This window comes from Pelecanus crispus, chromosome 1, assembly GCF_030463565.1.
Source record: "Pelecanus crispus isolate bPelCri1 chromosome 1, bPelCri1.pri, whole genome shotgun sequence".
Classification (NCBI taxonomy): domain Eukaryota; kingdom Metazoa; phylum Chordata; class Aves; order Pelecaniformes; family Pelecanidae; genus Pelecanus; species Pelecanus crispus.
The window spans coordinates 108,930,181-109,002,269 of record NC_134643.1 but is presented as its reverse complement, the minus strand read 5'-3'; positions in this window follow the sequence as shown (position 1 = coordinate 109,002,269).

The following is a 72,089-nucleotide window of genomic DNA, read 5'->3' as shown; positions in this document are numbered from 1 at the left end:
TAGATATCTTATTTTTATTGGAATTTTATCCTCAGTCTCCTCTCTGCTTCTCTTTTCACAGTTTTTCTTAAGCAGGATGTGAAACTAATACTTTAAAATTTCAGCTGCACTTTTGAACCCATGATATTTGAAAGCAATTTTTTCTCATCACAACCTGAAACTGATATGTTGTTACACAGGAAATGTTGCACATCTCAAAACTCTCCACTTATAGAAGATGCAGTACATATCCTTTCAAAGATGTGGGATGCATGTGAAAAAAGGTATCAGGATTACTTGGCTCTTTGGAAATTATCACTGTAGCTCTTTTCTCTACCTCCTTTTTTCTTTACACAAATGCCAAAATTGTCTCTTAAAAATGTTTAAAATTCATATTCCTTCATGTAGATCCTGGAGTTTATTTTGATATGTGGGCTTGTCTGTGAAAGCTATATTATGTATTTTGGTATTTATGCTACATAAAAATATTAAAGTAAAGTTAATCCAAGCTCAGGTGCATAATTAAATCTAAGACATTAATTATTATAGCACTTGAATGATCCCCAAGACCAAATCCTGCCTGCCCCATGAAAGCCAATGATACTGGCCTCCTCCAAATCTTAGATTATCAAAAGATCTTAGCACCCAAGTGGCCTCACAGATTTAGGTACAATCTGAGGATGGAGAATTTCTCACTATTTTTTTACAAAGGCATATGATTTTGGGGCCAAAAAAGAGGAACAGAAGATGGACCACAGTCCTGTAGAGCAGTGAGGACAATGTCTTGAATTTGTGGGCATTAAAGGAAACTACAAAACAGTCCCCCAAGCAAGAAGAAGCAGCCTTGGCTCCTCCTTATACAGAAGGGGATATCAGGAGAGAGATGTTGTTTCTTGTCACTTCTGAGCAGGACCAGGGGCAAGATAGGCTACATCAGGGAACTTTCCGGTGAAAATGCAAGTATCCTTAGCCTTTTAGATGCCGGGGAGGTTAAACAAGAGTTTGTGAGTTGCATTCTTGGATTCAAGTGTCTAAATCTCACAGAAAACCTATCTGGGGTATCTAACTGCCTCTGCTGAATCAATTTTGTTTCTCAGTTTTTTTCCGGTTACCTATATATATATTTCTTATATATGTATGCATGTTAAGCCTCCAATTGCTGCTATATTATGTATCAGTTTAAATTTTGACACAGGTGAGATCGAATTCCTCTCTACTTTCTCTTCACTCCTAGAGTTCAGTAAACTCTAGATAGGAAGCATCTGGCATGCAGGAAAAGTTCTAGTGTTGATTCTGTCTCCAGTAATCACCCATCCATCTAATGCATCATACTTGACCAGATCATATGTAAATCTGATTAGCTCACATAAGAATGTAAAAGAGTTTCTTGCTCCCTTTGGTAAGCACATCAGTCCAACAATCTAGATGTCAACAGAAACAAGCTTTACACTTTACAGAGGAGAATCGATAATCCTAAGGATATGCTGATTATAAGTGTATACAACCACCAGAAAGGTTGTAGGCAGCTGAAGAGAGAAATCCTTCATCTCTTAAGCTGGTCAGACCCAAAGATTTGTTTGGTTAGCTGATCATGCTTTCTTTGAGAAGACCTATGTACTTAATGCAACAGCTCAATATGGAACATTAATTTTAATTAACAAATTGCTTGTGAACCTATAGCTCTATTATATTGTTACAGTAGCTGAGGTTAGGAAATTGTCTGAAGGAAATAAATTTGAAGCAGTTCAGGCACAGGTAAATAGCCTGTTATTATCTATGAACCATTGTCATTATGGTCACTTCTGAAAAATCATGTGTTGCCCATGGTTCATTAAATCTGTTTTACTCCCTGAATAAATGAGCTACTTTGAGATGTCAGTTGTGAACACTGAAACAACCCCAGGCAGAAGGATTTATTCCACTAAGAAAGATGGCAATCAGCAACATGAAAGACCACCCAGAAAACATCTTATACAACATTAATTGTCTTATTAATTCATAACGTTAAATGTTTTTAGCAGCTAACTAGTCACATGATTTCATCAAGATGTTTATTCATAAACAAAGGGAAGGCATTAGCTTTTCTTTAGCAACTTTGCTCCAATACCTTTATTCATTCAGAAAAAAATGTAACACTCTCAAAATGGAAATTTTCTATTTCAGCAGGTCTGTCTACCAGATTGTCAGAAAATGTCTTCAAAATGGCCAGCATGAGGCTTCCACCAAGACTTATCAACAACTGAGCACCAAAAAAACCCACATTATGGAATCAGAAAAAGGCAAGAAAGGAACAGGAGAGGTGGCAGTGTGCTCCCTTCTGGCACGGGTTTGCACTGCCCTTGCCACAAGCAGATTTTAGAGCAAGCCAGGCTGCTGAATGTGATTGGAGTTCCTGAGCAGGTACTTACACAATGGCATATTGGATTATATCGTGCTATATCATTACAGGAATGCTGTGAAGAGGGGCAGCAGAGAGGAAGGGTGGTCCTGGTGACTGTACTCTAGTTTGAAGGGGAACACCCTAGAAGGAAGGAAGGAAGGGAAACCACACCTTCCATAGAAGCATCCAAGCAAGCCAGACTGCCAATCCCTCTGGAGTGCAGGGCAGAAAAACTGGTGGGAGAAGAGGAAAGTGGGGAAAAGCCTGAAAGAGTGGGCATGGAGGACTTCTGAAGGGAGCAAGCGGCTACCTGCAGGGGAGGGCAGACCTATACCAAGCCTCAGAAATGACAGAAAGTGACCTTCTTAAGGACTCCAAAGAGAAGTCAGGGGAGAGGACACTTTCTCTCAACCACAGGAACACTGAAAGTTGCTAAATTTGAAAGAAAACCTGGAGAAAGGGATGCATCCTTCTCCTTCTCAAGAGGGATATTGGTTTTCCAGCTTTTCATGTGTTTATTTCTCACTTCATAGGTTCTGAATTTTCCCTGCTTAGATGGTTATCTTGCTTTACTGTGTGTGAGATTGTTTTGGGGTTTTTTTTCCCCCTAATAAATCTTAATTTAAAAGACTGCAAAAACATTAACTTAGGGTTGACAGGAAGGATTTTCTTTCTATTGCATGGCCCTTCTGTTGCAGGGCTTGTGAGCAGGTAACTCTACACCACCAGTTGTAGCTGTCAGTACCGACAAACCCTACAAAAATAGACGATACCTAAGGAATAATGTTGAAACACTGTAGGAGAGCTGCACAAGGACAAAGAGAGGTAGCTCTTCCCCCTTGCCTCTCTCATTGCAGCACCAAAATCTGGGAGCGTATATCTTGAGTATTTGTGATCGATCCCTTGGAGCTAAGTGACACTACCTAGCCTCTTGGACCTTTCAAAGGCAAAATCTAGCTGGCCTTTGACGTGAACATGCAGTAGAGAAGTGATGATGAGGAAATAAGGAATTGGTTGCTGAAATCAATGAATGACTGCCCTGAAAACTGCCTGTGACTTACCTGAGGGTGTACAGTCAAAAGATTCATGTTGGTGTGTATCCGTATTAAGGCCTACATGATGGCTCTTTTGTACGCTCCCCAGCAACTGTCCACTACCCAACACTGCCTGTGTGGCAGCCTGTGCTCCAAACTGGCCACAGTCAGGATATTGAACATGTTTTTTTTCCAGTGCAGTAGGGTATATGTGGGATATGTACAGCATATTAGATTTGTTTCCAGCCACCTGCCAGAATTTGATGGCAGGAAATTTGTACAGCTCTTGTTGTAGCCAAGTGACAGATAATAAGAGAAAGGTGCCATTGTTGGAACTATCATTATCAGATTTTCTAATACAGCCCTGTTGTAATGAGATCATACACATTGCTCAAGCTGCAATCAGAACTTCCACTGAAGGAATGAGCTTGGATAATAATAAAAGTAGAAAGCATTTTAAGTAAATAGAATTTGCCAGATACTGCATAATGTTGTTTGTTATTGCTATCTTTTATGAGCCTTGAGAAATATATTGTATGAGAATGATTTCCTTCAATATAAGCTGTTATCATGGAGGTCTCCTATGTCAATTCTTATTTAAAATATATTTCCTTACAGTCTCGATATTATGAAAGTAGAATTTAATGCGACCTCTTTGCTTCCATTCCATGTTCTTATAAAGCCTCACCATAGCTCTCCAAAGAACAGTTACTTGCTGCTTTGTACAAATGTAGCCTAAAACACTCCAAATAATAAGATCCATTTTGGCAGTAAAAATTCATTTTATGTACAGCTTTCGCAGCCCCTGAAAAGCCAAGGTCTTTCAGTGAACGTTGCACAAAGCATTTTTTTCTAAGCTCAAGTGAGAGTGAAGAAGCATGTAGATGATCTCCCCCTCCGCTCTCCTAATGGAAAACCTCCATGAGCCCAAACAAGTGCCGCTTCTTTTGAAGAGCTTGTGGGAGCATAAACAGGGAGCCTAACAGCCCTAACAGTCAGTGCAACACCACCACCCTGGCAAATGTAGAAGGGAGGGCAGACTATTTCCGTGAGCTATAGTACGTTCTTTCCCTCTTGCCTAAAGCTTGCCATTGGCAAAAAGATAAAGCCAAAACGAACTCCTACAGTGAAATGCACATTCCTGATTAACATTTCCCTATTAAGACAATTTTCCTGTTTTGCACAGTTTGCTTTTTATTTTTACATGTATTTATTATTGCTGGCAGCATATAACAAATATCATTTCATTGTTGCATCCACATCAATTTCTGACCACTGGATCTTATTATACTATGTTCTCCTAGTGTCAAAGGGCTGTATGTTTTCAAAATTTCTTCCTTAGGTAGACAAGAATCTTCTTTATGGGCAAAACAGAAACATACTTCATACATGAATTCAAAATTTATCATTAATATAACTGAAATTCTAACAGTCTAATCCAAGAATCATTATTAGTCCAGATATAATTATTATGGAAATAGAAAGAATACATCTATGCAATGTTTCAATATGTTCCAATATGAAAATGTTTCAATAATAATAGTAGTAATACAGTAATATAGTAATACACTTATTTTCTACCCATTTTCCTGATATTATATTCACCCTTCTGGTGTTCCTCTTAGTCCTAAGGTCAAGGATTTCATTCTGGTGTTTGTGGTGTTAACAGCGAGTTGTCAGCAGCTGGGGTCCTTTGCTGGGAGGAATATAGTATTCATGTTGATGTTTTCCTCTTTCTCTCTCTCGAGGTCACTTTTATATATCTGCTAACATGCTTTTATACCTAGCTTTTACTTCATTGATCTGCACCTCCATGTTATAGCCCATATTTTTATGGTGGGTTTACATATGTTACATACTATTTCTTTGTTCACTTCATTATCCTAAAAGTCAGTTTTGTCCAGCTCTAGGTCTGCATTTCTTTAACTAATCATTGGTGAGTTGTTCATAGCTGTGGGGTCTCCAGTGCCAAGCCTGTGCCCCATATTTATTGTCCCAAGCCTGTATCCCTCCACACCACACTCTGTGCCTCTCTTATCCCGCCCAGCCTGTATTTGTCTGTACTGGTAAAACCATGGTGGTACCACACAAAGATAAACAAAAATAAAGCAAATCAGCCATACAGTCCTAAAAAGTTAGAGAAATTGCTGTCACAACTAAACCAACTAAAACAAGGCTGCAGGCAGGTCAAGGAAAGTTCAGACACAGCAAGTCCTGACACTTGGCAAACTCAGTGCAAAGTTTATGGCGTGTTACTAGCCATGGCATTACTGTATTACAGATCAGCATAATCACAGTAGGTTCTTGTATAATATCTTTTCACCTTTCTCAGAGACATGATATAGACTTATCTTCTTTAGGCCTTTACTGTAAAACATGAAATTCAACCCCCCAAGTAATTCTGTAGTTTTTCTAAGTACCTCACCTTCTTTTTGTTCATCAGTAAAATGTTTCTATGTCAGTGGCAACAAAATAGTTATATAATGTAATGTGTATAGGTTAGTGAAATTCATCATAAAGGACAAGGTGTTAAATTTTCCGGCTGTTACCTGTCCAGACAGTGCTTCATGCTCATTTAGCCTCCAGCATTTTTAATTCTATCTTCTAACATGGCTCAAAACAAACCTAGAAGGTGTAACATATAAAGAAAAAGAAAGAGTTGGTAGGTGCAGAACCTTGTATAAGCAAAGGCAACCACTGTTGGAACTATTCTGTATGCTTTATTTTAAAAAGCATCACATATCCAGACCCTATCACTGGATTATCCAGCACATGTCCACCACCATTGGCTTTAATGAAATATCATAGCCTTATTTCCTAAGGAATGACATTTGAGATCATAGTGTCTATATGAATATTTTATGTTGATCATTTTCCACTTCCTTTCAAAAAGTTTTTTGCACCATTTGCCACATTTTGTCTAATTCAACACAGGGGTAAGTCATCTCAGAAAATCCTGATTTCTTACTGAGGGAATCAGGAGTTTCAATCATTATCAGATACAAGAAAATCCCATAGACAACCCAGACACAAGTCTGCATCTCACTGGTCTTCACTGGGCTGCTGCTTATTGAACAGCTTGCTGACCAGTTAATGGCTTGCCGGGCAGAGTTTTCAGTGATAGCCATTGCAACAACTCTTGCCCAGCTGAAAAAAAATGTTGCTAGGTAAATGAGAATAAATAGGGATAAGATAAGGGGGTCTTAAGACCCTTATAAGTTTCTGTCTTCAACCTTCTTGCCACAGCATTGCCTGTACAGGACCACAGTTTTTCCCTGACTCTCTATGCATCAACCCAGGAGGTGCAGAAGTGTTGCACTGTATAACAGCTGAGGATAGAACAGCTGGAATGGGCTCTTTTGCATCAGCAGCCCCATGATACAAGTCTGCTCCTGTCACTGTGTTACACAGAAAATGTAACAGGGATAAGGGAAAGGAAGAGGCAATGTAGTGCTCCTCAACCACCTACAGCAATGCTATGTCCACTCTGGTGTCCATAGAGGGAGCTTTCTGCTGATTTTCTGTTTGTTGTTACCATCAGCACATAGCACAAGCATGGAGATAGTTGTAAACAACAGAACCATGAATAGGAATGGAAATGGAGTTTTATATCACTGAACAATCCGGTCAGAACACAAAGGACTAGTGCTGAAAATGTTAGCATTAAATGAACCCAGTACAGTAGGGTTCTACAGTAGAAATATCTTTAGGGCTTTGCTGTTGTTACCAAAAGTATGACATTTTTGCAAAGTCCTGTACAGACAAGTCTTGTGAGAGACAGCAGTCGTCTCTTTGCAACATAAAAAAAAAAAAAAAAAAAAAAATCTGTCTTAAATTCCTATCTAGGAAAGACAGCATACAGCCACAAAGTAGCTGGTGGATTCTTTGGTTCTAAGCATCCCTTCTGTTTTCTTGGCATTTTTGCTTCCACCTAATTTCTACTAATTTTGTAAATTATAAGATTTCATAGAAAAATATTTATTTTCTCTGTGGCAAATGCACAAACATCATGCTATCAAAAACTGTACTGCTGAACTGATTGGAGTGAGAAATAACAGTTCTTATTCTGCTGCTACTGGTTTATTTCAGTAAGATCTAGATATCCCAACCAGAGAGAGAGAGGACAATACTACAAGGTGCTGTCTACATATACAGTGAGCAGCAGCTTCTGTTCTGATAAATTTATGATTATCCACTCCATTTATCTCAATGAAATGTGAACTTATAAGTTTGCATGGTCCATTAGGGCCTCAAGTGAGCAAGGCATTTAAGCATGTGCTGAAATCCATCCATATCCAGAAAACCAATTAAGCACATGCTTAATTTTAATGATGGATCCTGTACTGAGGCCTATAAAGCTAAACTGCCATTAAACTTGGACAGTGTCCCCTTTCTTTTTCTTTCAAAAAAAAAAAAATAGGAAGTTATATGCAAGAGCTCATGTTAGTGCAAAACAAGGCTTTTCAATTTCCATGTGCAAATATCAGGAATTGAAATAGTGAGGATTAGTTATAATAACTTTAACCTATCCAGTAAACTAACATGCAGGGAGGCAGAAGGGTTAGTTCACAAAGGCTAACTTTTGCCTAGTGAGACAGTGCAATTTGGAGTGGCAAAACAAGGCTTCTGCTTTTTCACTGACTACAGAGGCAGCCTAGGGAGATTAATACAACTAGTGTCGAGCTAGCAATCATTCAATACTTGTGTAACCAGACCTAGATTTCAACAGTGTCCCATAGTAGACAGTATAAAAGTACAAAGTAAATTAGCTAATGTTACATTTCTTATCCTGATTTCTGTGCATTTTCATCTGTAGCTCTAATCATTCCTTTGTCAGTGCCATAGATGCCTTTATTTTGTTTTCTAAGCATTTGTATCATAGGACCAACCAAAGCTATGAACTTCTTTCACAATGAGATATGTATGATGACTATTGATATCAAAATTAAAGGTTTCTGAAGAAACAGTGCTGCAACCTTATTATTAGTTCACTAATTGCTCATCCAATTTGGACTGGGTATGACATTTCATAGTTATATTCCATTTCACCCTCTTTATCGCACTATGCAGGGCAGCTAAGTACTTTGAAAGCTTTAAGGAGGTCTTTCTATTTATGAGGGCAAAGGCGATGTGTAGGCATTCCTTAATAATGTAGGTCTGAATCAGTGTAAAAAAGTTAGAAATGAAGCAGCAGCAGCATATTAAAAAGGAGGTTTAGAGAGAGCTGATTTTAGCAAAGCTATCTCTGGTATTTGAAAATACTGGAAAGTACCTGACAACACTGCAGAATTTAAACAAGGAGACAAATTCTGCAGCTTAACCCTGCAGGTAATGGGAATAGCGCGTAGTCTGACCCATCCCTGAAGAACTAATTTTGTCCTATATTAACTGCTTAATCTAGGGAGTTCAGTTTAACACCATTAGAAAAAACAGAGTACACGTTTAGCAAGTTGAACAGACATAAGAATACCTCAAAGCTCATGCTCATCTTGTACTACTTAATATGGCTGTTAGAGCAACATTGGCCCGGGGCACATGACAAGTGGTAGAACAACAAGATAAAGAGGCCAGCAATGTATTTACAGATACTAAAATTATACTTCTGGAAAGAATTATGTGTTTCTTTCATAAATGTACATATTGGCAAAAAGGTAATGATTTCTTTTAAAGTAATGAATTGATGGGCTGGTTTTTTTTCAGGAGACAACTGTAATAAAAAGGACATTTTTTTAGTAGCATTTGTGCCTGAAATTCAGCAGCATACAGGTGTACAATTATTAGAGATGATAGGAAGACACATCCTTACCTCTTCCCTCCCCCTGCCTCTCTGTTAACTTTCCATTCTGTACCCAGTTTCCCAACCACCAAATAAATTGATCCGGACCTATGTGTATACTTGATTCTCCTTACAAATGTTGTATGACCCTAGCAGCAGAAGCTTGTCCTGGCAGCCAGCATGATCCCACGTGCATACTGTGCTGTACAATTCTCCCCCCTCCCCCACCCCAGGAAGTGGGAAAGCTCTCACAATTCCCTTTTTTGCAGCGTGCAAGGTTTTGCAGGGTTTGCAATGTGGCAATTATTCTCAGGGAAATGGGAGAGCTCTCACATTTTCCTTTGAGAGAAATAGTTAAATATCTGCTGGGTCACAGAGGGACAGCAAGTGAGCTGCAGAAATGAACCGAAGATGCACTGGGCCAGAAAAGAAGGAAAAGGTACCTCACTTCCAAGGATGTTCATCCAATGCCAGCTTATTCCAAAGTATATACAACACTGAAACAGTCCTGGGAGCAACTCTCATTTTCTTGTCTGTTGGGTGACTGCCCAGACAACAAGGCTGTTGTGTGAAAACTGGGCCCTCCTCCTCCTTTGGCTATGTTTTAAAAGAAAACAGCTGTTGCCTCTGTATCCTCTACATGTCCTCCAAAAACCCTACAGATTAGCCCTCATTTAGAGGAAGCTTTTGTTTCTAGGTCCCAGCTGGCATGAGCTTTGCTATGAGCCATTGAGGAATGCAGGGGTTCACATACCTCCAGGGACACGAGAAAGTTACACGTGGTGTTTGGGCAACCTCAAAATAAGGATGCTAATCAGTGGTGTTGCAGGGTTGCAGCGGTGGTTTTGGATGTGGGTTTGGATCCTGTCCCTGAGCCTGCAGGTAGGCAGAAGCTGTGCAACAGAGCTCTCAGCATTTCTCACTGCAGGAAACTTCAGCCTTTGCCACAGAATCTCAGCTTTCTACTTTCTTTCTTTTATACATATCTGAAAGTGTCCTAAAAACATATGCCTTCAACCTCCTTTGAGTCATTGAAGAGCCTAAAACAACACTCCAGAGAACCTGGGGACAGAATTTATGCTGTGCCAACATGAAATTTGACATTTTGCTAAGGTACCACATAAGTCAGTGTTTTACTGCAGATTTAATTATTTTGCTGCTATCAGAAGTCTACATTTATTTTAATTTTTTAGGACCTGTTCCTTAGTGAAACTGGGTATAGCTGTATCTTGCTCTGCATTCTTCCTTGCAAAAGAGGAATTCATTGATTGCAGTGGGGATAAGAGAACTAAAGCTATACCACTTAGTCTAGAAAAAAAGGTGAAGGCATAGAAAGAAGAAATGGCTTTCTACTAGCCATATTTGCCTGTCGGAGAGAGAGATGATAGCATAAAGTAGGGTGATGAAATTCTTTGTATAGGGATACAAAACCTGCCAAGCAGAGGAGAAAATACTCCTTAGCATCTGCTATGACTGCAGGAAAGTGAGAACAAAGGAAAATCGTGTGTAACCTTTCCCACTACCCTGTGTGCCCATACCCATACAACACTTGGATTCTACTACAGGTCTTTCTTCACTGCATGCAGACTTTGTTCCTTTGATCTTGGTGGACTTCTGTTCTTTGGATGTATTTTTCCTTGGGTGATAAAACGTCCACACATTTCTGAGAGTAAGATTTCATGCATGCTACTTGAGAGCAGGTGCTAAATAATATTTATAACCTGAAAAGGGAAGTTTGATCCTGATAAAGGCATGAATTGGAAAAATGACCTTAAAGATATGCCAGGAACATATAGGGCGTAGATCTGCAGCCAGTTGAAAAGTGTGTAGGTAACATGGACGTCTGTTAAAATACACTGGTGTTCACCACCTGTGGATCTGGTCCAAGGTCAGGATGGAAGAATCAGAACAATAATTAGACATTGTGTTTTGCAATTAGAAACCACAGACGAAGTAATGAACAGCTTTTCAGAACATCTCTTACTACATTGTTGGGTGGGGATTTTTTTTAATTGGTTCTTAAAATTAATTCTGTTTAAGTGACTAACTAGACAGTCACTATTCAGCTTGGGAAGTGCAGACAGGCTGGGGTAACCAAAACAAACAGGACTGAATTGATTTTCATATAAATAGGAGAGTTCATTCTAGAGAGAAAAGGTTAATTTGCTTTTCAGTGAGTTTATGAAGGGAGTGCTCATGGCTAGGGTGATAATTTATAGCTAAATCATATGTTTAAAGGCAAAAGTGATTACAGAAAAGCTAGGGACAGCACTTGCAGTATTATGCAACAGAACTGTCAACAATATTCTCTACGCTTTCTTCTTCCCCCGAGCACAAGGATTTGAGAAACAAGCCAGCATGATAGCACTGTCAGTTGTGGACTTATTTATTCTTTACACAGCAGATACCTTAACAAATGCAGAACCAGAGACAGTGTTGTCCCACCCAGCTTTAACACTGCTTGTTCTGATAGTCTGAGAGTACTCTTCAAGTACAAGGGCTTGTGTTGTGATTGGCTTCCCCACAAGTGTGCTGTCTGCAGGTACTGAATTTTCACCTGGTTAGCATACTAATCCTTGAGATTCGTGACTTTTCAGAGATGCAAGTAAAGAAATTTATGCCTGAGATGATGTATTGGGTTTGCGTGGCAAGGTTTTGGTAGAAGGGGGGCTACAGGGGTGGCTTCTGTGAGAAGCTGCTAGAAGCTTCCCCCATGTCTGATAGAGCCAATGCCAGCCGGCTCCAAGATGGACCCACTGCTGGCCATGGCTGAGCCAATCAGAGACAGTGGTAGCACCTCTGGGATAACATATTTAAGAAGGAGGGGGAAAAAAAAAGGGGGACACAAACTGCAGCTGGAGTGAGGAGTGAGAATATGTGAGAGGAACAACTCTGTAGACACCAAGGTCAGTGAAGAAGGGCGGGGAGGAGGTGCTCCAGGCACGGGAGCAGAGATTCCCCTGCAGCCTGTGGTGAAGACCATGGTGAGGCAGGCTATCCACCTGCAGCCAAAGGAGATCCACGGTGGAGCAGATTCCCACCTGTAGCCCATGGAGGACCCCACGCTGAGGCAGGTGGATGTGCCCAAAGGAGGCTGTGACCCCGTGGGAAGCCCACACTGGAGCAGGTTTGCAGGCAGGATTTGTGACCCCATGGTGGACCCCCATGGAGCAGTCTGCTTCTGAAGGACTGCACCCTGTGGAAGGGACACACAATGGAGCAGTTTGTGAAGAACTGCAGCCCGTGGGAAGGACTCACGTTGGAGAAGTTCATGGAGGACTGTCTCCCATGGGAGGGACCCCACGCTAGAGCAGGGGAAGAGTGTGAGGAGGAAGGATCAGCAGAGACATGTGATGAACTGACCACAACCCCCATTCCCCATTCCCCCCTGCACTGCTTGGGAGGATGAGGTAGAGAAAATCAGGAATGAAGTTGAGCCCAGGAAGAAGGGAGGGGTAGGGGGGAAGGTGTTTTAAGCTTTGGTTTTATTTCTCATTACCCTACACATCTTCTCACTCCTCTCCTACTCAGTTTTGATTGGTAATAAATTAAACTGATTTTCCCCAGGTCGAGTCTCTTGCCCATGATGGTAATTGCTGAGTGATCTCCCTGTCCTTATCTCGGCCCATGAGGTTTTTTGTTATATTTTCTCTCCCCTGTCCAGCTGAGAAGGGGGGTTATAGAGTGGCTTTGGTGGGCACTTGGCATCCAGCCAGGGTCAACCCACCACAGATGATGACTAAACATAGATAAAATCATTATGAATATGGGTTGTTTTTTTTTTTTTTTTTGTCTTTTATTTTAACCAAGAAGAAACTGTGATATTTGTGCAACAGAGTATGAGATGAGCTAATGTTTCTTCGATACATTTAGGTTTAGTAGTTGAAATTTTGGCTAGCCACCTGCAAGGTTAAGTTGCAATAACAGCGGTAACTGTGCTACTAACTTAAGAAATGCTGAGATAAATTTGACTTGATGCAAGTGTGAATGGTGTAGTGACTTAGGAGGAGATGTTAGTATAATAAGGAAATGTTTGTAATGGCATTGTACTGATGTGGGTGAGGAGCAGTGACAGCAGCTTGCCCGTCCTACCTTTAATGCTATATTAAAGGCTTAAACAAATATGCGAACCTACACAAGCTCAACAAACAAAGACCTAGCAAGGTTTGCCCTTTGGATTTTTTTTAAATAAAAAATGCTAGCTCATCACCTTTAGAATTGTGATTTTTGCTACCCCTGCCATAGTTTGGATGGTGGTGGGGTGAGAAGCCCAAATCAGACTGACATCTGAAAGGCCACACTTAAAAATTCTACCCCTTTTTGTGTGAGTGTCTGAACTTGCAGATTCCTAAGGGAAGATCCCCAGGAAAATAAGAGATTCACTCAAAAGGTATCATTTAGCAGTACCTGAAATAATTAACCAATCAATAATATTAACACTGGCTTTCTTGTTCCACCAAATTCTCTTAAAAAAATCAAAACTCCAGTTTATCTTTTAAAGTTAGATGGAAACTTTCTTCATGGTGAAAAGTGTTATGGTCACAAAGTCAGCAGTGGTGTACATCGATTGATATTAATGATATTATTTCAAGGTCAAATGAAGCCTATTTAAATTTAAAGTAACTGTTCGGGTTCTATGTGGTTTTTATTGTCTCATATTGCATTAGCTGTCACTTTAATCAGAAACATATTCAATATTTAGTTTTTCAATGTACTGCTGTTTTCCCTTTGTCCATAGTTGCCCAAAGGATTTAGATAAATAACTGCAATTCTGTGAATGAAAGTTACTCATGCACTTCAAGGCCTCAGTCCTACAAACATGAGCTGTCCCATTAAATTGAACAAGCATTTTTACATGCAGGAAGTTTCTCAGGCAGAGAGGCACTGGAAAGGTCAAGCCCTAATACATCACATTCATTCAGAGGAAAGCATATACCTACATTGCATGGCTTATCCAGAAGGAAAATGGTGTGCTAATGCAACTACGTCATCAGTGAGTTTTATTTTGGTTGGTTGTCATCAGAGGGGTTTTTTTGCAAGACAGAAGTGGATTGGTAGAATAGGAATGTGCAACACTGAACATCTCAGTCTTAACCGAGGTGATGACATATAGGAAGAGCAATAGGCAATACAACAAAGACACGTCGGATTTGTCCAGCTCCAGTAGGATATGATTGGCATTTAATCAGAAGGGAAACCATGGAAAATCGATAGCACATGTTTGAACATGAGGTTTCACTCACAGCTCATAGCTGAATGAAATTGCTGGCAACTTGCATGATTGATGCATCATGTTGTCCAAAAAATGAGAGACCCTGGCATCTCTTTTGTTCCTGCCAAATTATCACTATTTTAACTGTGAAGGAGATGGTAAAACTCTATGCCTGTTATAACAGAAGAATTTGAAACAGCTTGTAGCTAAAAAGAAAACCATCAACCTCTTTTTAGCATTGTAGCAGGACTGAAAGATATTTGAGGAAGAAGAGACAGTTGAGCCAGCATGCAACACTGCGGAAGCAGGTTTTCAGAAGATATTTTTACATTGGTTATTAGCTTAGTTTTAGTGCAGCAATGCCCATGAACTTCAGTCATGGACCAGGAAAACACATAACAACAACAAAAAGCCGCTTCCAAGTAGTTTGAAATTGCACCAGATAACCCTCTTTCTGTGCAGAACAACAGATCTGCACAAAAGGGGCATCTGTTTTCAATACTGAGAGCAAATTCTTAAGGAAAGGAATTGGTGGCATGCCTGCAGGGGCTTTTTATAAAACTTGATACTAAAAATTAATTGCCTTTTGAGTAGTCAGAGCTATCCCCCAAAAGAACCTTCACTTTTCTTTATGCCAATAGCCAAGTTTTGCAGTTTGAGGCTGAACCTTGCAAAATATCACAGCTTTCCTCCAGGATAATGCCTGAACTTCACAAAGCTGGAGAAGACAACTAAACCATTCTCAGTCCAAATCAGCATTTGACACATCTGAGGAGGAAAGCATGCCTTTCAAAGGAAACAATCTGAGGCTGGCTTATACAGGGATGCTTCAGACTAGAATTATTTTAGGCTCATCTAGTACAGAAAGGTCCCTGATGCTCCAGAAGCAATGGGGCAAAAAAGAGTACTCCTGCACCTTATAAACACCCTTGACTGACATGTACAAAAGTACATACAGGTATTTTCACAGGCTGTAAAATAAGACTTCAAATTGACCAAGAAATAGATAAAACCTGTAATCTTCAGGATGGTATCTGCAGTAAAGATTATGTATTGCAGATCAGAAGCTATGTTAAAAAAAGTATCTTCTTTGCTATGGCAAAAGAAGGGTTGCACCTTCCACATTTCCAAGCTCACATGTGGGCATGATAAAATCTAAACAACATGCCATTAAATATGCCTTTACAACATCCCTTCTGTCTCAGCTAGATATATTTGTGAATCCTCCCTTTGCGCTGGAGATTAAATAAACTCCCTGGACAGCTGAGAAGAATTAAAGTATGACCTGATAGTTTCTCTGTTTGACAATAACATTGTCTGTCAGTTTGTGCTGTATCCAAGATACTGTTCTCTGATCCATGCTCAGAAAACAGATATTGATGGTTTTAGCTGATTAACATCTGTATACCATTTGGCATTTCAGTCGCAAAACATATTTTACAAAATGTTGCAGCAGGTGGTTTCTAGACTGTGCACAGTGATTCTCAATGCAAATATTTCCCTGCATCACCTAGCTAATGCCTTGAAACTTTATTCTGTCTTATACAAACAGTAACATTGCTGAGTTTTTCCAGCAGAGTCCAATCTTTTGACTGAGACATGGCTTGCACCGTGTATGAAGGTATGGGAAGGTTGTCTGACCATTCCCATCCTCTATTATAGGACAGGATATCAGCTGCTAGCTGGCCAAAATGCAGGTACTCCTACACCCCAAATGCATCCAGTAATTTTGGGTAACGTATCTGGACAGGTGACAACACAGGAAAGGAGCTTGCTGTTATGTGCTATAAAGTATATGAGCGCTCCTTAAACATCACCACAGTCACACAACTGGAATACCCAAATTTTAGTCAAGCAGCAGATGCACGTCAAGTTATGTACTGGGTTTGTGTGGCAAGGCTTTGGTAGCAGGGGGGTTACAGGAGTGGCTTCTGCGAGAAGCTGCTAGAAGCTTCCCCCATGTCCAATGAGCCAATGCCAGCTGGCTCCAAGATGGACCTGCTGCTGGCCAAGGCCAAGCCCTTCGGTGACAGCGGTAGCGCTTCTGTGATAACGTATTTAAGAAGAGGAAGAAAACTGCTTCACATCAGCAGCTAGAAGAGAGGAGTACCCCAGGATACTCAGCCCCCTGAACTGGAAGACAGGGACAGGGACCAGAACGGAGCCCTCATAGTCCAGGAGGAAGCAGTTAATGACCTGCTATGCCACCTGGACGCTCACAAGTCTATGGGACCAGATGGGATCCACCCGAGAGTATTGAGGGAGCTGGCAGAGGAGCTTTCCAAGCCACTTTCCATCATCTATCATCAATCCTGGTTAACAGGGGTGGTCCCTGATGACTGGAGGCTTGCCAATGTGACGCCCATCTACAAGAAGGGCCGTAAGGAGGACCCGGGGAACTACAGGCCTGTCAGCCTGACCTCGGTGCCGGGAAAGATTATGGAGTGGTTCATATTGAGTGAACTCAACAGGCACGTGCAGTTAAACCAGGAGATCAGGTCCAGCCAGCATGGGTTCATGAAAGGCAGGTCCTGCTTGACCAACCTGATCTCCTTTTATGACCTGGTGACCCGCCTGGTGGATGAAGGAAAGGGTGTGGATGTCATTTACCTGGACTTTAGCAAAGCCTTTGACACAGTCTCCCACAGTATTCTTAGGAAGCTGGCAGCTCATGGTTTGGACGGGTGTACTCTTCACTGGGTAAAAAACTGGCTGGGTGGCCGAGCCCAGAGAGTAGTGGTGAATGGAGTTAAGTCCAGTTGGTGGCCGGTCACAAGCGGTGTTCCCCAGGGCTCCGTTTTGGGGCCAGTCTTGTTTAATATCTTTATCGATGATCTGGATGAGGGGATTGAGTGCACCCTCAGTAAGTTTGCAGAGGACACCAAATTGGGTGGGAGTGTCGATCTGCTGGAGGGTAGGATGGCCCTGCAGAGGGACCTGCACAGGCTGGACCGATGGGCTGAGGCCAACTGTATGATGTTTAACAAGGCCAAGTGCCAGGTCCTGCACTTCGGTCACAATAACCCCATGCAACACCACAGGCTTGGGGAAGAGTGGCTGGAAAGCTGCCTGGCCGAAAAGGACCTGGGGGTGCTGGTTGACAGCCGGTTAAACATGAGCCAAGCAGTGTGCCCAGGTGGCCAAGAAGGCCAACAGCATCCTGGCTTGCATCAGGAATGGCGTGGCCAGCAGGAGCAGGGAGGTGATTGTCCCCCTGTACTCGGCGCTGGTGAGGCCATACCTGGAATACTGTGTCCAGTTTTGGGCCCCTCAGTACAAGAAAGACATTGAGGTGCGGAAGCGTGTCCGGAGAAGGGCATTTAAGCTGGTGAAGGGTCTGGAGCACAGGCCTTATGAGGAGCGGCTGAGGGAACTGGGGTTGTTTAGCCTGGAGAAGAGGAGGCTGAGGGGAGACCTTATCGCTCTCTACAACTACCTGAAAGGAGGTTGGTTGTAGTGAGGTGGGTGCTGGTCTCTCCTCCCATGTGGTTAGCAATAGGATGAGAGGAAATGGGCTCAAGCTGCGCCAGGGGAGGTTTAGAGTGGACATTAGGAAAAATTTCTTCACGGAAAGAATAGTCAAGCATTGGACCAGGCTGCCCAGAGAGATGGTGGAGTCCCCATCCCTGGAAGTGTCCAAAAAATGGGTATGTGTGGCACTTTCGGACGTGGTTTAGTCTAGTCTACCCTTAATTTGTTTAGTGTGGACTTGGTAATGTTAGGTTAATGGTTGGACTGGATGATCTTAAAGGTCTTTTCCAACCTAAACAATTCTATAATTCTACGATTCTATGCATATGTGAGAAGAACAACCTTGCAAACATCAAGGTCAGTGAAGAATGAGGGGGAAGAGGTGCTCCAGGCACTGGAGCACAGATTCCCCTGCAGCCTGTGGTGAAGACCATGGTGAGGTAGGCTGTCCCCCTGCAGCCCATGGATTTTAAACGTGGAGCGGATATCCACTTGCAGCCCATGGAGGACCCCACGCTGGGGCAGGTGGATGTGCCCAAAGGAGGCTGTGACCCCGTGGGAAGCCCACAGTGGAGCAGGCTCCTGGCAGGACCTGTGGACCCATGGAGAGAGAGGATCCCACACTGGAGCAGGTTTGCAGGCAGGATTTGTGACCCCATGGTGGACCCCCATGGAGCAGTCTGCTTCTGAAGGACTGCACCCTGTGGAAGGGACACACAATGGAGCAGTTTGTGAAGAACTGCAGCCCGTGGGAAGGACTCACGTTGGAGAAGTTCATGGAGGACTGTCTCCCATGGGAGGGACCCCACGCTAGAGCAGGGGAAGAGTGTGAGGAGGAAGGATCAGCAGAGACATGTGATGAACTGACCACAACCCCCATTCCCCATTCCCCCCTGCACTGCTTGGGAAGATGAGGTAGAGAAAATCAGGAGTGAAGTTGAGCCCAGGAAGAAGGGAGGGGTGGGGGGAAGGTGTTTTAAGCTTTGGTTTTATTTCTCATTACCCTACTCTGAGTAATTTACCCCAGTCAAGTCTGTTTTGCCCATGATGGCAATTTCTGAGCGATCTCTCCCTGTCCTTATCTTGACCCACAATACTTTCATTGCATTTTCTCTCCCCTGTCCAGCTGAGGAGGGGGAGTGACAGAGCAGCTTTGGTGGTCACCTGGCATCCAGCCAGGGTGAACCCACCACAGAAGGGAGAGGCTGTGAGGGTCCCTAAGGAAAAGAGCAGAGAAAAGCAAGACACAGGGTTACTCATGTGGGCTCCAGCCTGGTCCCTGCCCTGAGGTGTCTTTAAGAAAATGTTTGCTCACCCATTGTTTATTTAATAAAACAGTGCCTCAGACCTTTCATTCATTTAATCTTTCCATCAAAATTCACTGGAATTCCTTTAGACAGAGAGCATTTTGGCAGTAAGTGGAAAGAGCAGGTAACTGTGATGCATCTCACAGGAACCACCACTCATGTTCAAGGCTTGTGTGGAGAGATGGTGGATGCAAAGCTGGGGAAGCCAAGCAGCTCCCGAGAAAAGATCACAGGTTACTTGACTTTAACATCCATTACCTTTCTTATTGTAAACAGATGACCCAATCCCAAAAATGAGGAAGTGCAGCAGTTTTCAGAATTAGGAATAGGATCTCTGTGCAAAAAGTAAATTTCACTCTTCCCAAGAAAAGCTGTGGAAAAGAAAACTAGTGAGACTGTCCTCAGAGACTTTCCCTCGTCAAACAGTTCATGGAAAATGGACAGAAGTTTTGGGAAACAGCACTCAGTCAACAGCAACCTTTCAAGTCCCTCCAGCCCCCTGGATATAACAGAGCCAAAGCTGCAAGTCACCCACTGATACATGTCTCCAGACTGGCTCTGTGGGAGCTGAGCACCATCAGGCCAAGGATGGATGGCACCGTCATGAGCTGCCCAGGTCCCGCACTGACCACAGTGCAGCTGGGGAGAGATTTGGGCACCGCTGAGCCCCTGCACCCTGCCACCTCTTGGCTCCAGGCCTCCAGAGTGACCCAGGGCAAAGGGCGAGAGAGGAGACAGCTGTGACATTTTGGCTCCTGATTGTTTTCAGTTTATGACCAAGATGTCCTGTTCCATCTTTGGGTCACAGAGCATGAGCCCACCATGCCATGCAGATGGAAGCTGTGTGGAAAGCAGTGAAAAGAGGATAAATTAGCCAGAAAGTGTGTGGTGGCATAACAAGGATGATGAAGTACAATCATGGTTGCATAAAAATAGTATATGTTTTAGTAGGTGTAACAATGAATTAAGTCTCCTAAGAAAATACATAAAGTCTCCTTTTTCTTTTTTTTTTTTTTTTTTCATTTTCATTAACTTCTGCTGGCTTGGGAGCCATTCGTGTGCACACTTCCAAATTCCATAAAGTGATTTATGGACCACTGGAAATTATTTTAGATATTCAGGCCCATGTTGCAACAAACTTCAAGCTGATGACTGAACTATATGTTTGGAATTCAATTTAAATTGGCCATTTTAGCACAAAGCTACACACATCCTTTTTATTGCAAATTGATAGAGGAGACATTCGCTGTTGTAAAACAAATTGTATTTTGTTTATCTAGCATTTAAATGTCCAGTGCTAAAGCAATACAAAAAAAAAAAAAAAAAAAAAGAGCTGAAGTAAGAATAAGACAAATTCCAACTCAGTTTGACACTTTCCTCCAGCATGGTGATTTTCAACATTTTTTTCCCCATTTTCAGACACCTCTTAGCCTTTCATTGCAAACTGTTCCCATTTGCATTCATCTTTTATAGATATGGCTGATTAAAACTGGAGACAGTATTGCAGATGAGGTCTCAGCAGTACCTTGTAAAATGGCATGAACTCTCCCTCATCTCTGCTGAAAATACCCTGTCAGAGGCATTTTGGATTGCCATTGCCTTTTCACAGCACTGGTGGCTCTCAGTTGTCCCATGGCCAATACACGAAGATCTTTCTCAGCGTCAGTCATCCCTAGCTAATGAGCTCCCAGTATAAAGCAAAAAAGTAATAATAGTCCCCAAGCCCATTTACACTCTATACTACACAATTTAATTCCACTTCTATTACTTTTCCCCCTGAGGTCATCCAGTTCTCCCCCCATGACAGCCTGATGCTCCTTACACTGGTGCCTCCTCATAGTGCCATCAGCAAATTTCATTTGTGCCCTTTGTGTTACATTGCATCATTTTCACGCCAACACCGCTAAAATAAATATTAAGTAAAAACAGTCATGTTCTCTACTGCGTTGCTCTGAAAACACCCATGAAACTAAAGTGAGCCCAGTCTTTTAATAAGGGCACAGATGTACAGCTAGAAAAGTGCTTAGCCAAGTACAGACATCCCTAAGGGCCCCCCCATGCCATTACAGCTCCATCCCCATCAAGGACTTCATGATAAAGCTCCTTTGGAGGCACACTCCAAGAAGTTTACATACCATGCAGCCCACTGTATGGATGTGCCAGGCAGGAGCCAAAGCATTCAGAACAGCCATAAGACATGGCTGCGTGCCGCTGGGGAAGCACGGGTCTCCCTGCTGCACCAGGGCTGCTGAGTCCCCCCCGCCAGCCTGGGGGCCATGACATACCCTCACATGAAGTAGCCACCAGGGCAACATCACCACTGCATCATCACCCAGGGCAGCATTGGTCCCACCAGGCTGCCAAGAGCAGGGCCAGCCCACAGCAGCCACAGGGCATATAGGAGCAACAAGAGAAATAAACAGAGGCAGGGCATAGGCCCTCCAGGTGGTGAATACAACAGACATCTCAAAATTTCATTTTGAAAATCTTCAACTCATCTTGCCACTGGCTTGAAATGCCCGTGTGCAGGTGTCACATCTTTGTCCTCCAGCTCTCTCCCTGGTCATGTAATACACAGACTTTTATTTGAAGGAAGCCCAAGTAGGTGAAACTCTATGGCCTTGACTTTTATTCTCAGCACCCCATGCAGGTTCTCTGAAAAGAACTGTTATAAAGATTTTTCAAAGAAATTGGGGTCACCTGCTGCAGTGAACTGAACATAATTGGGAAGTGCTGCAGATATCCTCTGTTTGGAAATGCATTGCATGTGGATGATGGCTAGTTCAGTTTTGTATGAGTTTCTGGCTTCACATGCTATTTTTAAGAGCTGTAAATGGAGCAGGTCCTGCCCCCCCCCGCCCCCCGCCTCCTTCCACCCTCTCCTCCTACTCACTGATTTCTCAAATTAAATTGGGTACAAATACTGTAACAAATAATTTTCTCTCTACACTATAAGAAGATAGGCATAGACAGAAGTTCAGACACATACAGCATGTAGCATCTTTATGAGATAAGATCAGCAGTGTGGCTTTCTGTCATAGGGTTTCCTTTAAAAATTGTAATCATCAGCTTAGCATGTTTATCATCCTCTAAGAGAGATACTTTTACCACTGCCTATGAAGAGACATGGCTGTGATAAAAGATTGCCTTTATATTTATCAGAACCTTTTAATTGCCCACAGCATGCAGCACTTGAAGATCTAAACTGTGGCCCTTGTAAGTATTTGCATTAAGAAAGGTGTCACTATCATTTGAAAAGGTGTTCTCAGAGCTGCATGTTAAAATGGATGCATCTCCTTCAGCCCAAATTTGAAAGGGGAACAGAGAGGTTGCTGTCTTCCCCAGCTTCCTTTACCCTCACAGGACAGAGGAGCTAGGAAGCAAGTATCCCTTCCCTGCTGTCTGTTGCTGTATTCTGCTTTTTACACTACTGAGGTGAGTAGAGCAGTGCTGGCTACTTCATTTGATTTGCTTGAATCAGGAGACCTATAACAGCAAAAGCAGACTCCCCTCCTGTCTCCCCCAGCCTTTCATGACTGCTGGACCCAGAACTGTTCACAGAAGCTGACAGTTACAACTTGATTCAGCCCAAGCTCAAGGAAGCTTTTTTAACTTGCTCCAGATATTGACAGTTTTATAGAGTCAGATGCCAGCTGGAAATGGGATGCTCCAAACCCCACAAGTAAACGTTCTTCTTGTGCTATTTCGTACAGCAAAAAGCACAGTACAAGAGATCCTTCTCTGAAGTGCAGAGAGTAGCTCAGGGCATCTTTAGAGCAACTTGTTCAACACACAGGTTGAGATGATTGGGTATTATTGCTGTAAATCAGACCTTCCAAACAGCTGCCTTTTTTTATAGCTCTTCCCTGAATTCTTGCTACTTTATCTTCCTTCTATCACAGGTATCAGGACCATTTCCCCACTTGGCCCAAGCAGTCAAGCAAAAGATGCAGGGTCTTACTGTCCTTTTCATCCAGGAGGAGAACTTGTTGAGGACACCAGATAACTTTTAGATAATTGTGCCTCTCCTCAAGAACAGGCAAAGTCTCCCTTTTTACCACTTCACGAGGAATTGAAAAACACATTTTATTGCTGTCAGAATCAAATCTCCTTTCTGAAAGGACCTCCCAGGGCCTTTCTTTGGGCTAGACTTACTTTACATACTTGGGTTGTGCTGGAACAATCATCACTGTCTGCCTACAGTGTGTGTTTGTGTGTCACCTACACACTCCATCTCAATACAGTACTGAAATGAAAGTCCATTGTTCTGACCAGTGGGGTTCCAATTGCATGCACAGACGTGGCACTTTGGGACATGGTTTAGTCTAGTCTACCCTTAATAGGTTTAGTGTGGACTTGGCAATGTTAGGTTAATGGTTGGACTGGATGATCTTAAAGGTCTTTTCCAACCTAAACGATTCTATGATCTTTGGATCGAACAGGGAGAAAGACTATTCTCTGGGATTTGGAGATCACTGTTAATTTAGCCCTCTGCTTTCAGGAGCTCTAGAACTTCTTGCAGCCAACCTGAAGGACTACGATTTTTCTCAACAGTTTGACCCAATCTGCAAGAACACCCTTAGTGTATTTGCCCAAAGTCACATGGCAAGGGAATAGTAATCCCTGGGTCTGTAACATGACTCTTTTCCATACTGCAGCCAGCTTGCAAGACATGCTTTTAGCTATTTTTCTGTCTACTCTGCTTCTTCTAAAGTGTAGACTGATTCTAGGTAACAAGAAGATAATTCTGGATCTGTCCCATTCATTTGCTATTTTCCTGAGAAATAAATGGACAGTTCAACACAAAGGTTCTTGCTGAAATCCCATGCAATCATTGCAAAGGTGTTCTTAGGAAAAAGCCATTCCTTTGCTTCTTCTCACACATACTGTATACGTACTCACCACCTATTTGCCCTTCAGTGGTTGGCATCCGTTACTGTACCAGCCCAGCAAAATACAGGTGGAACTACAGCAGATGGTGGCATATCCCTGCAAGCTTAATCTAACAGAAATAACATTAAGGGCACCTTCTCCAGGAAAAGCAGATTTTCGCTCAAGGAGTAGAATATGAAAATGTCCAGATACCAAATATTATGAATCCAGCAATAACATAGCTCCCCTGATAATGACAATGGTTTGAATATTTTTTATTTGAATAGATCTGCCTGCATTACCAATATCTACAGTGTTGCTTGGTAACTATTTTCTGATACCAGGAGACTGAAAAACAATTTTTCAAAACTAAATTCCAATTCTGATATTAAGTTCTGCATTTTAGTGGTTTCAGTCTGTCCTCTGTATTGCTGTCCAGCTACAGCAATATTCTTGGTAATATTCTTACATGGCATACACATTTTTTTTTACTTTCTTTCCTTGACTACATTAGAGAAGATGCCAAGTGAGTTTACAAGTAAATAATTTACAATCCTTCCTTAAAAATATGTTGATGTTGTAAGAAGAGTCAGTGAAATTGTAAAGTGAGAATGCAGGTGATCTCAGACACTAGCTGCAAAATTCAGGCTGAGTTTAATGATGTAAGTATAAAGCAATTCTAAATTATCAGTGGACAGAAATAAAATTACCACATAAAGTAGAAAAACAAATTATATTAAAGTGTTGCGTGGAACAGAGGTGACTATGTTTGAATATTAGTCACACTTCCATGTATATATTTTGCTGGTGGTGCGGTGCCAGCATTCACTTATTTTCCAGAAGCTGCGTTGTGTGGTCATGAAGATAAAGGAATATAATAATAATAATAATAATAGTAATAACAATAATAACAAATGTAACACTGTTGATACGATCATAATTCAGTAATGAATAAAATACCACAGTGCTCTAATAAATTACTTGTTAAAATTTAACTCAGACAATAAAAAGGATAATTAAATAGAGGAAGGAACAAAACCCCACTGCTGTAGTTTTAAAAGTGTATCTGCTTATTTCCTCACATGTTGCAAATTTCTGTTACAAAGCCATTTCTTTCCAATTTTATTGGGATTAACAAGGTCACTTCTGCCTTCTATGCTAACATTGACAGCGCTACAGAAGGTGGCAGGATGCTTGAAAATGCCATGGTTTTGTTGATTTCTGGGTACTTTTATGACTAAAGAAATGTAGCAGTTGTGTGAGACAGCCCCTAAAGCCTCTTTTTGCTCTCTGACAATGCCAGATTGTGCAGGAAGCTGCCTAGGGAGCTGTGTTCAAAAATTAAATTCCCACCTCCCCAAAAATATGCACAGTGACTTTCTGAAACATGACTGCTTTTCACAAGTATCCACTGTTTGTTCATTTGCTTTCTAAATGTTCTCTTTTAACTGAAGGCACAAAACTGGTGGTTCAGGACTGTAAGGGTAGAAGAAGATCAGAAGAAAGTGTATAGCATTTATTTAACACCTATCTGTAATAGCACAGTTCTAGCTGATAACTGGGTAAGTATTTACATCACTTCTATTCCATAACCCTTACAAAAGAAGACAGAACCATAAAATCACTTTAGAACACCCTTTCCCTGGCTATGAAGGAACAGCAAAGTCTGCACGGTAGATGATAGAGAAGTTCTGATTCCCATAAAAGTCCACAGCCACTGAATGTACTTCCTAAAAAAGTCCTTCTGAAATTATGGCCAATTAGACAATTTGGTGGAGCCTGGGAGTTTCAACAGTGGCAAGGTTGTAAAATGGAGAAATGGACAACATCTGCAACAAAAGCAGCTGTCTAAAACTTCGCATAGTTTGCCAGGTGAAAACTGCTTTCTCATATTTTAAAAAAAGAAATGGAAGGTTTGTTTCGTAGCACTGGCCTTAGTATGTTCCCTGGGGCCCAACTGTCCCGTATGTGCTGCTTTCCTAGGGAGGCTGTGGAGCCTCCAGCACTGGAAGTCTTTAAAAAGCAGGTTAGACAGAGCTGTCTGAAGTAGGCAGGTGTAGCTAAGCTTGCTGTTGGTCAAGGGAATGGCCCAGAGGTCTGTCACCTTAGGAGGTCTCACTCCCATCATTAGATTTCTAGTATTATTAATAGCGTTCAGTAATAATTGTACTAACAGACTTGTCCTTTTTCTGCAAACACTGGAAGTACTTAAGTCAAGACCAGATATCTTTCAGAAGGAATGCTGTGCTTCAGGTATGCTGGGCTCCAAGAAGAAACAAGTGGGTAGATTTTTGTTCTGTGCTACAGAAAATGTCGAGCCCGGTGGTTGCAATGATCCTCAACAATTCTAAATTCAAGGAATATGTCACAGCATTTGTGTCTTCATTGTTTAACTACAGAGGTACTTAATATTGCCCAAAACCAGACTTAATGGGGGGGCAAATTCTTGACTCCAGCCCCCTCTCACCCAGAAATAGAGCATCTGTGATTCTTCAAATTGCTGTGGTGGTGGTTTATTCAATCACATGGGAAGTTACTGAGACAATAAGGGCAGGATGTGGTCTTCATGGCACTACTATCCCCAAATACTCAAAAATTACAAACTCCATGCCAAGAAACAATGGTTGAGAAATTGCTGGTTCTCTTTATTTGTTTTTGTGGGGATTTGAACTTCAAAGGGTCACATCAACTTTTTTGTCAAAACCATGAAGTTCTGAGATCGTATGACTCAGTCTGGTGGAGCTTTTCAGATAGAAGTATACTAGAGTGGGCAATGCTGCCGGAAAATTAAAAAATAGATTCTCTTCTTGCTGAAGGGAAAAAGGGCATGTTGTTGAGTGGTTTGGCATTTCATAGGTGTTATGCTGAGAACTCAAAATTCCTCCCAAGCTCTGGGAATTTAACATCTCAAGGCATCAAGCCCATGCAGAACCAGAAATTACTGTTGCTGTTACTTTGGTGATCTTTTACAATTAGTCATTTTCCTCATGTGTTTTCATGCTTTTCATCACTAATATTGTGCTATTTATTTCTCTCCTTTTATTACTGTCAAGGCTAAAATAATATGTGGGGGAGAAATGCACTCAGAAAAGACAGATTCTAGTTTTATTCCCATGCCCACACTGCGAAATACAGCATACAATAAATCTGCAAGTGAATCTGGATTCGTGACTTATGTGGGCCATTAATATTTAATATATGCAGTACCTACTCGTTTGCAGGTTTGTCCATATCCTATTCTAATGTCCTGTAAACAGACTCCAGATAATTTCTGACATCTCTGGAGCAGGAAACTGCTATGTATACAAAACTCAAACTGTGCTGAAGATGAGAAATGATGGCAGAAATAAGTGTTAGAGCCCTTTGATCCCGCCTTCCTCTCTGCAGCAGTAAATATATTCAGAAAGGCAGCACTGTAGATTTATAAATGTTAGCACTCTGAGTGAAGTCAAACTAATTTACTCTATAAACTTCTCTGACATTATGAAAACTTTACAAAGAGATCATTGCATGTGAAGTATTAAAATACTATAATTTTAACTTAAAAACCCCACTCACCAGACATTTAAGTGCCTTTCTGTATATCTTCTGTGTTTAGAAGTGTTTTAAGAATAAGTGGGAACACCATAAAGATGGCAAAATAAATTATGTCTCTTGAAGTTTAGGAATAACACCAACATAAAATAAAATGGCATGAATCCATTTTTCATAGATCAGACTCGAGAGGTAGACCCAAGCAGCTAGGAAAAAGTGTAGAAGGAGCTTGTTCTGAATAAATCAATAGCAACAAGGGAGCTAATGATGCCACTGGAAATGTCTAAAGTGATTGCAGAGGGGTTGAGCATAGATATCTTGTGGGGCTGGCTTTGCCTCTCAGATGATAAGCTAATGTGCCATTTGTCCTGGGAGAAAACTAATTTGTTGGTGTCAATTCAGGACTCAACTAGTTGCAAAGCTGAGACTGGCTGAATGGGGTGCATGGACATCTTACTGTCAGCACTGGGCTGGACCATTTTCAAGATAAATGGCTTGAAGCTCTACGTCACAGCACTTCACCACACTGTTCCAGTCTGGAAGGCACACACTCGGCACCACTGCCTGCAGAGGCAGATCAGCCTGTACAGTACTACAAACTGCAGTTGCATTTTCAGACCTTTTTCTCTGCTTATGCTCCATGCTGAGAGCTGGAACAAAGGAAAAATCCCCGAAGGAGACAAAGCCTGGAGGCTGGACAAGTTCTTCATCACATCTGAGCTGATGAACACGTCTGTCAAGGAAGAGGATAAATGATGGGTGGAGGAGAATTTTTCCTCCTAATGTGAAGTGCTCTCTTAGCAGCAATTGTAGGTACCACTTTCATAGTATCTATAACAGGCTAGGAAAACCTCAGCACATTAATTAGTTCAGAACAGTGCTCTGTACCTCTTTGGCTGCAACAGACCCATAAGACCTTTGCTACTATGGTGATTTTCCATAGATTTTCAAATCCTGTCCCACCTTTTGGTTCTTGTCTGTGCACATGCCTCAGCAGCCATCTGTGACTCTGAGGTACAGGTCATACATGGCATCTACACTTTTCTGGCATTTGCCTGGGAGACCCAGCCTCTCCTGGGTACTGGTCAGATGACGGTTCTTACCACTTTCCAATCCTAAAGGAAGTAATCCAGTGCAATCCTAACCAGCAATGTATATCTGCTTTAAACAGCTTACGAATGCGGTTATGTAAATTTCAGCACCCAGGTTAGACTGCTGAGATGTAGCTCAGATATTTTTCTTCACAGCACCATCTAGTGCTACTTACGCAATCCACAATTTTCTGTGACCTTGCCTTCTCTCACATAAATACACAATCACATATACGTTTTAAAACAAATACAGAATGAACGCGAGCCCTTTCCAAAAAAAAGTAATTGAATTAATGTTGTTTTTTCCCTGGGGAAATAATGAGAGGAAAAATTCACAGCAATAGATGTGCAGGGACTTACTAAACTCTAGAAACAATGCTGATGACCACATTGCAGCAACCTGAACAAAGGAGGATAAAATAAAGTAAAATAGCAAGTTGATTGTTTAAAACTACATGTTTTCTCTGAACTGAGAAAGTGCTTGTGGTTAGGTGTGGGTTTGCTAAGATGGACTCCCTTGCCCTTAATATGCTTTGCCCACTTTTCCTAACCTCAGACAAAGCCTTTTGCTTGATATTGTTAAGACATGTTTAACTTCACTGAATAATGAATGCTGAAGAAAAAGATTGTCTTTGCCAACAGCTCAATCACCACCAATTACAGTGTGAGTTCTTACAGTAAACATTCCCTGAGCCTCCATGATGATCATTGCCACGAGAGCCAAAGACCACACAACCTGTCCCCCAAAATTTGATTGGTCCTTTGCTGTGGTAAAAGCAAAAGCAATAAAGGAATACCATCAAAGAAAAAGGAAAGGTAAAGGCAGAGGGGGAAAAAAGGGAAAGGGAAAAAGAGAAAAAGAGAAAAATGGATAGGGTAAAAGAATAAAGGGGGAAAAGGAAGAAAAGGGGAAAGGGAAAGGGAAGGGGGAAGCAAAAGGGGAAGGGAAGGGGGAAGAGAAGGAGGAAGGTAAACACAACCAAACAAGCAAAATGCTGCTTTGATTTTATTTTTTAAAATCCTGATTATAAATAAATAATAAAACTTTTCCAATGAAAATTGCCAACATATGGAGGAGGAAGCTATGACAGCAGCCAGCAGTTTGCCCAGGGATTTTTCACATGATCATCTTGTACTGTTGCAATAAATTTTTACACAGTTTTCTGGAGATCACAGTGGGAACCAACTGCCATCTAGACAAAGCAGAGATGCAGAGAGTTGTAGTGAATACCAGAACACTATATGTTGATAGGATTTGGAGGTACAAGTGTTCCCCCTCCACAAAATAATGTCTAGTCTAGTCTAATATTCATTGATTGCAACTTTGTGATTTGGCTTTGACAGCCTATAAATTTTCAGGACACTATTCTTAAAAGCAATTCTGGCAGGTTATGCTTTCAAATCACTGGTTTCATGGTTGGACTTTATAGGGAAAGGTACATGTTTTAAATAGCTTTTGTGTAAAAATTCCACAGGGTATGCCAAAGGCAAACTAATGACCACTGGTGAAGCCACAAATGGAATTGGGTAATATATTGATAAAAGCAGTAAACACTATTCGATTTTAACAGCAGCTAGTGTAGAATAATATGTCTAATTTAATTTACGAACCTAATTTAAATGTTGGAGAGACCTGACACAGAAAAACTAGTTGCTGTGTTGTTTCTGTATTTTTATTTGCTGCCCATCAGAAAATGAGAAGGACATTATAGCGCTTGATGTTAATTTGTTCATCTGCTTATGCTGTTGGCATTTCTTGCCTGCTTGTGGCATCTTTGCAAGTAATTCTAGCTGTTCTTAATCCTGATTCAAAGAAACAATTGATTTTCTTGTTATGATTTATTATCATCGATCAGTCTGCAAATAACACATTTTTGCTTTTGGCACATTGTACAGCCATAGCTAAGGTTACCAACCTTTTTCTATTTCCCTCTGTAGCAAAGAAGTAACTATGGCTCCAGAAGTGCAAATGCGCTTTCTTTGTAAGCAGCTCTGCCCATGCAAGTAAATCCCAGTGAAGTCACTGGGACAATTCATGTGCACAAGACTGTGCCGCCCAGGACCATGACACTTGTGCATAGCTCAGCTGGAAAGCCTCTTACTCTTCTTGTCTTTATGGCATACATTTTTAGAGACTTCCAAATTCTCTATATTAATAACCACAAAAGCTGAGGGTCTGAACCTGCCTGAAATGTAGTTTTAGTGTAACCCTGATGGTCAGCAAAGGTTTTTTATAATGAACAAATAAACAAAAAAAACCAGCTTTGGTTTTTTGGGTATTTGAATGCTGACTTTACGAAGTACACTGAAAGAAAAGAAAGAAGCTCGGTGCTAAGTTCTCTGCACAAAATGAAATAAGCATTATTAACTTCTAGCTCTGTCTCATTTTCAGGTCTCATAGGCCTGTCTTGTTTCACTTTTACCTTCACTAAATAAAAATGATCATTATATGGTTGTAAAACATAGCTAAAAGGGAAAGATTTCACTCTGGCAACCACTGAAAGACAAAATGTACCATAAAACATATATATATATACACTCTAGAAGATACCATTTACTAACTAATAAGAAAAGTATTACTGACCTTCACAAGGAGAATTATATTTGTGCTTTTTAATATTCCCTTGAATAGTGTGGATTTCACTTGACTTTTGGTATCAAACTTTTGCAAGAACTCTCCATTCTTTCTGAGAGCAGACTTCCCCCAAGTCACAAGTCACTGAGGGTGAAATGGAGGAGGGGTTTGACCTTCTGCGACCCCCCCCCCCCAACCAGTGGATTAGTCAGGTTTTCTATTTTTTTAAAAAGTGGCCCCTTCCTCCAGACAATTTGTTGGAATCACAAGTGTGGGTCAAGATGATGTTAATAAAGTGAGCAGCACGGCAGCAAAATCTCTGTTGCATTATTGAAATGAAATATTATTTTTAGTGGGGCTCTTTTTGTGTGTGGCTGGATATCTGCAAAGCAAAGCATAGCAATGTATTATAAAGGAATGCCACAGTGTTTCCAAGGTTTAGCAAAGTTGCTTTTAAGAAGAAATTTTCAGCAAAAGCTAGATTTGCTGAAATCAGAAATGGATGACCATCATCTTGATGACTGTGTGGCTTTAATTTGGCACAGCAACAGGAATTCTCCTGCAAAAGTTAATTTCCAGAATCAGAGCTTCCTCAACAACAACAACAAAAAAATAGATAGGGGAAATTATTTTATAGCTCACCTGGTTTTGTTTTCCAACTGTACTTAGTAAAAAAAGAAAGATGCCAGTTATTCCCATTATGAAAGCAGGAACTTGTGACATTGAGAGTCTTTTACCTTTACAAATTTACACTATGTGAATGAATATCCAACTAACATTTCAAGTACAGTATCTGAGACAACACTTAAAACCACAGGTATTGCAGGCTTAGTAGCAGTAAAAAAAAAAAAAAGTCCTTTTTTTTATTTTTACTCTGAATCATCAATAGCTAAATAGCTGAAAGTAGAAATTCTTTATGCGTGTGCAGAGAAAAAATAGATTTGTAGTGGAAACTTTTTTGGCAAGGATGAGCCTAACAGTGTTTGAAGTAGATGAGATATTGATCCCTAAAATAAATAAATAAATACAAATGCCCAAACCTTTTAAACCTCAAGTATCTGCAAAGTTAACAACCTCACTTTCAGAAAACTGATAAAAAAAAGTCCCCTTCCTATCAAATTGCCATGAAATAAGACTTCTCTTGCTATTCTATTCTGAAGACAACAGCATGCTTGTATTTGAAGGTGGCAAGAGGAAAAGTGCACAACCTCAAGAGTGAGAAACCTTGTGGTCCAGGCCAGTCCAATTTGATAAACAAATATGCTAAAAAATTACAGCCAGTGTCCAGACTGACTATTGAAGTACCAATAACAACAAAAAATCCCAATCTTCCAGCAGCAAATCTCATTCAGGTTTGGAATGCCATCTTTTTCTTTGGGCTGTTCCCAGGAACTGAATCCTGTTAATTTGGTAGCATACACTTGAGCAGAGCCACAAAGAGATGTCTTCAGACTAATAGCAGGTCTAAACAAGCACTGCACACTCCCAGCTCTCCACGTTTGAATCAGCATCCGTCCACAAGCCACATAAACGTGGCTCCAAGCCCTAAGCCAGTGTACTTTGCCTTTCAGCTGCACTTTTTATCTTACATCGTTCCATGTTCTTGGGTTGTGAGGCTCAAAAGAAGTTGTTATGTCCAGCTGTCCTGGCTCATGGCAGCAGCATTTTTATTAGTATTTTTTATTATTCCCCAGTAAGCTCCTACAATTCATGTGGCGGCCACCCCGTTTGCGTGCAATAGCTCTGCTTGCAGCTGAGCACTGATTTGAAATCAGGAGCAGCACTGATTTGAAACCCATGAGCTGACAGTCCTGTAGGTTGTAGCTGGCCCCCGGTCTGCAAGACAGAGCATCGCTTCCTGCCTCCCCTGAAGGGCTCAGCAAATTCCAAGTGCATCTGTAGAAATGTCTGTAGATATGTGTGTGTTTTCAGGTCTCAGTTGAGGGCTGGGATGGAAAAAGAGAGAAAGAAACTGCATGTAAAGTTCAGTAATCTGAGAGTGACATATTGAGTAGCTGAGTGAAATTAGTAAATTAATCCTCCCAAGTTTATTTCACTAAAAGGGTGCAGGAGTATTTCAGCTACAAGAACTGCAAGCACAGGATGGGAACTCGGCTCTTCCTGCATGGGCTCCTATAAAGCCCTCTGCTGTCCAGCCCCAGCAGTGCAATAGCACAAAATGTTCAGCCTGGCTTTCTGGGTCGGGGCGACTCCTGCTGCAGCCTTGGGTCTCAGCTTTTTTTCAGCGGTGTCAGGCAAAGCACCTCCTAATGCATGAGTGGCATATGCTGTCTGCCCAGCTCTCCCCAGGCCGGATCAGAAGTTTGGATCTTGCTTGTTTGCTTTCTCTTTTGTGAACATCAGGAGGCCCACACATTTTTCAAGTGTTCCTCTAAAATGGTCACAAATTTCCTCTTCAAAAAAATGTAAAGATAATATTTTCTCAGACTTTTTACAAGTGGGTTGAATACAAACACAAGGCATCACAAAACAGAAGATAAACTTTTAAAAGTTGGTTGCACTGGAATATGATTTTGGTACGTATTTCGAATAAAATAGAGTATGTCACTAATTTATCTCCCAACAGGGAAGCAGCTCACTTTTGGGTCATAAATTCTCCTTGTAGCTTGACACTGAAAATGGTTATGGAAAGAAAACTTTGACTTATAATCAAAAGTCACTAAATTGGGATTTTTTTTTTTTTTTAATTTTGTGCCTGTGTGATAAAAGTAAATTTTATTAAATTATTCTACCTGTAACACATAACTTTTATAGAGATTAGGTTATCCAGTTCATTTGTTTAGTAAACCTGAACATAATATACAATGAAAGACAAAGCAGTCTTGTATCTTAAAAATGTCAATTCTTCTAAAATAGAACCTTAGCCCCAGCCTACACACAAGTACAAGATGTCACAGAAAGACAAGCAGTTATTATGATGAGGTATATCTGCATGCAAATACAATACAGATTTTATGGAAAGGTGAGAATAAATCAAAGAAACTGCCTTTAAAAGATAAAGCGTCACTGCATTCCAGCTGGGGAGGGGGGTGGGGGAGGAGTGAAGGAGAGAGTTAAAAACTGAACAACCTCTAAATCCTTCCTTGCAGCCTGCAGTCCACTCCTCCACCTCTTACGGGTATCTGGTATTGATTTCCCAGTCTTAATAGACCATTATGGATGAAGCACTGCTGCACTCTGACATGCTCATTGGTAGGAATGTGCAGTGGCTTGTGAACAGTTATTTGAAATTTTGCTACCAGATGGCTGCAGCTTTGCAAACCACCTGCCACAAGACTGAGCCATTCTGGCTCTTGTTTGAGCAGGAGCAGTAACTGCTGCAGCTCCAGTTTCCACTTCTGACTGCACCAAGAGAGCGTGAGATTGCAGATAAAGGTCAGAGGGTGGAGGACATGGAGTGGCATCTCCAGTAGGGACATGTCTTGGAATATCTGCCGTCTGTGCAACCAACATCTTACTGGACTTGGGGGGTGGGGGGGGTGGGGGGGGGGGTGGTGTGGAGAAAGGAAAGATCAGCTAGTGGGTCCAGATGAAGTTACAGCATGTCAATCCAATGACAGATACGCCAAAGCAGCATATGTCTCTAAAATCTAATTTATTAATAAAAAACTCTCTCAAGTACAAAAATCAGTATAAAATCATGGACCTCGCTGCACTCTATTCTCTACATTTAGCATATTCTTTGCTGACCATATCTGTCTAATCTATATTTAATTTATCTGTAGAATAGATACAATATATGAAATCATTTATCTCAACATTATGACTACATATAATTTATATTTCTCTATAATAATACAAGAATAATCAAAACATATTACTCTCTACCACTCCCCCCTTAAATCCCATGTTAGTGACTTTTGGATTTAGCTTACCAATGGAATAGCAGTGTTTTGTCATATCCAGAGACTTGTTTAAATTGTATGTGATAAATGTGTAAAAAATTGAATTTGCATTTACAAACTTGGGTAAAATAACATTAATAAGTGGGAGCTTAAAAGGTGCTACAGAGTCCTGTGAGGGTTCTGTGGCCAAGGTGAAAAATCCAGAGTTCAGAATTACATGTTTAATGATCAGTAAAGTTAAGCAAGTGGTAAGGTACCTGATGAATTATGCTCTTAGGATAAAAGCTTTCTTTCAACAGTTTTTTTCCTTCACCTTCAAAAATTGAAGTCTTTGTATCTCAATTTCTGAAATGTGGTCTTCCCAGAAATACATTTTCCCAAAAAGAGAATTAAGCCAAGCAAGAATTTCAGGTGTTCTTCTTCAACAATCTCTTCTGAAAAACTAGTTTTACTGTCATCAGCTCACTGTAAAGCAACCTAGAATGTCAACTCCAGACTTATTGTAGCCAATAAGCTTCAAGAACAAGTTCATATTGAATTGTGAAAAATTAAATGGAAATTAAAAAGGAAAAATATCCACCCAAAACACATCAGAAGCCCCTCTTCAGCATGTCAGTGCTATTATGTGACAGATTGTGATTCACAGTGAGTGGGCTGGTAAAGAGTGTACATATGTAGATTAAAATGTAGATTATATGAAAGTACAATAGATGATCCAAAATGCACAGCAAGTAGTTTGTTTGTTACATGAGAAGTAGAGGGATCTAAAAAAATAATAATCTGACACATTTAGGTTTGCTAAAGTTCCAATTTTCTTGAAGAGTTGGATTCTATCTCCCTGGCTTGTTACCCACATGTTGTTACAACGTACAATATTTTAATTAGGTGGCCACTTTACCAGCACAACTCCGACTTATTTCAAAAGGTTTTTGCCTTCGAGATGTTGGTGTTCAGCATCACATCCACTAGATGTCACTCAACAGTCATAATAATTTCCCGCATTGACATAAACAAACAAAAACACCCCCCAACATACAAAGGGCAACAAATTGTATGTTGATTTGGTTTTTTCTTCACACTCAGAACTGTGTTCTTCCAAAAATTCAGGTAGTCACTGTTTGAAGTTAAGATGTGATGTCTGAAAGGTTGTCATCAAAATTATAACTTTAAGCTTGTATGCTGATCCTATTTAGGAGTCCTGGTTGCCATCTGGAAGTTATGTATTTTTTAATAAGTCTGGTTCTTTAAAAGAAAAAAAAAAAAAGCATTTGGAGGGTGGTAGGCTTGATGCTAATGGGTAATTGTGCCTCTGTGCCTCTGGACCGTGAGCACACTGTTCAACATTTTGATCTGCATGATGCTTAATGACATTGAACTTCAATGAAGTTGTTTTCTAGCTTATATGTTCATGTCCTCTGGGTTTTTGCCGTTAACAGACATTTTGAATCCACATCCCCCCAAAACCATCCACTTACCAGGATGGGTGGAGTCCCTGTTACACTGCTTGCAATGGTGTTTTTCTACCTGGAGGTTCTCTAGGTCCCACTTCCAGGCATTTGTTCCTATGTGGCTTTCAGGTACCGCAATCACATCACAAAGTGGTTGGCTTTTCTTGGGAAATTAAACAAAGAAATTTTTCTCTAGTCTTCGAATTATTTTGTTGGCTTTTTCCATATTCCCTCTGGCTTCCAAAAAGCCTTTTCAAAATATGGGTACTAAAACTGTTCCCAATATTGTAACACTGGAAATATGGCATATGGGGAGAAAACAGCTTTACACACCCACTTGTTACTGGTTTATACAATTTTAATTCAGAAAGAGGCCTATAACATTTTTATGATATATTTGTTTCTTAAATTATTTCAGGGATACCTTGCTGTCCCACTTTCCACTAGATTTATATTTTTCCTGATGTCACTAGCATCCCTCATGAATTTGTATGTTCAGTATACACTGACAGTTCACTTATTCCCCCAAATCCCAAAGGAATCCTCTGTCTCTGAGGAAGCTGTAAACCTTTACCATCTCTTACTCTAATCACCAGCAACAGTGACATTTTCAAATATGTACTGCAAAGACATGCAACGAATTCTGCTCAGCTCCATATTCAACCCTAGAGCTCAGAACAAAGAATGCTAAAACCAGTTATTTACTATTCCATGCAAATTACTCCTTACATGCAAATTAAACTCACTATATAATTTGCATAAAGAGCCTTTGTGAGAGGATGAGCTCACTGTCACTCTGGAACGGGCTGAAGGTCCATAAGAAAACAACCCCTTGCAGCTTCTGAAGAAAACCTCCTCCTAGATTTGATAAGACAGTCATAGGTTAACAACTTGTTCCCTGGGAAGCTGCACCTCAAAAGGCAGATGCTGTTGCTGTAGCTAGAGACATAGGTCACACCTAAAGGCCACAGCCAGGTGAGCTCCACTGTGCTAGAACTCTTCAGGCATACAAAGAATTATACTTTTGGGCCAACTCACCTAATCTTTTAGCAAAAGACACTGGCTTACTCATAAACATCAAAGCTGAGTTGATCTTGGTTTATCATAAAACTTGCAGTGGTTATAAGACCTACTGTCCTTGTTTCAGCTGGAATAGAGTTAATTTGCTTCCTAGTAGCTGGCATAGTGCTGTGTTTTGGATTTAGGATGAGAAGAATGTTGATAACACACCGATGTTTTAGTTGTTGCTAAGTACTGCTTACACTAGTCAAGGACTTTTCAGCTTCCCATGCTCTGCCAGGGGCACAAGAAACTGGGAGCGGGCACAGCCAGAACAGTTGATCCAAACTGCCCCAAGGGCTATTCTATACCATATGACATCATGCTCAGTATATAAACTGGGGGGGGGCGGGGTTGGCTGGGGAGCCGCGATTGCTGCTCAGGAACTGTCTGGGTATCAGTCGGCAGGTGGTGAGCAATTGCATTGTGCATCACTTGCTTTGTATATTATTATTATCATTATTATATTGTTATTATTATCATTACTATTTTACTTTATTTCAATTACTGAACTGTTCTTATCTCAACCCAGAAGTGTTTCTCACCTTTACTCCTCTGATTATCTCCCTCATCCCATCAGGGTAGGGGGAGTGAGTGAGCGAGTGGCTGCGTGGTGCTTAGTTGCTGGCTGGGGCTAAACCATGACACCTACAGTCCCAATTATATTTCTTTCCCACAAGCTTGGAAGATGACATTTTAATCTCAATAGGTTTCTCTTTTCAAGTGTATTTAGAAGCCTCAATAGATCTAGACCCATACCATAGGATGGAGTCTAAAAATGACAAAATGCTCTGTATGATTTAAAAGGGCCCCAAAATCTCCTGTCCCTTCTCAAACCCTTTCCATAGGCCAAATAGAGCTATATTTTTTATTTTTATATTATTTGTAATGACAGTCCTGCTGAGGGGAGAGGGGGCATGTTTCTGTAGCAAATGCACAAGCTTATTTTCTACCATTTGTCTAGTGTTGCGCTGGAGAAACTTTTTTGAGAGACCTGCTTCTGACCTCTGCTTTGCTATGTTTGGCTATAGAAATGGGCCAAGAGAGTCAAAGGTGTTTGTGTGATCTTGGTTTTGGACAACATTAAATTCTTGCATTGATCTGGGGTTCCAAGACCAAAGACGTCAGCCTCATTGATGGAAAACAATCATACAATAGTAATTTTCATAACTGAAGGAACTGAGGGAAAGCATGTGGAAGTTACAGAATTAAATAAAATTTTCATTTTTTCATCAGCCTCTGTTAATTCCTTTGTCTTTTGCCACTTCTAACAAAGTTTAACAAAGCATGCTGTTTGGCAAATCTATCAGAGGGTGCTAACATGGGAAATAATGGGCCTTTTGATGGCAAAGAAAAACAGAGGCTAAAGCGAGCTGGAATTATTGTTGCTACTACTGTTTCTGTTGTAGATTGATCCTCTTTCCTCAAAGACAAAGCAAGCTTGCAAAGGGCAGAAAATAAAGAGAACTATGTAGATTTTAAAAATGCAGCTTCTGTTTCTAAGGCTGTCTTTCACTTGCTATCAGAGAGTGGCAAGTCCCCAGCACAAGGTCTTACCTGTCATGCTTAGATCTGACAAAACTCTACAAGTCAGGCTATTTTAAACTTTGCGTGAACAGCCTTTGTGATCACAGGCTCTTTGGCATGCTACAAAACAATCCGAGCTACCAAAGCCCAGCTCTTGAAGAAAAGCAAATGGAGAGGAAGAAATACAGAACACACTGGGAAAAGAGGGGGTGAGGGGGGAAACCAACCCACAAACAAGGGGAAAGTGAGAGCAAGACTTCAGATGTCATAGTCTAGCACTGACCAGGATTTTGTTGAAGCCAATGGAGATGGTGATGACATGTGGGTCCCTTTCAGCTACCCAGTGCAATAAGGACATGATTCAAGAGGAGGATGTTGTCCCTGGTGGTGCCGTATTTCTGGTGTAAGAGCATGCTGTCCTCTGGCACTCTCCAGAAGCACTGTTGCTTTCTGGACATGAAGAAAGGATGATGGACAGAATAGCTTAATCTTTCATTACTTTGGTTGCTATTTAAGTGAATTCCCAGCACACCAATATTGCTGCACTGATTTTTATCCACATGCCAGTTGTTTACCCACCTTGATACCTCCACATTCAGTTAGCCCATTTTGACTGGACTAATTCACATTCACATCTGTTGACTTTCAGCCCATAGACTGAACAGAAGCAGTTTTTGCTTTAGAAGGCTTAGAGCAGTATCTCCCAAGGAAACACCTCCTGAGGCCACATGACATGACTACTGGAACTACACATCATTTTAATCCAAACTGCAGGACTGCACTTGCTATCAGGCAAAGTTATTTACTCCTGTGGAATTTGGAAGGAAACAGGTGGGAGCTGCACTGCTCCACAGCTTTGTTTTTAAATGAGACATATCTAAGTTACCTGGAGACTCCAAGCAAAACGGAGGTTGTACAAACAAGTACAGAAAAGGTTTCTCCTCTACAGAGTTGATATGGTACAGAAGTATGCATACAGTCAAGAGCCACAAGGAGAAACAATCCAAGTTGTCCAAGGTCAATGAGCCATTTGATAGATTTCTGACTTCCACTTCAATGCTTTATCCATCCCATACTGACAGGAAATGAGTATTGAGGGCAATCTTACCGCTCTTTGAAATAATGGAGATTTGCTTTTCTAGTAGTTAATTCAATGCAGAATCTATTTTCTGAACAGCAGCAGATGTGTCATCTGGCTTACCTAGCTGATGTATTTGATCAGATAGATACATTGTCCTAAGAAAGATATAGTACACATCTTAGCATGGCAGGGGAAATTACTGCACTTGTAAGAAAAGTAGGCATATAGCAAGGAAAGAGTAAAAAACAATGACTTGACTTTACTATAATACCTTTGTCACTACTGTGCAAGGTTGGGAAGAATGGTCAATGATGTGGAAGTCAGCATGTAAAAATAATTATCAAATGAGTCCAAGTCTGAGGTGAAGGAAATAACTGAGTGAAAACTCTTTCCAGTGAAGCAGCTGTTAATTGTGCTCATCAGTCCAGTGAATGTAGAGGAAAATGAAATGAACTCCTGACCGACTGCTCTTTGGAGAATTTTTTTTTTCCACTCTCATTCACTGTGGCAGTTCCAGTGCCTGCACTGAAATGGCACGCTTGTTGCAGGCTCTGAGTCATTAAAAGTGTCACTACTTTTTGGACCTGCACAAGCTTTTCAACACTTCTCCACAGGATTCGTGATAAAGGGAAAAAATCCAGCACCAAGACATAAGCTCCCCATCTCTTGAAAGCAATGCCTCATGCCTTCCCTGAGAGCACAGAGAGTGCTCCAGGGGCTGAGACCAACAAAGCGCAGAGAGCCTCTGGGCTTGTGCTGAAGGAAATAACTCAGCCTCCTACTCTCGCCTGTCTCTATTCAAAGTGGAGACAGTGCAGAAGAGACACACAGCTAGTTTAAGAAGTGTTCAGAGGGAGTTACATTTTGTGGTAAACCCCATTCCCCAGATGCTATTATCCTTTTCTTCAAAAAAATATTTTCCCTCAGCAATATTCCTCTATTGCTGTTTCTGGTGTGCTGTTCCTTTGCAAAGGTTCTTTCTTTCTGTCTTCTTTCTTTCTTTCTTTCTTTTCTCCCATCCCCTTCTTTTTTATTTCTCTTTAATCTTCCTGGAATAAGGACTTTATAAATTTTTTCTAATCATATCAAGATTGGCCTTGTTTCCCTTATAAACATCACAGAAGTGAAGACATCCAAATTAAGAATAAGAGAATCTGAAACCAAATTATGTCTTCAGTGACTGCTAAAAGGCTTCCCTCAAGACAAGACTCAGCTACCATCACCAGGGGACCCTGAAAGCTTATACCTGAATTCAGCCAGGATTCTCCCTGTGCAGTGTATGAGACCCATACATCCCAACTCTCCTGACCAGGAAAAACACCAGGCACACTCAAGCAAGCTATCCACAGGTAGTCTATAAACTGTCCAAGGAGACCAAAGGGGGAAGGCACTGCCTGAAATACTTGCAGATGCAGTTGGTGGGGACACCTTTTTTTTTCACCCACTACCTCCAGAGCAGTGTGGCACAGCCACTCTGGGTGAAGTAAGTATTTGACAATGGAAAGTATCTCAGACCAGAGAGACACTTTAAACTTTGCTTAGCTTAGGTAGCTGTTGCTAATCTTAAAGGCTATACAAGCAAAGCATCAAATTTCCATTTGCTTTCACTGAAGTCAGAGAGAAAAGAAATCACAAGACTCTTAAACATACAACTACTTTTAAAAGCTTTACATAAGAGAAAGGGAGTCAGCCTCTAAATAAACTCAAAGCCCCTCAACAGTTACATGAAAGGGACTAGAGTGTTCTGAAAACCTGAACTGTCTTCTTAAGAACTGCAAAATTGATTATAAAGGAGATCCTGTCAAAAGGACAAATGTATTAAAGGTAAATCTTTCTTTTGAAAGGCAACAGGTTGGTGACTACAAAGACAAAGGAGGTTTTAAGGAGCACTCTGAAACTCTTACACCACTGAGCTTTGTACAAGAGCAACAGAGATTCACACAATAGGGTGCACTTGATGCTAACTGAAGTATTCAAATGACAGTTTTAAAACTCAGATTTACAGATTATTTCATTAGTTGCTCACTGAGCAAGGTATACAGTAGATTTTTAAAAGACTATCTGTACTAGAACTACAAAAGCAAAATCTCTTGGTGCTTCTTTTGGTTATAGAAACATAAAATAGTTTGGGTTGGAAGGGACCTTTAAAGGCCATCTAGCCCAACCCCCCTGCAATGAGCAGGGACGTGGTTAGGCAAATGTGTATCTTTTCCATACTCTGCATCTCTGCAGCAATAAGTGGGAAGGCTAATTAAGTAGTAGTTAGGAATCTGCTGAGTGTTGCATGTCCTTAATGGGCTTTAAAGAAATTCTAGCATTACAGATGCATGGCATTCCTATTACTTGATAATTGCATTTTAAAGTTTGGCATTTTAATTATGCTAATATGCATGGGGTCATATTTTAAATTTAGTACCTTATTTTATGTACCAAGTGCTGTAAGTCCTTGCCCCTAGATTTGTAAAATGTTGTGGAAATCTGGACTGTAATATCCTATCACTTTATCCTCATATTCTAATTAAATGCTGACATTGTTTAAATGAGTTAAGTCGAGTATGTTGTTTTTGTGTGTGTTTTGCCAATTCAAAACAAATTTAAATTAAGAGCCTTTATGAGAGTTTCATGCTCCTTCTGGCATGTTGCATTATTATATCATAATAGATGTAATTTAGAAGATTATGTCACTCCGTAATTCATTCTCCCAGTTGTTTAGGAGACAAGTTTGGGCTCATCAATTCGGGTTGAATGTTTTGTCGCCTGTCTTAGCTATGTAAGTGACAAAGTATCTCTCAGTGAGTCACTTCCGAAACTTGAACAAAGACAACTGCAGGATGCTGTGGTAGGGCCTGTATTTTTAGAAGGGACTGGTGATCCAAATACCAATTCAATTTTTGAAACACCTGCCTTAAGACACATGTAAACAAGCCTCATTTTCAGAATAGAGGTGCTTCACATTTTCTAGAAAATCACAATCCTCTTAGGTTTCTCAAGTCTGACAGCAAAAATAATTAGCTGTTTTGAAAGCTTAGGCTAAAAAGTAATTAAAATAGAAAATCTCAGAACTGATTATCCTTCTTAAAATGGCTTACCTACTTACTGGCACTGGCTCTAGGCTGTACTCTACTATCTACAATTAAAGTCTGTCTATAACCTACAGCTGAAAAAATAAATAGGGACAATCAGTTGTGTCCTGTCTATTTTAATTTTGTAATGGCATCAAAACAGATGAATGAATAGGAATTAAACATGATTTGGCTACAAGACTATGGCACCACTCCAGTGACTCAGGAACCTTCAAAGGAGAGAGGAAGTGCAAGAGAAGGGGAGCTTACTCTCCATTATTAACATGAGAAAAGCAAAATACTATCAGTCTGAGGTAGTTTTAATAACACCAAAAAAAATTGATTAGGCCATCTGGGCAGGAAGTAGTTGAGAGAAATCAAATGAAAGTACAAGGGAAAAGTGACTAGAAATGCAGGACAATTAAAACCCAAAAACATTCGGAATAGTAAAAATAGCATCCATCAAAGTGACAAATGAAATGGAATATGATACAAAGTAGAAGAAAAGAATACAGTAAAGCTATCCTAAGCTGAAGTAGATTTTGAAGTTTCAGGTACATTTTTACAAACTGATCATCAGGTCTCAAGACCATTTAGCATCTGAAAGACTGTACTGTATATGAGAAACGTTTACTTTTGCTTTTGTTTCATTGATGTTGAGGTTTAACCCCAGCTGGCAACTAAGCACCACACAGCCGCTCACTCACTCCCCCATGGCGGGATGGGGGAAGAGAATCAGAAGAGTAAAAGTGAGAAAACTCATGGGTTGAGATAAAGACAGTTTAATAGGTAAAGCAAAAGCTGTGCACGCAAACAAAGCAAAACAAGGAATTCATTGACTGCTTCCCATGGGCAGGCAGGTGTTCAGCCATCTCCAGGAAAGCAGGGCTCCATCACACATAACAGTTACTTGGGAAGTCAAACACCATCACTCCAAACATCCCCCTTATCCTTCTTCATCCTCCAGCTTTATATGCTGAGCATGACATCATATGGTATGGAATATCCCTTTGGTCAGTTGGGGTCAGCTGTCCTGGTTGTGTCCCCTCCCAGCTTCTTGTGCACCCCCAGCCTGCTCCCTGGTGGGGTGAGAAGCCAAAAAGGCCTTGGCACTGTGCAAGCACTGCTCAGCAATAATGAAAACATCCCTGTATTATCAACACTGTTTTCAGCACAAATCCAAAACTTAGCCCCATACGAGCTACTGTGAAGAAAATTAACTCCACCCCAGCGAAAACCAGTGTAATTGATAAGGTTACCTAGCATTAGGGAAATACAGTGAAAAGAGGTAAAACTAAGAGGCCACACTACCAGCAGGTAGTCTTGAGATGAATATGCAGTCCAGCACAGTCATAGCTTCCAGTCCAGCACATATCTTAGAAGGTGGAAACATAACTGGCAGTCTACAAAGTGTTATTGTGAGGACTAATGTCCCTGGTTTTGTGGGAGGAGGGAGATAGTGAAGGATAGAAAAGGAGAAGACAGCAGAGAGACACCTGATGGTTATGAGTAAATCAAAGCAGTCCCTAAGGCAAGATGCTGGCATGTATACAAATAGGCTAGAAAACACCTGCTTCATGAATAAGCTTGAAAGGTATCACACCTGATAACCCACTGTGCTTCCTTTCTGATAATCAGAAGATAATCACTATGCTCCCTGCATGATTAGGATTATTTTTAAATTCTATTTGCAATTGCTTGTCTACAAGAGGAATGTTTAAGCAAATTAAGGCAAATCAACTGCTGGCATCAAGTCAGTGTCTGCATTCCACTATCATCTCTTAATTTCTGATCCTTTTTACTGACCTGACATATGTTACTGGAATTAGAGGAACCAAGGGAAAAACCTGAAAATTTAAAAATGTCCAGTACTATGACGCTTTTAATTTCCACGTGCACAGGATCTCAGCCATGCCTTACTCAGGAATTTGCCTTCTGCCCAGCAAAAAAGCAGAAAAGAGGAACACATAGCCTTCCCCCAAACCTGAAAAAGTAGAGGAACAATGATTCCTGAACCAGTTTCTTGGTTTTTTAAAAGTATCTGACTCAAAGTATTTGAATTGCTACAAGTTTACCTTTGCGTTTAGGACATATTTCCTGTTCTCCGCACTGCCAAAAATCTTCAGTGCCTCCAAGCATGACTCTCTAAGTAGCTTCCTCCTGCCATGTCAGCATTTAATAGTGGTGGGGAGAATGCAGAACCAGGAATGACTGTGCATCTTGATCCCAGGATTTCTTACCAAAAAGCTTAAGGAGGAGAACTGAGAATAGGAATATTGAGGAGCATAAAGTCATATTACTTTTCCTCACCACAATGAAGAAATTGCAACCAAAGTTGCAATGCTTTTATAGAGACAGAACTGAGCTTTGCCTTCCACCTGACGATGCGGTAAGCCAGGGAGTAGTCTTCCTAGCACAGAACAGAGCCATTCACCTCCTGCCTGCTCTGAATAAGGAGATTACGCCATCTGATTTCCTGAAAGAGGTGTCAGCTTTGCTCCCATTACGGCAAATCAGTCTGGACAGTCAAGAGAGACTTGCACTATCTGGATTCGAAAGCAATTAATTCTGATGACCAGCTTTTACCTGTTAGCCTTTTCCCACTAGGCAACAGCCAGTTCTAACCCAGACCATGCTATGTGCTTGTGAAAGAGATTGCATATACTCATATAATTAATGCATGCCAAGCCAGGACAAAGTCAAACAAATTAAAATTCCCAAAGCACACTTAATTCTAGCATTTTCTAGGTTTTTAATATCTGGCAAACATCTTTAACCAGTATGTGATGGTAAACATTACAAACAGTAAGTTAGAAATACCTGCACCCAAAGCTCCCAGGAGAATGCAGTCTGGACTGCACAGATGGCTGCCATTTGTGCAAGGGGTCTTAGCTCCCAGTCACTTTTGGGGTCACTTTATCCCTGTGGATACACAGAGCATGCCTCCACACATTAATGAAGGCAAGAGGTGCATTACTTATCTCATGGCCCTACTGGGGCTAGAAAAAGCTTTCTGTGCTTTGCTTCTCTTTAGATAGCCACACCAGGGCCAGCTGTACTGTGGCCTTCTGAGTCAAGTTGAAATTGTATTCTATTTCAGACTCCATAAGCAGTGAAACTGTCTAGTTTTCTATGTCTGTGCATACCAACATTCATGCATCTTGCCTAATGCAGCTATTAAATTAAAAGATCCCACTGGTTCTAATTGGTTTTCCTGAGTCAAAGTGTTTTATCCATTCCACTTTAGGTAAAGCTCCATAGAGAGTCTATTTATAAATGTTGTCAACACGTGGTTAATGCTTTTGACCTTTGATGGTAAGCGATTCTAATGGTTGTGTAACACAGCAGCAACATTTTTTGTTACCATTCTCAATGTTCTTGTTTGGGAACAGTCTGATGGCCTCTATTTCCCCCTCTCTCTCTCTTTTTTTTTTTTTTTTTTTTTTTTGAAGTCTGCCAAATAAAAGGATTTATTTGTTCAGAGTGCAGACCAACTGAGTTTTGCAGCAGCTCATGAGCAATAATCCACAGAACAGTCCACATGTCAGCTTCTGAGAAAGACATTGACATCCACCCCATCAAAACACACAGTCCTTGTGCCAAGCTTTTTACTGTATCAGAGCCAAAATGAACATGACGGGAGGAGGTACCTGTACTTGTGTTCATAGGATAAAGTATGTGCAGTTGCATCTTCCTCATATGACCTAAGCAATTACCTCCTGGATTCTGAGTTAGGGCAGCTGAGGGGAAATTAAGGAGGGCCAACTTAAATTAACAATTGCTTAATTTATAAATTAGGACTGGGTCTACTTTAAAGAAATGATAACTCAAAGTTTGAAAGAGTTATGAATTTTTTCCTTTGTGTTTTCATCAGCTCTTGTATTTATTTTAATTGACTGCTTTAGAGGTGTACTACAACTCTACCCTAGCTATGTTTATTCAATGTGTGATTGACAGACTGGTCCATATAAGATTTCAGACTGAGAGGAAATAATAGTAACAGGTCCTTATCCTGACTGTTTGGAGATGCTTACTTATAGAATCATAGAATCATTTAGGTTGGAAAAGACCTTTAAGATCATCCAGTCCAACCATTAACTTAACATTACCAAGTCCACCACTAAACCAATTAAGGGGAGAGTAGCAAGTTCATGTTTCCTGGCTTGGTGGCTGGATTATTTTTAATGAAAGTAAAAACTAGGACTCATTAAGGTTGGAAAGGACCTCTAAGATCATTATTCCAATCATCAACCCAACACCACCATGTCTACTAAACCATGTCCCATAGTGCCACATATACCCATTTTTTTAACACTTCCAGGGATGGGGACTCCATCACCTCTCTGGGCAGCCTGGTCCAATGCTTGACTACCCTTTCCACGAAGAAATTTTTCCTAATGTCCACTCTAAACCTCCCCTGGCGCAGCTTGAGCCCATTTCCTCTCATCCTATCACTAACTACTTGGGAGAAGAGACCAACACCCACCTCACTACAACCAACCTCCTTTCAGGTAGTTGTAGAGAGCGATAAGGTCTCCCCTCAGCCTCCTCTTCTCCAGGCTAAACAACCCCAGTTCCCTCAGCCACTCCTCATAAGGCCTGTGCTCCAGACCCTTCACCAGCTTAAATGCCCTTCTCTGGACACGCTCCAGCACCTCAATGTCTTTCTTGTACTGAGGGGCCCAAAACTGGACACAGTATTCCAGGTATGGCCTCACCAGCGCCGAGTACAGGGGGACAATCACCTCCCTGCTCCTGCTGGCCACACCATTCCTGATGCAAGCCAGGATGCTGTTGGCCTTCTTGGCCACCTGGGCACACTGCTTGGCTCATGTTTAACCGGCTGTCAACCAGCACCCCCAGGTCCTTTTCGGCCAGGCAGCTTTCCAGCCACTCTTCCCCAAGCCTGTGGTGTTGCATGGGGTTATTGTGACCGAAGTGCAGGACCTGGCACTTGGCCTTGTTAAACATCATACAGTTGGCCTCAGCCCATCGGTCCAGCCTGTGCAGGTCCCTCTGCAGGGCCATCTACCCTCGAGCATATCAACACTCCCACCCAACGTGGTGTCATCTGACAACTTACTGAGGGCACACTCAATCCCCTCATCCAGATCATTGATAAAGATATTAAACAAGACTGGCCCCAAAACAGAGCCCTGGGGAACACTGCTCATGACCGGCCGCCAACTGGATTTAACTCCATTCACCACTACTCTCTGGGCTCAGCCACCCAGCCAGTTTTTTACCCAGTGAAGGGTATGCTTGTCCAAGCCATGATCTTCCAACTTCCTAAGGAGAATTCTTGTTCCCCAGCTTCTTCCAGTAAGCTAGAGGAAGCTAGCCAATGTTGACCCCCCACTTCCTAATCCAGACATTGGATCAGGAGCAAGGGAGCACAGGGCTGGTAAACAGCAGATACTGCAGGTGAGGAAGGCAAATGGGGCATGATGCCAGAGCTTTAATATGTATCTGGGTAGAGGAAGCCTTGGACCATGGAGGTAAAGAGTTTGGCCTAATAAAGTCATAGAGTTTAAATCCCACTTATGTAGGTAAGTTCAGGGGGGATGTGCTGCAGGACAGCTGCAGACGAGGGTATAGAGGGATTCCTCCTACATTTATAGACAGCACAGCACAGAGCAATCACATTCAGTGCCCTCTGCAGTAACAAGAAAACTGAGTTCCTGGTCTTCTACTTTCCTGAATGGGTGGATTAAGATTTTTTTGTTTTAGCTGTGCAGGAGTTAGATTTAAACCTTTGGTTTGCAATTCAGGAGAGGGAATCTGTGATGGAAGAGATATTGGCAGTGTTCCTTCTTTTTTGAGCTGTTGGAGTAAAGCAGCATATACCCTCCTACTTGTTGAGTTCTCAGCAAAGAAACAGGATTCCCAGCACGTATTCAGGTCTGGGAAAAGGCCAGAACCAGTAGTACCATGACAACCCAATGTCATCACTCACTGGCAATCTGCCACAACAGAAACTGCACAGTTGAAAACCATTTGGTTACACCAGTGGTTCAGATTTTCTTGCTGGAAGGATGCTTATCTCCTACATTGAACCTTAAGAAAATCATTACAACTCTAACGCTAGTATTTTTCTGAGTGGAGAGAATTGGGGGAAAATAAAAAAATGTTCCTCTATATAATCTTGATATCCCTCCTAGACAGGTCTCCTGGAGAGGAGAACAAGACAATACCATTGTATGTACACTTAATAGACAAGTGAACCAAAACATGAAGAAGGTAAGGACTACGTCCCAGAGGAGCACTGGAAATGCCACTTATGCCAAACAATTCCAGTGTGAAATCCAGATGTTTAAGTACTCGAGGACTTAGGATACTATAAGCATCTTCATGCATTGGTGGAGTCATGCAGCCATCTTATCTCCTACTTCGGGAATACTGTCTGAAGGGCACACTTTGCTTCTAGCTGTGTCAACATCAGTGTTTCAATACACACCAGGAATGACCTTTGAAATGATCCACACTTATGGTACTTCAGTTCACATTGTGGACTGGTCACAGCACGTGCGCACACACAGACGCACGATGGCCTTCATGTGAATCTGTCCTAAAAGATGAGGTGTGCATCTGATGCTCTCCACCTGCTAATGAGCTCTCTGCAGACAGGCACAGACTAGTGCTAGTCCAGAGGAAAACCCCTCAAACACCTGCTGTGTGACTGCTGGCTCCTCTGCACCAACTGTTTTGTTTTGCAAATCTACTCATCTTGGGCTACAACTTGCTGAGAGCCCCTAACACAGCTACATGGTAGCTACAGGAATCTCCCTGTTAAAAAGAAATGTTCAGAAGTGCTGGAGGCCTCACCTCTTGCAATCCTGAATTCTGTGTCATGTTCAGCCCAAGGCGCGTTCACAGCCATGCCAGCTGCCTCCCTAGAAAAGGGTTTAGCCACAAGTCCTCCTAAAGTGCTGGTGCTTCTGAGCACCATATTCACTGAGTGGAAAGCCAGGAGTATTATGTGGTAGCCAGGTGGTAAAGGCACTTCCCTGAGGAGAGCATCTGCGGTCTGCCTGGAGGTAATTTCATATGCATCATGCAGCAGGAGATATGAACATGAGCCAGCAGTGTGCCCAGGTGGCCAAGAAGGCCAACAGCATCCTGGCTTGCATCAGGAATGGTGTGGCCAGCAGGAGCAGGGAGGTGATTGTCCCCCTGTACTCGGCGCTGGTGAGGCCATACCTGGAATACTGTGTCCAGTTTTGGGCCCCTCACTACAAGAAAGACATTGAGGTGCTGGAGCGTGTTCAGAGAAGGACAACAAAGCTGGTGAAGGGTCTGGAGCACAGGTCTTATGAGGAGTGGCTGAGGGAACTGGGGTTGTTTAGCCTGGAGAAGAGGAGGCTGAGGGGAGACCTTATCGCTCTCTACAACTACCTGAAAGGAGGTTGGTTGTAGTGAGGTGGGTGCTGGTCTCTTCTCCCATGTGGTTAGTGATAGGATGAGAGGAAATGGGCTCAAGCTGCACCAGGGGAGATTTAGATTGGATATTAGGAAAAATTTCTTCACGGAAAGGGTAGTCAAGCATTGGACCAGGCTGCTCAGAGAGGTGGTGGAGTCCCCATCCCTGGAAGTGTTAAAAAAATGGGTAGATGTGGCACTTCAGGACATGGTTTAGTCTAGTCTACCCTTGATTGGTTTAGTGTGGACTTGGTAGTGTAGGTTAATGGTTGGACTGGATGATCTTAAAGGTCTTTTCCAACCTAAATGATTCTATGATTCTATGATTCTGTGCTTCTATATTAACCTCTGTGGCATTAGAAACCAAACACCACTATTCCCCACCTGCTTGAGATGCTGTTTAGGTCAACGCACCCTGGGACTCTAGTGAAAATATATACTATACAAGGGCCAGGTTTCCTGCAGTCACAAACTATACAGCGGGACTCTCTTGCATCTCCCATGGCTGTCTGAAGTGTGTCCCCCAGTTAGCTTCTAGGGCACGTACCTCCCCCCATGCACTGCACAGTCAGTTCAGCACCTGGCTGAGGTTTGTGAATGCCCCTCCTGGAAGCAGCTGCCTAAAATGTAAGTGTAGCAATGCACAGCACAACTACTCTCACCCTCACTGGTGGGTCTGGGCCAGCATGACAGGTCTGGGGCCAGAGCCAAAACTAGGAGTGCAACTCAAGCATTTCTTTTGCATATTTTGTCTATCTAAATTACATTCTCAGATACACAAGTCACAGACCAAGGTGATTGCAATACACACAGTACCTCCCTTTCATTGGCACGAAAAAAGAAAAAAAAAGTGTTTTAAAGAAGTCAAACTATAACCTGGGTGGTGTTGTTTATCACCACCACAATGACAGCCTTTAATTCTGTGCTAATTTGAGTCAATAAGAGATTGCCTGTGCTAGCAAAGGAGTACAGATTGTGATAGTTATTCTTGACACACTGCTTGCAATACATAGCCTCCAAGGATACTTCTATCCAATGTCTTTTAACTTTCTTCAGTTGTGAATTACGGTCTAGGAATTTCATTACATGTTCATCTATAAGGTTGCATAAGACAGAGTGACTTACTCCACATGCCCCAGTAATGGGACTATGAGAGTAAATAGGGTAATGTGTTAATGTATGGCCCTTGGAGGACTCACCTGACCAAAAAAAAAAAAAAAAAAAAAAGGAAAAAAAAAGGGGGGAAAAAAGGGGGGGGAAAGGGAAAAAAGGGAAAAAAAGGAAAAAAAAAGGAAAAAGGGAAAAGAAATGACACAACAAGGAATAATGGATTTAAACTAAAGAAGAATAGATTTAGACTAGACATAAGAAAGAAATTTTTTTACAATGAGGGTGGTGAGGCACTGGAACAGGTTGCCCAGAGAGGTGGTAGAGGCCCCATCCCTGGCAACATTCCAGGTCAGGTTGGAGGGGACTCTGAGCACCCTGATCTGGTTAAAGCTGTCCCTGCTCACTGCAAGGGGGTTGGGCGAGATGACCTCTAAAGGTCCCTTCCAACCCAAAGCACTCGATGATTCTAAAAAAGGGGAAAAAGGGGGAAAAGGGGGGAAAGGGAGAAAAAGGGGGGAAAAAAGGGGGAAAAGGGGGGGAAAAGGGGGGGAAAGGGGGGAAAAGGGGGGAAAAGGGAGGAAAAGGGAGGAAAGGGGGAAAAGGGGGGGAAAGGGGCGGAAAGGGGGAAAAAGGGGGGGAAAAGGGGGAAAAAGGGGGAAAAAGGGGGGAAAAGGGGGGAAAAGGGGGAAAAGGGGGGAAAAGGGGGAAAGAAGGAAGAAAAAGGATGGGGGGGAAAGAAATTCATGGAAAAAGGAGTAATTGACAGCATTTCTTCACACCCTTAGCAAGACAACATCTGTTCAAATTAGACTTTGTGAATTTGATATTATCTGAACAGCATGTCTGGTCCAAAGCCACCAATAACTCTTTTTCCCTCTTCTCCCTTTTCTACAGAAATAATCAACTCTAAAACAGATTCCTTGGAAAGAGGTATGCACAAATGAATATTTTTATGCCAAACAGAGCTTTATTAGCATCAGTAAAATCAACATGGGTATAAGGGATTGCTCATTAAAAGGTGGAATCTTCATATTCTGCTCTTCCAAGAGCTGAGATATTTTAAAGACAAACATATTTCTTATTCATCTTTTCTCCCTGGTGACAAGTTGCTATTGGACACCTTATTTAATAGCTTCGCAAACACTCCCTGTAAAGAAGAGTGAGAAAATTTATCTCATCTGAAAATGGATTTTCTTTGAGCAGGAAAAATACACAGATCCAGCTCACTTGGCATGAGGATTACCATTCTGAGACAAGCTTAAACTGTCACATCCATCCAAACACTCTTTTTTTTTTTTTTTTTTTGTTTTGTTTTGGCCACAATGTTTAGAAAGAGAAAAACGGGAAGGGGTACCCTATAGTTAAAGCCTCCTTAAAAACTGTAATTATTCTGCTTGGGTGTATTGGATCTATGGAGCTGACCACTAAAAGAAAGGAAATTTATATATTTAATTTTACTACTGGAATTCACAAAATGCAATTTTCAATGTCCCATGCAGAATAATTCCTGCAGACAAAACTGTAAAGTCTTATGTGTGAGTATTTGAATCAGAAATGCTGGCACATTTATCTAACCACTGTATAATGCACAGTGGTCACAGGCATACAGGAATAGAAGAACAGTCATACCAGGCCAGATCAAAGATCCATCCACTCAGCATGCAGTTTCTGATAGCAACAAGTAGGGGATACCTACAGATAACACATAGAATAACCCTCCCCCTGAATTGTCTTTAGAAAATCAGCAAACTAAGGGCAGTTAAAATAATTCATGAACTTCATCAGATGCTGCTAATAACAAAATTAAGCTGTGGTCTGGCCATTTGCATTCCACAAGCAGAAAAATAAGAGCCAAAATTAGTCATTACTCATCCTAAATTATTTGTTCACATCTAAAACTATTTCAACATATGAAATTATTTACAGATGTTTTTCTTTAGCTAATAATTACACTTCACACAAAGTAAATTATTTGCTTAATGTTTAGCTACAAGTTAGAAAAATTTGGGACATCTGTAATCTTAGATCAACTTTCAAAGAGAGGGACAGATACTTTTAACAGCTTTTACAGGAATTATTTTCCCTTCTAGGCTGATCCAGAACAGCAAATCAATACCACAAAGGTTATGTTATGCCTCTTTTTGCTGCAGAACAGCAAGCTCTTGATGATTTGCTTTTTGTAAATGGCTCATTATATTAGTAGAAAAGTCATGCATTGTCTGTCTCTGAAATCACTATGCCTTTAGGATTTTTCTCCCTTAATGAAGTATAGTGGCTCTTGAAGCTAGTGGTTAGAAGAAAGTTTGCTTTATGGAAAAAAATCTGAAAATTTACACATGATTTCATATACATGGCATCTTTGTCATGTTAGGATTGAAAATACTCCCCCACAGCTACTGATGAGAGTTCTCAGCTTTTTTAATGCCATTCAGTTATTCACTTTTTATGCTAGGTAAGGAATGTCATATAACAATAAAATTAAGCTGCTTACAGGAAATATGCAATAAACCATCCTCACTCAAGATAGCTAATGAAAACTGGGATTCATCAAATTCTGCTGAGATGAGAGACTAACTGCATCAAGAACACATTTATCTAACATTCTGGCAACAGATAAATATACAGTCTCTCTTTTAATTAGAAAATCTGTCTCTCTCCATTTGATTCTATGAGGCATAAACATGAATAAAATGAAGCTGCATGCTGCACATACTGACTTACAAGTTCGTTAAACAGAAATGATGCTTCCAAGATGATTTTGGTTGGCAATCAAGGCATCTGTGCTACAACCCATCCAAATGGGGGATCCCTAACCAAGTGCACACTTAAAAGGACAAAGCAATCTGACCTCTCGCTCTGCTGGTCACTGTACAAACAATGCCCCAGAAAGAGAGGCACGTACTTTAAGGGGACTTCAGAAATGTAGACATAAAGTCAACCTGCTGCAAAAGGAGGTGGCAACAGCAAGCATAACAACTGCGCCGCAGGTGAAAGGCTTGAAAGGGAGCAATAGAGCAATCATTTGGGAATGCACAGAGGAGGGGAAGGCTGCCCTGCTACTGTGGCCTGCGGTGGAGTCAGCGATGGAAGAGACAGTAGCACTTGTAACACACCATAGCCAAAAAATGAAGCACAGGATCTGAGCAGAGGTACTTGGCTATTTAAGCTGTGGCTGCTAAGGGGGCACAGTGTTGCTGCCCCTCCGCTTCTGCCCACCATGTTGCTTTCTCCAGCAATCAAGGAGAAATAGGGGAGTCAGATGTAGGTGGCTCAACCTCTGGCTCTTCTCTCCCTTTTCCTGCTTCTCTGCATTTATCTACCCTTTCCTCCCTCTCTTGGTCCTGTAAGTTTTATTTCTTGACTCTATCCATAATACAATATTTTTCATTAAACTGTACTGAAAAGGCAGGATATTTGTATTGCTCAGGCTCAGGTGGGGATGAAAGAATAAATGAAGCTGGAGGCTGTGTGCTCAACAACTTGATAATTTCTATTATAGATCTTATTGTTAGGAACAATAAAGAGAAACTCTTTTTGTCCTTAATGAAAAAAATAAAAATAAAGGAAGTCAGAGGCATATTACACTTTAAATTGTAGCAAGTAGACTAAGAAGAAGAGACATTTAAGCAAATGACAAGAAAAACAAACAAAAATGGGCTTTGCTTTTCTGCCATCCATGGCAAATCAAGCCCCACTCTTTTTTTATGCTTATAGACCCTAGAAAAAACACACTTTTATTAAAAGATAAGTTGTTATGCAAAACGAATTGACAAAATGACCATCAGAGCACAGGCAGAGGCCTCAGTGGCGAGCTAGGCCAGGCCAGGGCTGGTGACCGGGGCCAGCCACAGCCCCGCCATCCCCCAGCACCACCACAGACCCCGGGCCGGGCCAGGAAGGCAGCCCCCGGGCCGGGGCCGGGCTGCCCAGGGGTCCATCTCAAAAGCAGTTAACCTCTTCTGACAATCTCCTCCCACCCCTGTGAACGTATTTTGGCTTTCGTGGTGCCTGGTGGAAGAACTACAGACCAGGTCTTTCCTTCTCCACCCACACTGCTACACCTGCAGACATGAGGAGCGCAGCAGCCCTCACAGCTGCAGCCCCCGAGGGCCGGCCAGCGGGCCCGGGGCAGAGCAGCCGCGGGCCTGACGGGCTGAAGAGCAGCTTTTCAGCACACTTCATGCTAGACCAGCATTTCAAAGTTAAGTCCAACTCTTTTTATGGCCTGTCATTCAACAACGCTCATTTTATTTCCCTCGGAAACATCCACTGGAGGCGCACATTTATAGCTAGGTTTTGAAGCTACCTGTGCCAGTCTTCTGCCGGGACAAGGGCTGTGGCTTTGGCATGGCTGGCAGGGGCAGGGAGATGAACCTGGCAGCAGGGGAGGGAAAAATGGAAAAAGTCTTGTCTCGCAGCCCTGGATGCAGGCTGAGTCTAAGCCGATCCCGGGGCTGAGGCAGGTACCTGACAGCTTTGGTGATGCCCAGATAAATTATGTTTGTCAACACCTGCTCTGGATGACTTCCAGAAAGGAAGCAGTAAAATATAGCCAGTATGTTAAGAATGTTAGAAATTAACTTACTACTTCCGGCTTTCATGAGTCTCTTCCTTCTATACGTATCAGGGGAGTCTTTTGAACAGGGAGTTTATGTGCACGCGTACATGCGCTTCCTAAAAGCTTCCTAAAGCAATAGGGCCTCTTTTCAAGCCATGTCCTCAACAGGAGCTTGTACGTTTACTGATATAAACGGAAGAAAAGTGCAGCATGGTTTGAGCTTGTACTCTTCTTTCCTTTCAGCTGAGATGCTTTTTCTCTTTCCTGTCCATTGATCCTCTTCGTGAAAAAAATGTTCAACTTCGTTGTAGCTGCCCTTCGAATGATCTTCAGGCAAAGGTATACTAAGGAATGTAAGAGATTTGAGTATTTCACCTGCATGCAGTAGGGCTTGACAGCCAAGATATCTTAAATCTTATTCTTACATACAGTTTATACAATTTTAACTATGCTAAAGCAATACAGACCGTATAATGTTATCTTCATATGCACATATCTCTCTATCAGTACATCTTTGTCCCCTACAGGAAAGCAGTAACAGCAATGATATAAGGCATTTCTAGACTGGTATAATTAAATATCCCTTTGACATTACACTGTTATAGCTGTATTAACAAAAAAACCCTGTGACTGACAGCACTAATCCATACAAAAACTCCTTTGAAATTCTTCTAAACAAAACTATACGCTTTGGTAACCAATGCAACATATCACATTAGCACAGGAAATACAAAAATATACAGTTTGCTGAACTATGGAAAGATTACTATATATTTTCTTCCCAGTGACACACACAGAACATTACAAATATATTTGCAAAACACAAGAAGGAAGCAGATGTAGACAATACTAGTCATATATTTAAATGGAAATCTGCAGGTTTTTTTTTTTTTTTAATTGCTTTAAGCAACTGTAGATAGCAACCTAGTATTCACAAGGTAAGCCCTTATCTGGAATACTGTCTCATTTGAACATTAAGTGCTTTTTTCAATTCACATATCAGAATGTTTTTAAAGAAATACATCTTGGTTTCTATGCTTTCAATATCAATGAAGAGCTGCAAATCTCGCTTCTCATAACATTAATTTCAAGTGGCTCTTGCTAGGAGACAAGGCTTCTAAACCTATCCAATAGAATATTTGAATTACCCAACTACACATAACATTTTTCCTATTTCCCTCTTTACTGACTAATACAAATTTTATGTAGTGACAGAATAATGCCACAAACACTATGGCATTATGCTACATGCTAAAAGAGTGCACGTTCTCTCTCACGACACTTGAACACTACACCTGTAGGCTTTTGGGATGTAAACCAACAAAGCAATACATTTCAGAGGTGAGAAAACTTAAATTCTGGAAGATGGAAGTAAGTAAGGATGCCAGCCTCAGTGAAAACTGGAATCAGTTTTCAAATCCAGATTCCTTAAATTAAGTTCAATAACTTAAGTTTTAAGCATGAAGTTTGCAGATATTCAGAACACAAATTCAGAGGGAGAGCCAGGCACAGCAGTAGTGCATGCCATTTTCACATCACATCTCTGTAGATTGGCAGGGAGCCAGCAAAAAAATTATTTTTAACAAAGAGAAAAGCAACTTTCACCTGATAAAAATTTTAATGACCTTCAGACTGAGAACTCTTTACTTTATTTCCTTCTTGCCCCAAGTTTTTGCCACCCAAAAATGCCCAATAACCTAGCATGTTTCAAATATCTGGTCTATTTATTTTTGTATTAGTACTACAAAAAGCATAACATAAACAGAATGTAAAACAAAAAGAACTTTTCTTTACAACGTAATACCAGTTTCTTACAGAAATACAATTATTATATCTTACAGAGAAAAAAAAAAGGATCTTTAAAAAGAACTGCAAAGAATTCAAAGTCTCTCTCGGCCCCTCAGGTGCAGTTCTGGCCCGGTAACTCCAGAGTCTGACATGGGTTCCTAAGAACATGCTCAATTCCAGCTCTTAAGACCTCAGGTTCATTTGGTATTAATCCCTTACGATGATATTACAACTTTTAACCTCAATGTATTCATGTAGAGAGAATTACAGATTTTGAATCTACAACTCAAATTTTGAATTACAGAATTGAAGACTTCTCAGCAGTGTACTTGCGAGCTAAAAGCCCTATCAAAACCAGAAAAGGACTTTTTCTCTTGTCTATGTCAAGGCTTGGTTCACACAAATGCTAACCTTAGGAAGAAGAAAAGCTCATTAAAGAATGTTGTGGCAAGTTACATGCTATAATACTGTATTTGAGCTTTCTCATGACAGATAGGAAGGTTCTGATGCTGAACTATCAGGCCAGAAATCAAGATCTGAGATAGGTTTTCAGCTCAGTCAGATTCCTTTCTGATTGTGACAGCTAGTAGTTTTTCTATTCCTTTTTTCTGCCACACTACCCATCTCTATCTCCTGATGAGAAAACAGACTCAATACTTCAGTTTTGTGTTTCCAAATTGTTTTTCTTTTAGAAGCACTTTATAAAGAGGGTAGTTTCTGTTTAACAGCTCTCCTTACATGTGTTTCACCAAATGTATTTTCATTACATGAGCTATAAAACTATGGGCCAAACTCTCTCTTTTGAGAGAGTCCTTGACACCAAACCGTGTTAATAGATCCATTGAGGCATAAGAAGTGGAATGTTACCTAAAGTAGTGTTTCTGAAACTGCAAAATACCTCCCAGTTGGCTGATCATACAGGTGACTGTTGTTGCACATGTACAACTGTTACCTGCTACAGAAACTGGAAAAATGTGAAGTCACATGGCTAAAGAGGAATAGATGAAAACCAGGTTATTTCCCTCCTCTGCTTAGTGAAAGAGAAATTAAAATTTTAGGTCAGTTCAAAACCAGACAGGGTTTTCTTCTAGCTCTTTAAAAATCTTTGAGAAGAAGAGTTGCAACATTTCACTTTGGCAGTATCACATAATTTCTACCTTTTCTTTATTATTGAACTATTTACCAAGTTTAATTGACATAATACTTAATTCCTCCAAGAGCAGCAATTCTAGGAGGTAAATCTACCATTTCTGTGTACCTCAGTTTCTACCTTTTCTATATACCTCAGTTTCTACCATTCCATTTCCATGTCAGCAGTAGATACATTGGCCTAAAAGTCTGTTAACTGCTCTATCAGTAACTCTGAAGCAAAGCTAATCAATCACTTGAACACAGGACCAAGGAAAGCTACACACTCATGTCTGGCTATTTTTCTCTGAGATAGAGTACAGTTCAAATATAAATTACAAGCTTGATGAAGGAATTATGAGATAAGGTGTTATGGCCTGAGTTGTACAGGAGAGAAGACACAATTATATTGGTTCCTTTGAGTGCTTCCATCTCAAAGTTTCTGTTAATTGACTCTCACAAAAGGCAATGCCATAACCAGTGAAAATTAAGAGTATCCATGCCAGGGAAATATTCTAGAAGATGATACAAAAGCCACTGTTACCATTTCATTAGCTAGTGGAAGGCAAGTACTAGAAAGTATGATTTTTAAACTACATGGCAACACACTCATGAATATGAAAAACTTTTGGCAGGTATGAATCAATACATTGTCTTTCTGGCATATAGTAGTGGCAGAGACACACAACAAGAGAATTCAACCAAACTAAACCAACATGTTAAGGAATTTTAAATTTTAAAATAAAATATATATAGTAATCCAGAGAGATAAATTTATTAGAGTAGATTCAAAACAACAATAAGATCAATACATTCAGAAGCCATGTGGTATAGTGCTTATTTATTTACAGTTGTGACTTCAGAACATAGAATCATAGAATCATTTAGGTTGGAAAAGCATCTCTGATGATGTCAGTTGCAAATAATGTCAGCAGAAGTGTTTACAGCTGCTTAGGATGCTTAGGGGGGAAATTAAGTTGCTTTTTACCACTGGCAGAGTACTACAAACATTATTCTTGAATGCCGCTTCAGGAACCAGCATTCAAACATGGTGGTCAGATTTAGAACAGAAAGCATCTCTGCATCTAAGTGCATGTGAGTGCCACAAACAGCAAGGCTAGGTCTGTAATGACTGCCATTAAATCCACACCGCCATTTACCTCTCCGCAGCATTTTCTGTTTACTTTAGGGCAATTTACCATAAAACTTAGCCATTAAAAACAGCTATGCCTAATGTTAGGACAAGGATGTCCCATGATGTGTTTCAAAATCTAAGCATCCACACACTTAAGATTTTTATTACAAAGGCTGTTCAGGACCTATATTACGGTTCTCTTATGCCAGTATCAGTGAAAGGCAGTGCTATCTCAGCTAGACAATTTGCTATTTAGGGCTTGAAAGTTTTGTGCTGAGGGATTTTATTTTCACTTGAATTAAAACTTTTCATTTTACTCTTTGCTGTTTAACTTTGGCGTTTGAGAGAAGCTTCCCGGGGAATAAATTTAACTTGTGGTATACTACTTATTAGTATATGTTGAAAAGTTGCTATCAAGGAGGCTAAGATAATTTCACAGGTCAATGGCTGATGAGTGTGAGCGCTGTACTTCCTCAGGTTTTATGGCTATATGGAGTGGGAAAAGCTATTTATAATGTTGTCCACGAGGTGGCAGGAAAAGTTAACTAAAGCTTCATTGGTCCCTTCGTGTCAAGTTGTAATGCAGGGGCAGGAACGGCTTCCGCTAATTAATAGACCCATTACGAACTGGTGAGCACAAGAGTTACCATAAGAGAAGGTGACAAAGTCTGGATGACGCATGGGTTACTGAAAAATAGAAAAGCCTCTCGTTGAATACTTGGTTTTTTGGATCTAATGTCTATGCGTGTGTAATACGTGCAGTTATAAACACACTCCATTTTTAAGGAAATCCGATCTGCAACAGCATTCCAGAACTGTAATTAATATCTAGAGTCCAATTTCATTTTTATTCCAACCTCATTTCAGCTTCATTTTATGGAAAGTAGTCTTGCAATACTCAATTTGTCTGAAAGGCAACAATACAAAGGGATCTAGCGGCAAAAAAAAGAAAAAAAAGAAAAATCAGTGACCCAACTGAAAACCGTCCGTCACTGATGTTCACACTTTGTAACTGGAACATTGGAATACCAAGTATTTTTACTGAGAAATCTCATAAGTACTTTCATATTTATCCATATTGCAACAAGAAAGCCCAGGCCACAATACTAGATTTTGTACGGAAAAAGTCAGTCCCTAATTTGAGTTAAAAATAAAAAGAATGAGTAATGAAAAAATCAGCCTCTGCCCATATTTCCTAGAATTGGTGCTTTGTTCATCCTCTTTTAATTATTTCAAACTCTATTTGTCACTCAGTACATTTTCCTTTTCTTTCACAACCACTGTGCACAGGAAAAAGGATCAGTCTCTCAGGAATTACATACTGGTTAGGCAACAGCCATTAATTAAAATGAAACAAAGTTTTCTGGCTTTGTAGCAATTATTAAATGGTATTCACTTAATTTTGCTTTAGTAGAACACAAAATAACTAAAGAAATTATTCAAATTTGGCCAAAATACAAGCCTTAAGAAAAAATATCCAGAAAACTGTTTTTCATAAGTTGGTAATTCATGTAAATGGACAGCCTGGGGCAAGAATGCCTAATACTATTACTTATTCAGATGTTTAAGCGATAATTTTTTGTTTCTAGAAGCCCAACTACCACAGTATGCAAGTTACATCTGGAGAAGAGGCATGAAGTAAACAAGTTCTCTTTTGTTATATGCAGCACAGAAAATAGCTACCCCCAACATGCAGTGAGCAGTTTAGGCAGCCTAAAAATTTAGCAAGTATCAAGCTTCTATGATAGCAGATCAAGCCATGCCGCAGGCAGCCTGTGACAGAGCGCTGCTGCAGATTCATGTGTGCTCTGTTAATAGGAAACTTCTTAGGTGATGGTGTCTTAGTAATTAGGAACTTTCACCCAAGTTAAATGGCAGTGCTAAGTGCAACGGAGAATTAATCTGCGCAACATGTTCTCAGAATTTCCCCTCACTTTTTCAGCTTGAGGGAAAAATAAAATAAAATAAAAGGCATTTTCTGCAGAAACCTAAGGAAGTCCAGGGGAAGACCTCAGGACTTTTCTGGCTGATCTGGGTTCTCTCTAGTGTAGTTTCCCAAACTTGCTGAATCTTCCACTAGCCTGTTAAATGAACAGTCATATCTGTCATTGCAGAATGGCTATAAGGTGGCATGCAATGTTACAGACCATACCAATACAAGTGACTGCAGAAAGTCAGTTTTCTCCCTAAAATAACAGAAAGCCAGTAGGCAAAATGCAACTTTAACAATATCAAGGCAGCAGTGGGCACAACAGCCCTGAAATCAGCCTTTATCTCATTCAATATTGACACTTCATACTGGGATCAGGAGAAAAGACCTTTTGGGTCAAAGTCATCATATATGCATGCATGGGCAGAGGCATTGAGTGTGACAAGGTTGTGAAGACAGGAGGCACAACTCTAACCAAAGCAGAACACCTGGATGTCTTCCCCATTCCTCAACTCTGTGAATGTTTCACAGCCAGAGAGAAAACTCAGTGCTGAGCATGCGTGAGACCAAAAAAAGCAGAGATAGAGAAGCCAGAGATGGTGGCAAGTCTCACATCCAGAGCACAAGATGTGACTGTTTCCTTCCCTAGCCCACCCCCATCTTCAGATCATCAGATGCTCACCAGCATTTTATTACATCATTCGTACTATGCTTCTAATCACATGGATTTAATTCTCTCATTAGCACTATTTCGATGAGTGCTGCTATGAAGCATTGAAGTGCCAGATTTGCAGTTATGGAGCAACGCACAAAGATGTGTTTGCCATTTACTGATTGCTTGCAGTGCGGGCCTTTGATCGTAACCAAAGACAAAACCATCACTTCTGTAAATGTAAGGATCTTGAGTTTTTCCCTTTCATGGATTTGCTGAGGATCCTTAGGAAGGCAAGAGCTCAGCCTCATACTATACAGTTCTGGTCTCCTAAGGACACCAATAGGCCAAATTCAGTTCCAAAGAGAAGGAAGGTCATGAAATATTAACTTATTTTTCAAAAACAGAATGAAAATGTCTTTCTGAGATTTTCTTCACTTGCATCAGAATTGAGTACTAAAGGGTAAACTGTTTTGCTTTGCCATTAATTTTAAAAGCATGCAATTTTAGTCCTCCACCACAGCAGAAAGGCTATAAATTAGCCTGTGTTCAGCAGAGGAGTGATGGCCTCATCTGAAGTTCTCCTGGCTCCTGCATTTATTAGTGATGTCTCTGCAGGTGCTGCTTGGATAAGTACAGAACAAACCGTATCAACCCCATCTAATTTCCCTGTCAGAACCAAACCGTATCAACCCCGTCTAATTTCCCTGTCAGAACGAGTAACAGCCTTGGGACTACAAGAGAAGTAAACTTTGTATCTTGATGTTAGTAAGACATGATGGTGTCCTGAGTTACATTCTTATTAGGAAGAAGGGCTATGTGGCAGGTTCAAAATTGTGCGTATATACATATGTATATATATAAAAAAATCACTTAAAGGAGTTATCAGTGATTTGCTTTCTAACTGGAAGGGCAAGAGGGAAGGCTGTGCAGGGAACTGTTTTGGATTTGGTACTCTTACAAGTTTTCTGTAGAGACCTGAATGAGGAGGGACAATGTACTTAGTTTGGAAACGGGACCATGCTGGCAAGGACTTCAAATGCAAAAAAGATACAAATAACACTAAGAAGGATTATGCAAACTGCAGAAAGCAGTCTGAACAAAAACCCCTAAACCTTCAAGATACAGTGCAAAAATCCCTTCAAGGGACAAGCACAGGGTTTTGTGTTTGGGCAAGGATAAGCAAGTGCACAAGACAGGCTGGAGAAACTGATCAGGAAGCAACTTTGCTGAAGATACCCTGGGATTAGAGCGGATTACCTGATAAAACAAAACAAACCAAACCAAACAAACAAACCAAAACCAAAACAAACAAAAAAACTTGGGATGTGTAAACAGGAAGCCTATTAGTCTTATACAGTAACCCTTCCATTTTATTTTGAACTGCTAAAGCCAGTGTTGGAATATGTAGTTTTCAGTATCACACTAGAAGAAATAATGGAGGTATCATAAAGAAGAGGTCTGTCAACTATTACAGGTACAGAATACATGATTTATGAAGAAAGATTGTCACTTTTCCTTACCTCTCCCTGTATGAGCAGCTAATTAAGTCTTCAGATACAGAATGGTTTTAGCAATGTTATTTTGCCACACTAAGGCATTCTGGGAACAAGGAATCAGAAAAGTATGAATCCCTTATGCTAGGTCAGAAATGAGTTAGACAACTAAGGCAGTATAGGTAAGGGTCTGTTACAAACTTCCCCCAAAATTAGAGATGGGTATGAATAAAGAACTTCAGACACAATCATTAAAATTTTGTTATTAAAAGACATTAGCTTCCTCTGTGTACAATGAAGAGTGAATGTAAGTAATAAAATGCTCAGAAGCACTTGAGTGTAATAGAAAGTTATCTTCTGATGTTCACTAAGGCAAGGTTTTAGGTTAAGGTAACGCTGTTTTAGACACAATTTTGAAAGGTAGCATGGACCTTAGGGAAAAACTGATCACAAAAATGGTCCTGAATAGAGCTACCACAAGTTTATATCATAAGAGATCTGCAAATCAAGCTTATGATTTCAAAAAGATAAATCTAGAAAGTCAGGGAATTCACCTGGACTGAAAACTGAAACATCTAAATTGGAATTTAACCAAGTACACCTTGAGGTAGGGTACTGGTGATGTTGCCACATCCTCGTATGGACATAATACAGGACCAAACATACTTACCTCCAAAAAGAGAAAAGGATTAAGATAGAAGAAATAAGGATATAGTTACAAAGATTGGCAAAGGAACTAATCACTAGGGAGAGCTCCATGTTATTGGTCATTGAGCGTGGGAACAACACAAGCATTACTAGAAGTGGACTCAGAACTTATGAAGCAAATTAACAGAAATAACAAATGATTCAGCGGGCATATACTGGGAAAAAAAGTGAGAGAATAGAAGTTAGTGTATCATGTAGTAGAAGGGGTGAATTTAAGATAAAAATTAATCCACTCAAATTCTAAGGCTAGATTAATATTCTGCCTCCGTTTTCAATAAAGTCATTTTGAATGCAGAATGGAGGATAACTAGCTAACGAGATGAGGAGTCATTACATGTAATATAGAAGCACATTGCCAAAATTTTACACCCAGTACATTCAGATCAGAAGAGTTGGGTCTTTTCTTTCCTAAAATGCTGACAGATTTTATACTTGAAATCACAGGTCCTGTAAGAAGGGTTTGAGAGAGGGTTTTTTTGCTTTAAAAGATGTCAAACTAAAGTAGTTGAAGAATAGCAAGGATCTATAATACCTGTACATGCAAAGGAGAGAAGAGATACCCATCAATCTGCATTCAGTAATATCAAAGAGCTATGAACAAGTTTTGGAGAAGGTAATTAGAAACAGACACAAAGAGGAAAAAGAGAGAAAATGCAGCATGCATTCACTGAAGATATCTTAGATAAACAACTTCTTTTCTATTAAGATAGCAATTTTACCAGCAAAGGAGTTGCTTTAATCCAGAATATGCTTTAGCCCATTTGATCTGGTCTGACATACACAAAATGTGTTTATTATCCCTACCATTTATTAAAAGAAGAAAATTGTAAAGCAGGTTAAGAACTGGCTAAGAGAAAAATGAGAATAGCATTTGCTGATAGGGAAACTATTGACGCGGAGGAAAGTTATGAGTGAAACTCCACAAACATGGGTGCTAGATATTTAATTAAAGGTGGTGGCACAAAAATGCAACAATATACTGAATAAGTGGTATGACTGAAATGGTTAATCATTGGAAAATTGAAAGGAATTGAAACATCATGCAAAAAGGACTGGAGAAACTTCAGGACTGAAGTAAGTGAAATGAAATAGAACAGGAAATCAAAGATAATTAACTTTACATTTGATAAGAATATTTCCTACAAATCCATGCCCATGAATCAAAATAGACAGAGAAGAAGGAAGATACAGTTGCCCTATAGAATGGTGAATCCACCAGTGATGTATCACTGTGAAAGTACAAATGTGACATATCAGGCTACATTTTCTACACGAATGGGGAAGTACAAAACACTGGTAAGCTCTTCACTGGAGATACAAGACACCTGAACCACGAGTAAATTCATCCAAAAAAAAACGTGTCTGTAAACCACTCAGACCACTAGCGTTATAATCAGTAAATCTATAGAAGAGAGTGATTCACTAGGCCTACTAAGATGAAATGGTTGCTGCCTATCCTGATGAAGTAAAAAGGCCGGGGAAGTAAAAGATTCATTTAAGCTAAAGGACTACATCACCCAAAGAGCTTTAGTAGATCATCAGTGAATTTTGACCAGAAATTTGAAAAAGGCCAAACAGAAGGAAAGTAGGTATTTATCAAAAGTAGCCAGGACAAGAAATCATGGTAGTATAGTTCAGAAAAGAGATCAATGACACAAATGCTCATGGCAGCAAAGACTGGACCTTTTTATCTAGGTGGCCATTTAGGGTAGACACTCCAGACTGGAATAAGAACCTGTGCATTTTTGTACTAAGAGCAGCCAGCATAGTTGTGAAAGGTTGTCTGAATGAATCCAAGTTTTATAGGTTAATTTTGATTTGGGAGTTGGGTCGATCTTCTGGTCAGAGTTGTTTTTCTTCTCCATCTTAAATATGATTCACTTATTGCTAACATGTGCTGTGTCTGAGTAGCAGGAGGAAACAGTTCTGCCTCTGAAGCGCAGGATAAAAAAAAAATACAGCTGGCTTGTGTATACACTTGAAAAAAAAATGGTCTTGCCGGTTTTACTCCCTTAGAAGTGTTGGGCAGCTTGTACTATTAATGCCATATCATTCTTTGAAGGCAGATTCTGATATCTGTGCCAGGAGAAGAAATAACTTTCATCTTTTAAAAGAATTAGTTGCTGGTGCAAGAGGTCATTACAACATTTCCCTGTGAATCATGGGCTGGATAATAAAGCCAATAGTCTAACAAGGCTTTGCATCCCACTATTGCCCTGGGACTCTGAAGAATGCACACTGAAAAACCCAAATGCAAATTATCTGTGACTGCACTCCACACAATTGCTATTGTTAAAAGAAAACAACCAGTAAAATAGCAGAGTTAGAAATGCTTATCACATTAGTGAGAGTGATGCACAAAAAGAAACTGGCAGGATAGTACAATTTTTTTTTTTTTTAAATTCAGTTCTTTATATAACGGAATATAATCAGAAGTATTTATATCACATTATCTTGATAGCCTGTGAAATCACAATGGAGCTGTCCTGGACCCTAGGAATTGTATGTTAGAAGGCTTACCTATTCATGCAAACATTCAGCTACACATCATCATATTCACTATATAGTCTGCCCCCTAGTCAAAAATCCTAATGTATCTCCATGTGATTCAAATGATAGGCCCCAACAGAAGAGTCCAGCCCAAGGCTGAAGCTGTAGCAAAAGATATTTGTGAGGTGCAAGGTCAATTGTTAATTCCTTCATGTTGAGGAGACAGCATAACTAAGATGTAAAAATCAAGAAGCCATCAAAATAATAAGTACCAAAACTGAATTTTTAAAAAAAGCAAATGTACAAACTATACCCTGCCCCCCCACTCCCTTCTTCATGTTTTCTTTTTGTTCTGCAAATACAGACCTAGACACTGGTTGAAGTCAACAAGGTTGATTAAACACTGGAACAGGTTGCCCAGAGGTATGGAGGGATTTCCAGCATTGAAGATACTCACAACCCACCTGGTTGAGACCTTATGTGATCTGAGCTCACCTCAAAGTTAGATCCAGCTGAGTCAGCAGGAAGCCTGGAGCCATGGCCAGGGTTTCAGTAGGGTCACTCAGTGCTGCCATTTGAGCAATGTCCCTGACATGGGTCATGCCAGGGACGCACCCTGCTCTGCTACACGGTAGGACACAATCACCAGTCTCAGTAAGTACAAGGACTGCTTTCCTTTCCTTGACTTCACCTGGAGCTCTCACTTCTCTTTTCCATGCCCCTGTGAATTAACCTTTGTTTGTGACTTTACCACATGTGCCTAGATTCCCTTAATCCAAAGTGTTAAGCAGGTTACTAAAACCACCAAGTCTACCTTGCAAAAAACTCAGAAATGTGGCCACGTGTATGCTGTAGGAGAATCCTGGACAGGAGTCAGAGATGAGGTCAGCTCATCCTTCTCTCTTCTGATTATGACTAGTTGTATCAAGAGTCAATCTACACTACATCACTCAGCATTTTTTCTAAGAGTAAAAATACGTGGAAAAATGCTTTGCATGTGAGCCATTAGAAACTAGATCACCACAGAGGAAAATAGGACGATCAGCTGATCTTCTTCAGTGGTTAAAAAAATTATTTTTTTAATTTAAATTCAACCTTTGCTTCTCCTTTCTAAATGACTTTTTAATTTGAAAATATTTCCATCATTTCAGCCATTTTTTCAGTCATTTTCTTTACTTACAGGAAAAATTATCAAATTACTAAATATCCTACCATATTGTGGCAAACCTTTTTAAAAATTCTTAGCAATTCATGGGGAATTTTTAAAAAGCCTATGTCCCAGGCAGCAGCAACTTCTGAAGTCAAAGCCTAAGGTGATATATTTGGAGTGTCCATACATTTGAGAACTTTATTACAAAATTCTTACACAATGGTTACTGGCTTAATGACACGTACACTGTATCACAGGCAAAGAGATACTTGTATTTGAACATAGCTAACAAAAAAAAATTTTCAATTAAATAGGGCCTGATATACCTAAATGGGCAAAAGACAATTTAGAGGGGTCCCACAGTACAAGCAAGATTTATTTTTTTATATATATATATGTAAATATATACATTTAAAAAGCTACACATACATATAACAGGAGCTCTCTTCGTACTTCTCAGACACCAATCTGTCACCAGTGAGCTAGATTTTTCTCATGGTGCAGGTCTGGAAGTTACACAGAAAGATTTGCAATATCATCTGTATTTGCCATAGGCTGTTTGAGTCCTCATAGACAATGCCAACAGAGCTTTCTCCCCATGCAGAACTGCAATTTTAGCCACCTTTTTTTGCAGTTATCCCATTTCCTAAATTCTCTCTCTCAACTGTCCCTTCTTAGTTCACAAGTGCCTTGTGCACAGTGCCTCACTATTGCTTCAAAAACACAGGGATAGCAGAAAAAAGCCATCTCTTCTCAAACCAAAGAGAGAGAGCAAGAGTGCACGTTTCTGTTAACTCAGACAAACTACCCCGAAGGATAAAGGAGTCCTTTCCTATTCAAGATCAGAAGATAAGCCAGCACATCCGGCTCTCAGGGCATTCTCCTACTGTTACAGTCCGAATGAGTACTGAGCACTGGGGCACTCTGTCGCCCCAGAGAAGACAGTGTCCCAGATTTGCAAACTTTTTGGTTTTTCCCCCCTCATAACAGTAAACTTTGTTTTTGTGGATTTGATAAGATCTCAAAAGAAATAATTTTTCAAAGGCTAATGCGTAAGTTATGAAGCATTGATCTCTCTTCCCTTATGTTTCTACTCAGGTAGCCAAGTAGATGAGAAAACAGTGATTCTAGCCCAAGGCACCCTTTATCTTGAGGAAAATGAAATCTGAAAAATGGAATTTTCCCTTATATGGAATTATGAATCCATGGCCAGCTCTCATAGTTTCATCCTCTTGCAAGCACCATTCTTGCAATGGTGCAAAGTACTGAGACGCAGCTTCTCCTAGGCAGAACATCACAAGTTTTGCTGACTGATATTTCCATCGCTTCTCCCTTTGATGCAGATGCCTCACGGAATAACATTTTCATTCTGTCTAGAACTATGGCAACCTGGGCAGCTGCCAGAAGGCAGCTTTGGTTGACAACTCAAAAGAGTGATTCTCAGGCAAAACAATTAGTGGTAACTGCTCTTTTCCAGGGAGGCAGACTTTTTGGCAAATTGCACAACTAAGTCAGAGAATTCAGACAAGGAGAAATCCAGCCCGCTTTGCCCAAAGGAAGGAATGCAGGCTTTTATAGCATGGAAGGAGGAATTCTTTTGGTCTCTCACTGTAGCTCCAAATACCAAAGCTGTCTGTGGCAAGGGTCTGCCCTGAAGGGTGCTCTGTGGTGGCACGGTAGGCATCATCAGGGCTATTCAAGGTGCAGCAACATCACAAGCTACCCACAGAAGAAGCAGCACTGAAGCTTTCTGAAGCACACCGTCTCACTCGGTCAGGTGATGCACCCCTGCACTATGCTGCAGAGAAACACCCGCAGTACCCTGCAGGTTTCTGCACAGGGTCCCCTGCCAAAAAGGTCAAGTTCATCCTTCAGGGGTCTGTTTTTGAGGCAGAGCCTAGCAAAGCCCATCACAATTCCCACCCAGCAGGGGGCTCAGAACAAGTACTGCTACAAGAAGCTCTGAACTCCCTTAGACTCCTACAGAGTCTTTCTAACAACCCTACTCTCTCCTCTCAGTCTATATAATTAAAAAGCCTTTATAGGCATCGGCCTCTCATTCCCCCAGTGCTGCCAGGCAGCACCAGCCACACCTAGGAAAACTGCTTTACACATTAGTAGCCCAGTAGCAATTGCAAGGTGAAATCCTTCCAAAGAATTTGCTTAAATCATGCCTGGAGAGTGGCTGAAATTGGTTATGAATTGCTGAGCTTAAGCCCAGGCTTTTCTTACTTCCCTGTGCTTGATTTGCAACTTGCCTTTTGGTCTTACTTTCCCCTCCTCACGTGTCCCCTGTACATACATTAGCAATTTGCAGCCTTTTCCACTGACAAGCGCTGAGAGTCAGTGCCCATTTGTAAGCACCCCCCTGCTCAATATGTAATCCAATAGACTTGCTGAAGACAGCTATGTGTTAAATTAATTTTTTTTAATCTGATTGTTGCCTTTTGAAATATTTCAAAACTATAGTCTTTTTATTGGTATGTTTTATTAGATACCTATTAGATGTTCTGCATCTACTCTCTCTACCAACAGTTTACAAGTACAGCCCAAACTTACAGGCCAGTTTAAACAAGCTGTAAGACAAAACAATTAAGAAGATTCTGTCCCCCGGGAGCTTGCAGTCTAATTCATATACAAACAGTGTTGGTTTATTTCTAGCTAAGAGTCAGAAATCTAATGCTGTTTAATAAGACATGCACACACAGAGAAACTTTTTGCTGACAAAATGTTCATTCAAATTACCCTTTTTGAACAAAGGGGAATTTTATTTCCCTTCCTATATTTTTAATTTAATGGTTTGCGTAATTTTGCTTCCATAATACCCAGTAACAGCTAATACTATTATTTGCTTTCCATTTGTTTTTGCTTCCTGCTGTTGAATGAACAATCAGTGTTTACAGATTAGCAGCAGTTGTAAAGTGCCCCGACTTTCTCTTCCATTTCAAAGTTATGAGTGAGAAGCACATTATATTGGTTGCTCTGGCATTTTTGGAGTAGCTTAGGCATTCACAGTGCAAACCACTGTTATTCATACTGTTATAATTCCTCTGCAGTTAAGTCATTACTAGCAATCAGAGCAGGCTTGTAGTACAATTCCTTATTTGGGAATGTCATGTGAGATGCCCAGAGCAATATGAAAAAATAAAGGCCAACTTGTCTGGCTGTGGAGGGATTTATAGCAGGCCCACTGGCAGAGATCTGCTGGGAAGTATTAAGAGCTCCTGCTTAGCTGATCATATAAACACCCA